Below are 72,089 nucleotides of genomic sequence, written 5' to 3' on the forward strand. Positions count from 1 at the left end.
CAGAAAAATAAAACTATTATTGTTGTCATTTACACATATTGACAATTTTATAGTCTATAAAGTCCTTTTATATTCATTGTATAACTTGAACCTCTCAGAACAATCCTGGGAGACAAATAGACCATAGGGCACTCACATTTCACAACTCCAGAAACCCCATTCATAGCATATCCCATGTGAATGGCACCTCCCCAATGTGAATAGTGGCCCCCGGAATTGTGCAACAAGGCTGCCTGGCAGGGCAGACATTTCTATTCCTTTTTACAATTATGAAAATTGAGCCAAAGAAACCTTCTGAGTGTTCCCTATTTCCCAATAAACCCTAGCGCTCTCTCTGGCAACCTGTTCAGCTGCTGACACTGGATCCTTGATTCAGTCATAGTTTCCACTTCTAGACAATTGTACCACCCTGCCCTGTTTTAATGTAGACTACATCAACTACTACAATAAGGAAAGCTTTAATTTCTTCCACAACTTTGTCTGCGCCTGCCCAAAACAGGACGCTAAAAAGGGTAGTGAACTTATAACTTCTTTCACACAGTCACTTGCGAAAGCAAAGTTGTGTGCGTGTGTCTGTGTGTATATTGCCTAAAACATTAATATACGTTAGCATATGTTGCTTGTAATCTGGGAGCGACAGATGAAGAAAATGATTTTGAGTTCTGAAGAAATTTTAAAAAGCAAAATATTCCTGCTAAATTCAGGAGCCAAAATTTTTAAATGCTGACTGAGCTACTAGTAACATATTCCACATTCTTGGAAACCTGCCAAGTAAAATGTCAAAGGAAAATGGAATCTCCCATGAAATATTAAATTTTTGTCCAGCATTATTTTTTTGCAGCTGGGAAATTCCCTCTTGCTACTAAATTTCTCTCCTGAGACATTACACAAAGTAAAAGTGAAAATGGAATACCCCACTGATACATGAAGCAGTTCCCGGAAAGAATATAGGCTTTCATTCAAACAGATTTGTTCAAGAATCCTGTCTCAGTAATTTACAAACTCTGTGACTTTGGGCAATTCAACTAACCTCTCTTTTAGTAAGTTACTATGCATGCTTCTCTCCTCTGTTATCTGAGAGTACCCTGCACTTTCCTACCAGAAATTTATCACACTCCATGTTCAGGTTTCTATCTCCCTTAGAGTACTAAGACCATTGTGAGGGTAGGGGAACATGTGTATTTTGTTATCCTTCTATTTCCAGCACCTAGCATTACGGCATAGAAAGTATTTGTTGCCTTAGGGGAGGTGGGCTGGCGATTCGGAGCATCAGGCAGACTTACTTTTCATTTACATACCTTTTTGTAAGTCTTGAATGTTTTACCATGCCAATTTGATAAATGTATTTCTTTATAATTAAAAATAATATTTACATGAAAAGAAGAAAAGGGAGAATGTGTTTCTTGCACATAAGTAAGTAAATAAATATTTGGTAATGGAATAGTAGGCACTCAATACTGTTCAGCTTCCTTTCTTCTTCAAGCTTGGGGTCAAAGTAGGTGATTTTAAGGCAAATTATTTTCTCCATCTTCTTCTACATAATAAACCACTTGTATAATTTGAGGACTAATTTTTCTTTTATTGTGAAAAAGTGATAGTTCAGCCAGCTCTATCTTAAATCCACAACATTCCAGTTTGAGGTCAGATGGAGGAGGGCAGTGAAGGGCAGGATTCCTTGGGCCTTTTGCCTAGTGATCTAGTCAGCTAATCAGAGCTTTAAAAACATGCTACTACTTTCCCTTCTTTTGCCAAATTCTTGATGTGTATAGCTCTATCAGGGCACCTCATGAAACAAAATGGCTGGAGACTGAGGAATGATGTAGTTACTCCTCAGTCCCTCGTCCAAATGCCATCAAACAGCACCAAAACCCCTAACCCCATCCACTAGCAATTTGCACTTTTTAGCAAACAAGCTTCCCTGCAGGGAACACCTCCAAAGACTTTAGTTGCTGATCATCTTACTCTGAATGGCCACAATAAATCCTTCAGTCTTTCCAAAGGACTTCCGTTTTTTTTAGCTACATAATTCAGATCATGCCGATGTGGAAAGATGTGAGTCAGAATTTATATACAAACTGAATGTTTTCTCCCAGATTATGCTCTATATTTCCAATTTTAAAGGTTTGACAAAAAATAAAATAAAATAAAGCCTTAACGATACAATCTGTTTCAATGAGAAAATAAAGCAAGCATTTTGCCCAGGCTATAATCTAAAAGGTAAAGGAATAATTTCCTAAAGTTTCACAATCTAAGTGAAAAATATTTTCTAGATACTAATTTATCTGGTTAATTGATGAAGAGAGGTCTCTAGTAGTTGTCTCTAGAATATGAACTAGTTTTTTTCTTGTCCACATTTTTGTTCAGTTGAAAATACAGCAGGGAAAGAACACAGCATCTACTGAGTGTATGCCACATACTAAACACTTTCCATACATTATCTTATTTCATATTTAGTAATTAAAGGAAGAGAATACACTTTCCATACATTATCTTATTTCATATTTAGTAATTAAAGGAAGAGAATAAGGCTCAAAGAAGTTAAGCAGGCTGCCCAAAGTTACACAATTCACAAACGATGAAGCAGAACACTGAAGTCAGGTATGTATAATTCCAAACATTGTGCTCCCTGGAAAAGACAGTCCACATAGAAAAACACAGATTTAAGAGAATCATGAAAGGCTAGAAGAATGGACCTACACGGACCTACAAAGATATAATAAAACTTAATGTGATTAAGTTAAAAAATGAACATGGGTCTACAAATGAGCTATTACTACATAGTTTTAGATAGGTAAAATAAAAAATAGTGACAATACCAAACGTTGGTAAGGATGCAAAGAAATGGAATATCTCATATATTGCTGGTGTGAATGTAAAATGGCACAGTCAGCCTGAAAAATAGTGTGGTACTTTCTTAGAAACACTAAACATGCCCTTACCTTATGATCCAGCAATTACACCCCTGGACATTTATCTTAGAAAAATGAAAATATCCACACAAAAACCTGTACACAAGTGTTCACAGCAGCTTTATTTGTAACAGCTAAAACCTGGAAAGAACAAAAATGTCCTTCACTAGGTAAATGGTTAAACAACTTTGGTATCCCCATACCATGGAATACTATTCAGCAATAAAAAAAGAACCAACTATTGATACAAGAAACAACTTGGATAGATCTCCAAGGGATTATGCTGAGCAAACAAAGCCAATCTCAAAACACCACATATTTTCACTAACATAAAATTCTTGAAATGACAAAATTTTAGAAATGGAAAACAGATTAGTAGTTGCCAGGGATTAAGGTTGTGGGGGTGGTGGCAGTGGTGAGTGTGGCTGTAAAGAAGTAGTATGAGGGATATGTTTGTGGTGATGGAATAGTTCTGTATCTTGATTAAGGTGGTGGTACAGGAATCTACACATATGATAAAATGACACAGAGCAATGTACATACATTGGATGAATGCTAAATTATTGGGTTTGATGTTGTATTAAAATTATTTAAGATGTAACCATGGGGAGAAACTGAGTGAAAGGACCTCTCTATATTATCTTTGCAACTCCATCTGAGTCTATTATTATCTCCAAATAAGAAGTTTTAAAAAATTATACCTGAGTGTATTAGTTTCCCAGAGCTGCCATAACAAAGAACCATAAATTTGGTGGCTCAACCACAGAAATGTATTGTCTCACAGTTTCAGAGGCTAGAAGTCCAAAATCAAGATGTTTACAGAGTTGGTGCCTTCTGCGGGCCATGAGAGAGACTGTTCTATTCCTCTCTCCTGGTTTCTGGTAGCCTCAGGCATTCCTTTGCTTGTAGATAGCTTTCTCTCTGTGTCCCTAAAATACCTTCCCTTTATGTGTGCCTGTCTGTGTGTCCAAATTTCCCCTTCTTATAAGGACACAAGTCATATTGGAGTAGGGCCCATCCTAATGACCTCACCTTAACTTGAGAGGCTACAAAGACTCTGTTTCCAAATATGGTGACATTCACAGGTATTCACAGGTAGGACTTCAACACCATTTGGGGTTACAGCATTCAACCCATTAACACTGGGTCAAAAGAATCAACTGCACAAGTATAGGAGAGAAAACCTGATTTAAAGGTAGTTTATATTAAAAACAAAAAAAAGAAACAAGTTAACAAACAAAAATCTCCAGTTTTAGTTGACCACAGGCTCAACCTAAATTAATAGTTTAACAAGACTGCTTAAAAAAATAAATACTGTCTTTCATTGCACTAATAGATTCAGATCAGAGACAGACATAGCCACTCTCCCTCTCACCTATCAAATTTCATACGGAATTGTCTAATCGCTTAGACATAGGGGAATACTGATGAAGTAAAGCAGATTAACAAGAGAACCACCGTGAGTCTAAAACCCAAGTTGAAGTAAATGAGATAAATTAAGATGCCAAAAACTAAAGATAACATAACTTTTCAAAGTATTCATCTTTTAAATCTCTCATACTACCTTAAGTGGTATCCCCTTTCTGTTTGTTGAAGGAATCACAAAGCTTAAATTGTCTAGATAGAAGAATTAGGTTTATTCAATATAGGACAAGCAGGTAATATTAACACCAGAATAACTTCCTAAAATTTAGAATGTTAGAGAATTTTAACAATAGATATCTCTAACCAATGGAAATGGCTTAAAAGCTCAAAATGTTGCAAATTGCCTATTGCCAGGAAATGCTCAAAAGAAGCTCGGCACCCCTTTGCTAGATACACATTTTTATCCTGTTTGTTTGTTTGTTTGTTTCGGTGGTATGAAAGTCACTTTTATTTGGCAGAATGACAAATTAATTTTCAATTTAGTTTTTTGTTTATATTAACATGTCCAAAATATAGAAAGAACTCATACAACTCAGTAACAAAAAAATGAACAACCTGATCAAAAACTGGGCTAGGCATTCCTTAGATGGGAGATTGTACTAGCTTGGTGTCTTCCAGTCTTTCTTTTTTACTTTTCAGCAATTTCATAGGAAGATAAGTTAATTTAACCTTCTTAGGAATTATTTTTAAATAATTTCACCTTTTTCTGAATGCTACATAGTAAAGATGGAACTTTAGATTGAAAAATGTTTGAGAAAAGTGTTATAAAATACTGTATTAAAAGTTGATTTTAATGTTCTTTACTAATAATTCTACTATGAGAAATGTTTACTTTTTAATGTTTAACCTAGCTGAATTATCAGAAAAAGCATCATTTTATCAATTTTAAAATGACTTCATGTTCTTTTAGGGTTGAACACAATTAGAATGGTTAAACGAGAAACATTATTATTCTCATTAACTGTAAAAATGTGTACTTCTCTGCCTCCTCATAGTAGACTGTACGTCATCAGATATATCAGGTATTTTTTGAGATTTTGGGGGGAGAAACAGCACCAAATGTACCCCAAATGTTTTCCCATGCAGATCATTCATTGTTATGTAATTATAGACTTTTGCAACATCTGTGTTTTTAAAACACATTATGTGCTTTTACACTGAAAAATTAAAATATGAGATGTTTGAAATTCTTAGATTTGTAACTTTTAAGTGGTTTCTTTTTCAATTTTTCTGTTTTGTTTCTAATTGAAGAGATATGAGAGATTTCAAGCTGCTGTTTCCTAAAATAGCACATGCAGGTATAAATAACCTTTATTTTCAGTAAATGGAAAGACCAAATCTTAACGTGATTTTAGAAAATTTTCAACAGATGAATTCGACATACAGATATGATGCTTGTGTCTTGGCCTAATTGGTGTAATTACTCTCATTTTTTGTTTATCATTTAGCTGATGTAGTTCAACACCAGTATTCTTTAAGCTTTCTGTCTTTAGCCAATTCGTTACGGGAATTAATTAAACTATACATATATATGTATAGTTTACACATGGTTACATGGGGTTGTGATAAATAAATTGAAGCCAAATATTTAAAAGGTTTGCAATAAAAAGAATCTTATCATTTAATTGAGTTTAGAAGCACTGAACTCCAGGAATCAGTAGACCAACATTGCACTACCTATCTCAAAAGGAAAAGAAAGTAAGCATGAGGAGGCACAGGTATTCTTATTGTCTGCAGAAAAAAATTGGTACAATCTCAGTGAAGAGCAATTTGACAATATAAACCAAAATTACAAATCAACATAACTCTTTGCTTCAGCAATTCACTTTCTAGGAATTACTTATGTATATATACTTGCATATGTATGAAATGACAAATGTAAAGATTATTTATTGCAGCATTATTTATAATAGCAAATATGTGGAAACAATCTAAGTGTCCATCAATGAGGGATAAATTATGGTATACCCCTCAGCCATTATAAAAAAAGCATGAGGAAGTTTCATATGGAAAGATATTCAACATACATTGTTAAACGAAAAACAAGCAAGGTGAACAGGTATATAGTGTGATACTAACTACATGAGAAACATAATATATATACACATATATTTATTTAATATATAAACCTAATATATTTTTATTGAAGTATAATATATACAGAAAGTGCACATTAACTTCAAAGAATTTTCAGAAACTAAACATACTTGTGTACCTGGCACCTAGGGTCTAGGTCCTAGATCAAGAAACCTAACATTACTATCACCCCAGAAGTCTCATCATGTCCCTTTTAGTCACTACTTCCACCTTACAAGAGTAGCCACTATGGGCCCAGCCTGGTGGCGCAGTGGTTAAGTGCGCACCTTCCGCTTTGGCAGCCAGGGGCTCGCCGGTTTGGAACCCAGGTGTGGACATGGCACCGCTTGACAAGCCATGCTGCGGCAGGTGTCCCACATATAAAGTAGAGGAAGATGGGCATGGCTGTTAGCTCAGGGCCAGGCTTCCTCAGCAAAAAGAGGATTGGCAGCAGTTAGCTCAGGGCTAATCTTCCTCAAAAAAAAAAAGTGGAAAAAGAGTAGCCACTATCATGGTTTCTAAAAGCATAGGTCAGTTTTCTTTACTTTTATACTTAATAGAAACAGACTCATACAATATATACTCTTCAGTGTCTGCCTTTTGTCATCCAACATTGTATTTGTGTGAGTCATCAATATTGTCATACACTCTTCAATCTCATTGATGTTCAGTATTCCATTGTGTAAATGTGCCACAATTTATTTACCCTTTCTACTCTTTATGCGTATTTGGGTAATTTCCAGTTTGAAGCTACTATAAACAGCACAGCTATGAACATTCTAGCATATGCATACACATGTCCACATACCTAGGTGAGAAACTGCTGAGTCATAAGATCTGCACAATGGGCAATTTTAATAGCTTACTGCCATACAGTTTACAAAAAGATTGTACCACTTGACACTCCCATCAGCACTGTACAACAGCTCCAACTGCTACAAATCCTCACCCATACTTGGGATCTGTCTTTTCAATTTTAATTATTCTTGCATTTGTGTAGTGATCTTACATTGTGGTTTTAACTTGATAGCTTTAACCCTGATGACTAATGATGCTGAACACATTTTCACCTTCATTTGCTACTTAGATATCTTTTGTGAGGTGTCCAGGTCTTCTCCCCAATTTTCTATTGTATTGTCTGTCTTCCACACTTTTAAATTTTGAAATGTGAATATATTACTTATTTTTTAAAAAGTAAATTTAAAAGTAATGTAATTAAAAATATAAATACATTTTTTTTTTTTAAGATTTTATTTTTTCCTTTTTCTCCCCAAAGCCCCCCGGTACATAGTTGTATATTCTTCGCTGTGTGTCCATCCAGTTGTGGCATGTGGGACGCCGCCCCAGCGTGGCTTGATGAGCAGTGTCATGTCCGCGCCCAGGATTCGAACCAACGAAACACTGGGCCGCCCGCAGTGGAGCGCGCGAACTTAACCGCTCGGCCACGGGGCCAGCCCCAAAATATAAATACATTTTATAGAGTTCTATGCTGCCTGCTCTCTCCTTCTTAGAGATTTACAATATACCAGTATTTTAAAAGCTCTGAAAAGTCTTAAATTTTCACCACCACAGAATCATTTGGAGAAATGCTGTTCCCATTCTTGCATAATTTTTATTTTTCAAGGAATTAATAATAATTGCTTCTTTTCACTTGCTTAGATTTTTTAAGTTCTCTCTCCACATATTTCCTTATATATATCAAACACCTATCAATATAATTTCCCAAATACTCAAAATTAGACAATTTACAAATTCAATTATTTTAATTAGAGTCTCTCTTCTTGGAGTCTGCCATCTTCCTGCTCCAACGAAAATAAGTTGTTCTCTAATTCTGCCACGTATCTTTCATCCTGGGGTTTCCCTTCCCATTTTCCTGGTCCTGTTTGCTGGATCTCATGTCTCTCTCTTTCTCGACTTACTCCTATATTTTGTTGGAGCACATCCTCTAGTAGCTTTCTTAAATTAAAAAAAAAAAAGTGGATGGATGGAAAGTAAATGTTTACATCCTTATATACAGGAAAATGTTTTTATTCTGCTCTTATACTTGATGGGTAGTTTGATCAACTATAGAATTCTAGTTTGGAAGTTCTTGTCCTTCAAGACTTTAAAGAAATTTCACTTAAGTGTTTTAGCATAAAAGTGTTATTATTGAGAAATCCTATGTCATTCTAATTCTCACCCCTTTATTCTCCTTTCTTCCCTCTGAAAACTTTTAGAATCTTCTCTCTATTCTTAGTGTTCTGACTTTTTTAATAATGTGCTTTAATATAGGTCTTTTTTCATCCACTGTGTGTACCTGTTGGGCCTTTTCAATATGGAGACCCCTGTACTTCTGTCCTGGCAAAATTTCTTGAATTACTATTTGCGTCATTCCCTCCCTGCTTACTTTTTGTTCTCTTTTTCTGGAACTCTTAGTTTGTTAACTGAGTGCCTAAAGGAATTAAGGGGAAATGGGATACAAAGTATCCAACCATATCTTAAAAACTATAGCCATTTTATTTAAAACGATCAAAATTTTTAAAAACACTATTTCATTACAAGTTCCCGTTACATATTACAAAATGTAACATTGCTACTCTCATTTCAGGCAATATAAAAATACAGGAAGCATTCATTCTCTGTAAGCAGAAAATCTCCACTCAAGTCAGGCATTCCTTATTACTGTTGCCTTAGAATTCATTAAATGCCTAGTATGGACTTGGTATTGTATATAATATTTTCAGTCACACTCTACAAAATAGTCATCTAAGTAGAAAGATGTTTACAGTAAAAAGCTGGAAATATGTTTGCAGTCTTTTTTTGGTTGGCATTAAACACTGATTGTATTCCTCCCAGACCTATGAGAAATTTTTGCAGTCTTACCTGGAGTCAGAGGGACGGAGTCTCTCAAGGTTATATAATCATGCACATAAGATGGAAGAGGAGAGAGAAAAGTCAATCCCTAGTAGAGGAGCATGTAACAGGAGCTAAACACCTGAACTTGTTGACAGGGTCGAACTCCGACAGCGTTTATCATTTACCCTTCACTCCTTGAAGTAGCTGAAAATGAGGGACAACTGGGGTTGAGGTAGACAGGTGATTTACACCCTACCTGACTCGCCGGCCTCATTAAGCGTGCAGACGACAGAAGTCACCACACTCTCTCCGAGAGCCTCCTGCGCAGGCGCGTAGCCGGGACCTGGCGCTCACCCCCTCGGGGCCCCGCCTTCCCCTCTGGGGTTTGACGATTTCCCGAAGATGCGCGGTCCAGATCCCCGAGTGTTAAGGCCCGCTGACCAATCGCACAGCAGCCAGTAGGCTGCTGAGAGGAACCTTCCCAAAAAGGAAAGTTTACCAAACCTGGGGAGCGGGGTGGGGAGAGAAGACGAGAAGAGCGCTCCCGGCTCCCTTCCCCACCCCTAGAACTCAGTCCGGGCTCCGCTGGGGTCGCACAGATAGTCAGGGCCGCGGCTCGCGACAACGATCTCGGGCCTCCGGCTAGGCGGGCTGGGAGCCCGTCTCCCCGCTTCACTGTCCGCCGCTGACGTCGCTGGAGAAGTTTGGGGAGGGAGGAGCTCCGACGGCCGCGCTCGGGTGGCGGGGCCCGCCGGGGAGGGCCTGGGCCGGGAGAGGAAGCTCCTCCCCGCCGCGCCGCCGCAGTTGACCTCAGTCTCCGGGAAAGCAGACTCCGCTCTGGCTCCGGAAAAACAGCTGCTGGCGTGGGCCGTGCGGGGAATGGGCGGCCTCGTGACCTAGTGTCGGGCAGCAGGGAGAGCCTGGTCAGCCTGCTCGCGCAGGGGCGGATATAGGCGGCCGAGGAGCCGCAGGAACAACTGGACCCGGCCAGCGGCCTGAGCGTCCGCGCCGCCCGCCGCCATGAACGGGGAAGCCATCTGCAGCGCCCTGCCCACCATTCCCTACCACAAGCTCGCAGACCTGCGCTACCTGAGCCGCGGCGCGTCGGGCACCGTGTCGTCAGCCCGCCACGCAGATTGGCGCGTTCAGGTGGCGGTGAAGCACCTGCACATCCACACCCCGCTGTTGGACAGGTAGGGCGCTCCCGCGGTTCCCCGGCCGAGCCCGAACTCTGCTGCCTTCCACTCCCGCCGACACCAGCCCCGGGCAGGCTGGCTCTAAAACCCAAAAGTTGGTGGCCACTTGGGGTCGGCTCCACCCCTCGTCACCTCTAGGCAGTCCTTCAAGGCTTGAGGCTGGCATGGTGGGGAGAGCCGGGTTTTCTGGAGATGCAACAATCGCATTCTTCCCCTCATCTCTTTCCGCTGCCGTCTCCCTCTTACTCTCCTGAGCCTTCTCTCTCCGTACACCAAAAATCAGCAATCACAGCCCAACTCTAAACGTCCTCTTTATTGAAATTGATGTGTGTTTATATAGTGAGTGTGGGTTCTGTTTGCTTTGTGTTTTTTCCTTTCTTTTTTTTTGAAAACGGGCTTTAGGGCTGCACTGTCTGGTAGGTAGCTGTTAGCCACAGGTGGCTATTGAGCGCTTGAAATGAGGCCCTCTGAACCGAAGTGTGCCGTTAGTGTAAAATACAAACCAGATTTCGAGCGCTTAGTACTAAAAAGAAAAAGAATTTATAATATTTCATTAAAACTTTTCTGTCAATAGCATGCTGAGATTTTTTATATATTGGGTTAAATATATTGTTAAAATTCGTTTCACGTGGTTTTTCTTTAATGTTGCCACTGGAAAATTTAAAATTATATGTGTGGATCACATATTTTTATTGAACAGTGCTGCTCTAGAGTCTGGGATGTTTTGGTTTAGGCTTTTGTTGTTGTTTTTGTCTGGTTTGTGGTTTATCATGGGTAGTCATCTAAGTTTAGATATCAAATTCAACTTAGCCGTTTAGTTTCTCCTTTCACTCTCACAGGAAAGTCTGTCCCCAGAGGAAATGTGTATTATTTTTGTTAACAATAGACTGAATCAGAAAACTGTTAAATGACCAAAAATTTTGCTTCTCTCTCACATCCTGGAACAATTTTAGTGCGCTGTACAGGTTTAAAGGGAAGGCTAGTATTAGTTTCTATTTCCAGAAAAACATTTCGATCATATGCCATGGACCTGTGAGTGTATGTATTAGTCGGTGGGACTAGTCACTAGTCTTGTGTATTTTCTTTCCAGTAGGGATTTAACTAGACCCTACATTCACTTCTTAGTGAGTTAACATCCATGATTGCAACATTATCCTCTCCTTGCCCATGTCTAATGTGAAAATACATCATGCTAGGTGCCTAATTGACCAGAGACTGTTAGTATCCGATATCAGACAAATTCCTCAGCTTCAGCCCTGCCAAGGTTAATTGGACTTTCATCTGCCTGTGGCTTTTCTTTGCTGTCTCCTGCTATCAAGCTTGGATGAACTAGATCTCACAGTAGATTTGGAACACCTTTAGGGATTGGTCCCACTTTTTGTATACCACAGTCCAGATCTCGTGACCGGTATACAGGGTGTGGTGTCTGTTTACCCTGGGCCTTGAATTCTGTGGAGCAAGTGCTGGGCAAGTGTGTGTATATATGTATGTAATCGATTTTAAAGAGTGGTGGTTGGTTAGAGAGGGTGGATATATTTTATACTTAAATACAAATATATAGAAAGCCAGCACTGTAGGACCTTTTAGATATTCTAAAGCAAATTGATCCTCCCATTTTGGCCACTGCTTCTCAAAATTTTAATTTGTCTAAGTTTTGTGCCATTTGGGAGCCAAGGAATGAAGGAGTTCCCTTACCATACTCATTGGCAATTTTCATAATCAAAAATTCTTCACTAAATTGGGTGAAGGAAATTAATTCTGTTGTCAAGGAAGCCATAAAAAGCAGTGAAACACTCTAGCATTACTGCGTCACATTCTTTTCTCCCACTTGTTACCTAAGATGTCAACATTAGCAGTGTTTATGTAGACTGAGCATACTGAGCATAGGACTGAGCTATGCAGCTGACTCACATAGTGTCTATTTCCTCACTTATAAAGTGGAAATGGTAAATACATGTACTTCTTGGGCTCTGGTGCAGATAATGTTTGCATTGTTCTTTGAGATCACCTGAAAGAAACATAAGTTTATGTGTTGTTACATCTTAAAAATAATTTGTGATTGATGACTTCTGCCCAGTGAGTGGACCTTCCCCAACAATCTCCCAACTCCTTGGGTAGATGAGTCTGATTGGGTGTTCAAACACCCTGTAGATGAAACTCTTTCTTGATTGAAATTTTGAGTTGCGTAATTTTGGTGATATGTCTGCAGAAGCTATAGTTTACATTTTTATTTTTAAAAATTCTTATTTTAAAAAATATAAAAAGTATTTTAAAAATATTTCACATTTTTGCTTTTAAAAATAAAGTCCTATGCTTTAAAATATGCTATATTTTAAAAATATAAAGTGTTTTGGCTTTTTCTGTCTTTCCAGAATCTTTCAGTCTTCCCAAAATCTGACTTCAAGAACTAACTTTCTTCTCTGGTTAAGCAGTGGAATGGAAACAACACAGGTTTCAGAGTCCCACAATTGCAATTCAAATGACTCCAGTTACAACTTATTATTGGCGTGACCATTAGAAAATTAATTTGAGCCCTCTTGTATAAAGTGGGGATAATGAAACCAACTTTAGAGGGCTGATCTTAGAATGATAGTGTATGTAAAGCGGCTGACACATAATAGGACCACAGTAAAAGGAAGAATGCCTCATACTGTTAATGTAAGGAGGAAAGAGTGTGGTATTAAGTATCTCTGAGACTTCCTCAGCATCCCTTCTCTATGGTTCTTTCTCAGAGGATCCAGGAATCTTCAGGTCCATCCTGTCTCCCTGTGAGGGGGCTACACAATAACTGTCTTGTTGACCTACATCTCTTCATGCAAATACAGAATTATTTCAACTTAAGGAATATAAATTTAATTAAAACAAGTCTCATAAACTGATATAATTGGTTGCCCCACAGTTGAGTATTAAGTGGCTGAATAACAGGGAGAAGGAGAGCAGCTTTCACTTGATGCCCTCTTTTAACTCTTGAATTTTGAAACATATAAGTTTATTACCTATTCAAAACAAAAATGACTAAGATTTTTTGCTTTATTTTGCTTTTTGTTTGTTTTTAAAGCAGGCCTCATAGTCTGGTCTGGAGTGTCTGTTGCTTTCCTTATTTCAACAGCCATTCATCCAGAGCTTGGTGGTTTAAGAGCCAACTAATCATCATCATTCACTAATAGGCTTCACCTGGAGGCGTTTCTATTTCTGTTATTGCTGCTACCAACACCCATTCATCCAGAGTAAAAACTGATGACGTCTTCAATTCTCTTCCATTGCTTTTTTAGTCCCCCTTAGTCGGTCAGTGACCACAGCCTGGGGAGTCTATTCAGCTAGTGTATGTCTTTCCATTTCTACTGCAACCTTTATAGCTTCAGGCTCTCGGTCTTCACATCGTAACTAGTGTTGTACCTCACTTTGAAACTCTTAACTCTTTCTGCTGATCCTACATCCTACTGCCAAGTTAATCCTCCTAAAAGTTTGTTCTGCTCATGTCATTCCTCTGCTTAAAAACCTGCAATCACAACTCAGAGACTACCAAATAAAGTTTAAACACCCTCACCTGGCTTTAAGGCTCTCCTACCCTGATCACCTTCGGTCCTTTTACATACTCAGTTACATAACCTGATTCATATTAAACAATTTGCCATTTTCTAAACATAGCTTTCATTTTAATTTCCTTGAATACATTTAATACATCCCTTTTAGACGTCAGCTATGTGCCAGGCACTGTTCCAGGTCCTGAGGGTACAAAGATGAAAAAGAAAGGCAAGATCCCTCTCCTCTTGGAGGCCACATCCATCTTGTATGCCCTTTTTCCAGTGGTTGAGATTCTATCCATCCTTCAACGATAGTTGAAATCCCAGCTCTGTAAAGACTGGTGACTCCCCTAGCCCAAAGTTTACTCTTTTCTCTGAGCTCTCCATTTATTCTCTATTTATTTACTTACTTATTCTTTTTTTGGTGGTATTTATCACTATTTGCCTTATATTTTAAGTATTATTTTCTTTCCTTTTTTGTTTGCTTTCTTTATTTTTTTACTTTATTGAGAAAAAATTGGCAGATATAATTGTATATATTTAAAGTGCACAATATGATGATTTGATATACATATTTATCGTGAAATGATTACCAAACTCAAGATAACTAACATATCCAAAGAACACATACAAACGGCCAACAGATATGTGAAAAAGTGTTGGCATCACTAATCATCAGGGAAATGCAAATCAAAACCACAATGAGTATTTTTCTTAAAAGATTTCTGGGAGGGGCTGGCCGGGTGGTGCAGTGATTAAGTTCACACATTCCACTTCAGTAGCCTGGGGTTCGCCAGTTCAGATCCCAGGTGCGAACATGGCACCACTTGGCAAGCCATGCTGTGGTAGGCGTCCCACATATAAAGTAGAGGAAGATGGGCATGAATGTTAGCTCAGGGCCAGTCTTCCTCAGCAAAAAGAGGTGGATTGGTAGCAGATGTTAGCTCAAGACTAATCTTCTGAAAAAAAAAAAAGAAAAGAAAGATTTCTGGGGAACTTGAGGACATAGACTATGTTTTTTCATCTTTATATTCTCCATAATGCTGAGCACAGTTTATTCATAATAAAAGTTCAATATTTATTTGTTTTATGTACGAATAAGCAAATGAACCTGGAATCCAAAGTCACCCCAGCAATCTGTTATAAGCATTTACTTATTCTCAGTGTTCTTTTTCTGAATGCCAGTGTGTAATTTCTAAGCGTTTTTGACTCTTATGCAACTGTTATCATCTAGTCATTTAAACGTACAATATTTAGATATTTTAATATTCAGAATATTTGGAAAAATTTTATAAAGTATTAAACCATAAAATTTAATATAATATTCTAATCAAATCTAGTCACTTTAAAACTACATAAACTTAATAATTTAACTAGTTCATGCACCAATCATTCTAATATAGATGGACTTTATAAACTTAAACATTGTGTTCTCTTTCCTAGAAAAGTACAATAATAATAACTTGTGTGTAGCACTTTTTTCTATCAGTGGCTTATAGAAGTTATTTTGGTCTCTAAATAGACTTGTGGAATATATAGGGTAGACATTATCCCTACTTTAAATATGATGAAACTAAAGGACAGAGAAGTTGCATAATTTACATGAAGTCAAAAGCTAATGAGTGAAAAAGTCCAGGCGTAATTAGTACTATGGACATGATAATTGTGTATTTTTCATTTCTTTGAAATAATTATGATTTTCTTTCTTTAGTGAAAGAAATGATGTCTTAAGAGAAGCTGAAATTTTACACAAAGCTAGATTTAGTTACATTCTTCCAATTTTGGGAATTTGCAATGAGCCTGAATTTTTGGGAATAGTTACTGAATACATGCCAAATGGATCATTAAATGAACTCTTACATAGGGTAAGTATTGTATATTTTCAGGGGCTATAATTCTGTTATTCAAGCTATATAATGCTTTGGTTTTACATATGATCGGATTATTTGGGGATATATAGATGAATCAAAATAAGAATAATGAAAAACAATATCAGTGGTAAAGTTTCACCATATGTGGCTTCTTTTGTGTTGTTGAAAATACTGTCGAGTCAGGCCCGGTATTCTCAGGGACCTAGATTATTTTGCTTAGGTTACTGTTCCTGAGTTTTACACTGAATTCCAATATCCACATGTATATATACTCAGGCATAGGAGAGAGAAAAGATAAACTCTGCATACCTACAATTCACTCTTAGGCCAAATTTTATTTTATGTTAAAGACAATTTAGGATTCATATTAAATGTTAATAATACCAGTGCATAAAGTTCTGAGTTAATGGGCCAAATAAATCTATCTCTGAGTACTAAATACATTAGCCTTTCCAATAATAGACAGTGGCATGAGCCATTTGATTTTTTTGTCAAGGTACCTGTTACTCTGGCTTTGACTATGAATCCCATTAGTAAACAAAGTTGGGGATCATCATTCTCAGAATATGTGTATTCATCTATTGTTATTTGCTTGAGCTTATATTATTAATGTTATCTCCAACCTACAGTTTCTCTTGAGAAATCTTTTTAAACCACTCAGTTTATTTAGTGAGGGTTGGGTTAGTTAAAACTGGGTAATATCTGTACAAACCAATTGCTGGATGCATCTAAATTCTGATACATCACAGTGTTCTGTAAGTGATCAAGGGAGAGTGGATACATCACATTCTATTTATTATGTGACCATCTGAAGCAAAGATGGAGTAAAGTAACTAGTGTCAATGTATAAGATTTGTGTAATCACCACAGCAATCAAGATACAAATATTAATTAAGCATAGTTTGGTTTTTTTTTTGAAAAATGAATATAATAGAAATTATAACATTTTCTTCCCATACTCCAGCACTCCGGTAGGTACGCTGGCACCCAAATTTGCAGCCCAGCAGAAGTTTTAGAGCCTGCTTCAGGGGAATTGCTAACTCCTAGAAGTAATTATAAAATATAGAGTGGGCACTTCTTTACCTTCGTCAAAAACTTCCAAGTAATACTCTACTGCAGAGAGGCCTCATTACCCCTTTAAATTACATAATTTTCAGAAAAAGTTACCTTTTTACAGATGGACGGGGGTCTGTATATACCAGAGGAAGTAATGGTCAAAATTAGTGTTATGTGTTTCCTTTGGTTTCCTGTATTGCATTATTAGGGTGGGATTTATCTTGTAGCACCCTCTTTCAACCTCACAAAAGATTGTTGGAAAAAATCAAAATACAATGTAAACACAAAGTATTTTGAGCCACTCCCTTGCTGGATTGATCACTGAACTATAAGCTGATCCATTTGCAGAAAAAATTCTCAAGAACAGTTGTGAGCTTTCATTAGAAGCATACTTTTTCATATCATATGGAAAAAGGTATCCAGTGACATGGTGCCTTGATGATTGGCTGTCAGATCTTCCCAGATTATCTTATTGTTCTGAGAATATTCATTCTCCTGGGAAGCTGCATTAACTTTTATGTTCAGAAAACCTTTATTTTACAAAAGTTCAGATGACTATCACTTGTAAGTACTAAGAAATATAAAACATGGGGCCGGCCTGGTGGTGTAGTGGTTAAGTTCACGTGCTCCACCTCAGCGGCCTGGGGTTCATGAGTTCACATCCCAGGCACTGACTACACACCACTCGTCAAGCCATGCTGTGGCAGCGTCCCCTATGCAAAATAGAGGAAGATTGGCACAGATGTTAGCTCAGGGATAATCTTCCTCACCAAAAATATATACATATAAAACATCATGTTTTATATATGTCTATATTATATACACTTTCGAAATGAAGTTGATCTTTGTCTCCTTCACAAAAACAAAACCCCCAAAGGCTAATTTTTCCAGCTGGAATGTAAGTAAATTAAGTATATGGTTAAAAGTACAAGATATTAATGCTTACTCAATAAATATAATGGTCATAATTTTTAATTGATGCAATGATTATTATAAGAAAGTGGGGTATTAACAGGAAAATTAAAATATAAATTTTGAATGAATGGTTTGGTATGTACTAGAAGCAAATTGTGTGTGTGTATGTGTACGCACAAGTTTCTGGATATGAGCCGTAGAACGGGGAGATGGATATGAGTATAGGTATATGTGTCTGGGTATTATACAGATGAAAAATAATGGAAAACTCGGTCAACTGAAGAAAAAAAACTCAACACCATGTAGTTGCATTGCCAGTATAAACTAAAAGGAAATATCAGTACTATAAAGTTATTATTTCTTCTAAAAAGTGAAGAAAATAAGATAGAAGGATGTTAATATCAAATTGATAACTGTAATAAAAATGAGCTTGTGTTTTGACCTTAGTTTCTACTGTATTTCCTCTTGGAATATTTAATTTCCTAAGTGGAAATTTAATGAAATTTGGCCACTGATTTCGGGTTTGTTTATTTCCATATGTATAAAGAAAACTGAATATCCTGATGTTGCTTGGCCGTTGAGATTTCGCATCCTACATGAAATTGCACTGGGTGTAAATTACCTGCACAATATGAATCCTCCTTTACTTCATCATGATTTGAAGACTCAAAATATCTTATTGGATAATGAATTTCATGTTAAGGTAATTACTTTAAAAACAAAGTTTATTTGCTTCCTTGTGATTAATAGCTTTAAAAAGACTGTTTAGTTATTTCTTCCACCTAGCCAACTTAATATCTCCCCCTTTTCCGTAGCCCGTAATTCTTGTTTTCAGTGTCCCTTCTTCGTGCTGCAGTGGCTTAGCTATTCCCGGACCTCAAGACCAAGAATTTGACATTGATACAATGCATGTATGTAGTTCTGTGTCACTTTATCACATGTATAAATTTATGTAACCACCACAGCAATCAAGATACAGCACTACTCTATCATCACAAAGATATCACTCATGCTACTCCTTTATGGTCACAACTGCTTCTTCCCTTCCACCATCCCTGATCTCTGAAAATCACTAATCTGTTTTCCATCTCTGTAATGTCATTTTAAGAATTCTGCGTTGTAAATGGAATCATACAGTATGTGATATTTGAGATTGGCTTTGTTCACTTGGCATACTGCCTTTGAGATCCCTCCAAGTTGTTGCTTGCATCAATAATTGGTTCCTTTTTCTATTGCTGAATAATATTCCATGCTATGGGTGTGCCCCAGTTGTTTAACCATTCACCCATGTTGAGGAACATTTTGATTATTTCTAGTCTTTGGCCATTACAATAAAGCTTTTATGAACAAACCCATGCAACTTTTTGAATAAACTTAAGTTTTCGTTACTCTGGGATAAATACCGAAGAGTGCAATGCTAGGTTAAATGATAAGGGTATGTTTAGTTTTTTAAGAAACTACCCACCTATTTTCCAGAGTGGCTATGCTGTTTTTATATTCCACCAGCAGTGTATGATAGACCCAGCTTTTGCACATCCTCACCATGTTTTGTATTATCACAGTTTTTTATTTTAACTGTTCTAATAAATGTATAATATCATCTCATCATGGTCTTACTTTACGTTTTCCTAATGGCTAATGTTTTTGAACACCTCATGTGCTCCCATTTGCCATCTATATATCCTTTTCGGTGAAATGGCTCTTCATGTCTTAAGCCCATGTTCTAATTGGATTCTTTGAGTTTTTTATTGTTGGAGTTAGAGAGTTGTATATATTTTATAGATATGAGTCCTTCCTCAGACATGTAGTTTTCAAATATTTTCTCCCAGTCCTTAGTTTGCTCTTTTCATATTTTTAACAGGGTTTTTCACAGAACAGAAGTTTTTTTTTGTTTTTTTTTTTTTAAAGATAGGCACCTAAGCTAAGAACTGTTGCCAGTCTTCTTTTTTTTTTTCTTTCTGCTTTTCTCCCCAAGTCCTCCCAGTATATAGTTGTATATTTTAATTGTGGGTCCTTCTAGTTGTAGTACGTGGGACACCACCTCAGCGTGGCCTGATGAGTGGTGCCATGTCTGCGCCCAGGATCCAAACCAGAGAAACCCTGGGCCATCGTAGCGGAGCACGCGAAGTTAACCATTCGGCCACAAGGCCCACCCCAAAACAAAAGTTTTAATTTTGATGAAATGCAACTTTTTTTCTTTTATGATCATACTTTAGCTGTCATGTCTAAGAACTGTTTACCAAGCCATCAATATTGAAAATTTTCTTCTAAAGGTTTTATAGTTTTATGTTTTTAATTTTATTATTTTATTGTTTTTAATTGTATTATTTTGAATTAATTTTTATATAAAATATAAGATGTAGGTACCTAAAGGCACCAGATGTAGTAGTGATTTCACAATTCCCCTATATCTAACTGATGACAGGAAATAAAAAGTAAAAATAAAAAGTAATTAATACTAAATGCAACTCACTCAATTTTTATATATTATTTTGCTACACTTACTATAATAATATACATAATTATTATAAATATCAAAAAATGTTCAAATAAGTAATAGGGAAGTGGAACAATAGATAAATTAATACCAAAAAATATGAGAGAAGTTCAATGAAAAAATGAATCTTTATTGAAGACTCTTCCTCTCCCTAGAGTAAAATGGGAGAGGAAGAGAGATGGAAGCAAGCTGCTGCTTCAGTATTAATAAAAAGAGACACTCATCTATAACATCAATTAGAGAACCATACAAGTAGCAGTACCTTAATGGAGAGCTAGTCCCCTCAATCCTCACTGCAACTATCCCCCGTCTCCCAGGGCAGTTATCCTATGACAGGGGAGTCTTAACATCCATACTTAAATGACTGTGACACTTTCTTAATGTGATCAGTTAAAAATCCTTCCGTGTTGCTTCCACCCGTTTGTCCTCGGTCTTTTCTTCGTGATAAACTAAGTCCAATTTTACTTCCACGTGACAGCCCTTTCAATATTAGAAGATAGCCAAAATCCCCCTGCCCCTCACGTACACTTGTGTTTTGTTCTTTTCCCTGCTAAACATCCTTAGTTCCTTCAGCTAATTTCCTTATTACATGGGTTTTATTCCCAGGTGCTATCTAGATGCATCTGTGTTTAAGTCTCTTTTAAATTTTTTTTTTTTTTTTTTTTAAGATTGGCACCTGAGCTAACCTCTGTTGCCAATCTTTTTTTTATTTATTTTTATTTTTTCTTCTCCCCAAAGCCCCCCAGTACATCGTTGTATATTCTAGTTGTGAGTGCCTCTGGTTGCAGCATGCGGGATGCCGCCTCAGCATGGCCTGGTGAGCGGTGTCATGTCCACCTCCAGGATCTGAACCAGCGAAACCCTGGGCCACCAAAGCAGAGCATGGACATTTAACCACTCTTCCACGGGGCCAACCCTCTTTTAAATTTTGATCCTCAAAACTGAATAAAATATTCTTGATATGGTCTGATAAATGTAGAATTCAATGGTCCTAAATACCTTTCTTAATATTTCCTTGATAATTCATCAACTTTTGGGGGGCAGCCATATCACAACATTCAAATGGGGCTAGTGTCAACAAAAAGCCCTGAGAGGGGTTTTTTTCATGTATTGTTGCTTAAGCCACATCTCCTTATCATGTACTTTACAGAATACTTTCTGGACATCAGCAAATGTTATCTTGTTAGATTTGGTTGATCACTTCAGCCTCTTAACACCGTTTTGAACGTTATTTCTGTAGTCCAAGGTTGTAACTTTCTCTTCTAGCCTTGTGTCATCCTAAAATTTAAACAGCTAGTTTTTTGTATTTTCAAGTCATGATTAAATGTTAACCAGTAGAGAGCTCAGATCACAGCTGCCACGTGGTGCTGAGAACCTCTCTCCAGGTCACTATCAGTCCTTTTGTTCATCAGCAGTATTGGAGAATAATCATACAGTTTGCTTTGAATACTTCTAAAAGAATATTACTTCCATTTTGTCCATAAGAATATATGAGAGTCCTTGCTTGGCTGCTTTCCCAGATATCCTCACAGCTTACTTTCCTCACCTTCTTCAGTCTCATTATCAGAGTGGCTTTCCGTGACCACCCACCCAGTTCTTCTTTATCCTCATACTTTGATGTATGCTTCTTCATAGTATTTTTCACCATAACACATGACATTGTTTTATTAATATGTTTGTTGACCATCTCCCCCAGTTAGCATATAAGCTCCATGAAGACAGAAATTTAGTCTAGTTTATTAACTGCCACATGCTCAGCACATGCCATGTGGAAGCATTCAATAAATATTTGTTGAATGAACAAATAAATGAATTCCAGATCTTCTATATATACCAGATAGACCTGTTGTCTTTATAGTCAAGTATGTTATTATTAAAGTACTGCAAAATGTTTTATAATATGCAAACTGTTTTTACATTTACTCTTTTGCAATAGTAATTAACTGTCAAAAAAGAAATGAAGTCAGTCATTCCTTTATTCAGTAAGTATTTGTGGAACAATTATGGTGTGCTAGGCATTGTGCTTGGGATATAGCGCATGAGGTCTGAAATTGACCACTGATCTAATATAATTTGTTTTTCATCAATTCTTGCTGGTTCTTTCATTATTTACTCATAAAGTATCCCTTCTATAAAATTTTCTAAATTTTTTTAACCAGGAATTAAGGATAATCTCCTACCAGTATATAGATTTTCAAAATCAACATTTCTTTTTCTTTTTAAAAATAAGATTGACATTTACTTTTCTGATATCCTATAGTACCTCTCCATTCTATCCCACAAAGAACACTCATAGCACCAAGAAGGTATTTGCAAGTATTCTCAATAACCTGAAATACATATAAAATAACCTGAGACTGACACTTTATAAACCTTTTAACCTCATTTTCTTTATCTCAGTCCAGAAATTATTATTGATAAAGAAAACAGAAGCAAAGTAATAGGTGATGATCCCTACTTTCTCTTTTTCATTTGTCAACAGGGTACCCTTGGTCTTTCTTTTATATCAATAGAATTTAAAATAGCCTGGTTTTGTGTATTTTTTGTAATTCTTATTAATTTTAGCACATACAGGTACTATTCTTATAAATTAGCAGTACTCTTTTATATGCATCCCATGTATCTCCCCTTTTTACTTTATAAATGTCCCTTAAAAGTCAAAGTTCAGCATGCCCAGGCAGCAGCCCTAAATCTCTGCTATCATATATTTTGGATACTCCTATGCCTTTGTGGTTGATATGCCTTTCAAGCCAGCAGCAGAATGACTGTTCCAGCAGTACATGCACAAACCACAAATTAAAGCTTCGTTATTATTTTTAAATCAATTTGCTTTATCACAATTTATTTCAGGAATGCTTTTGTCAGGAAAATAAAAGGAAGAACTATTAGTTTCTTTAACTATAATTTTAACTGTTGTAAAATTTGGGGTGGCTGTTTTTAAAACTTTAAATTTGTTGTTATCTGTGTAAACAAAGGTTATTTTCAATTGTAATGATAAATTATTTGAAGAAATTATCCTTAAAAGTCATGCCTAGGAATTGTGTGTACATTTAACCAGAGAATAAAAACTAATGTTCATGGGGGGGACAAAAAAGTCAAAGTTCAGGCTGGCCCTGTGGCTGAGTGGTTAAAGTTCTGCATGCTCCACTTCAGCAGCCTGGGTTCACAGGTTCAGATCCCAGGTGCAGACCTACTCCACTCATCAGCCATGCTGTGGAGGCATCCCACATACAAAGTAGAGGAAGGTTGGCATAAATATTAGCTCAAGGCTAATCTTCCTCAACCAAACAAAAGAGGAGGATTGACAAGGGATGTTACCTCAGGGCAGATCTTCCTCACCAAAAAAGAAAAGTCAGAGTTTATCAGTGATGCATGAAAAAGTAAGGATTATTTGATCTACCTGTCTTCTTGGAAGGTTCTTTAAATAAAGCACAAAACATCCTTAAAAATACTTAATGAAATTAAATGGAAATTCACACCTTGCTACAGGTTTTTGAAGTAATTTTTCTTGCTGGAATGCTAACCAGAAACATAGTATCTAAACGAAAAATATTTACTACCAATTAAAGATCATTTGAGACTTTTCTCCTTTAGAAAGAATACATTCAATTTGGTTATTTGTCAATCAAGTGTCCATTAGTGCATCTTAGATACAAATGAACCTGTGATAAACTTCTTGGAAAATATTTTTATGTACCATATTTACTTTCTCTGCTATTGTCAGTTTTGTGAGAAAACCAGAATATTTAGAGGTTACTCTTCTTAGCTTTTTCCTGATGATAACTGGATAGTTTTACAGTATGGATAATACATGTAAATGAAAGTAGCTATTCTAGTAGGGTGATAGGATTATGGATGTCTTTGATGAGTAGTGCATTTTAATTTCCTCTGATTTTTTTTACCATCTTTTTTATTAAAAAGAAAGCTTTTACCTTTAAAATGCATGTTAAGATCTTGTCTAGAATGGAAAAGTTCCTATCCTCTTGTCTTTATTGTTGAATGATAAATTTATCAAGATCCTCAAGAAATCATGGAATTCTTATTCCTCCCCTCATGTTCTTCACTTTTTTCCTTCTATTGAAGATACAGATTTAATGAATCATGTCTTTTGTATATGATATTGTTTTTAATAGAAGAAGGGGAGAAGTATGGTTCCACATAAAAGCCAAATTATATCATCAAATAGAGGAAATTGTGGTTAAGGTGTTTAGGCTAGGTTTGAAAATGCAAAGATGAAGATCTTAGGTGAAGTAAGAGGAGCACATAAGGAAGCAAGCTCAGGAATACGTTTTCTCCAACAGTAAATTGTGGTTCAGGCATAAGATGAGATCACACCCCAAGTTTTTTTTAGGATTTTTCACTGTGGGACAAGAATAAACTTTATTTATTATACTAATGCTTATTATCCTGGCACATGTGCAACCAGAATACTGATTTTGCTTTTAGAGGGTGGGTGGGAGGAATAGAGCTTTCAATGCCAAGTAGGAGTAAGTGGGATATGCAGTCTCTAGAGTCTTACTACCACCCAAAAGTGATCAAGGCCCTGAAACTTCACACTGTCCTTGTTGGTATTGTATGAATAAGAGCAACCTTTAGAGATTTATTCCTGTATACAAAACATTAATAATAGTGACACATCTAGATCACTTATTATGTACCAGATGCTCTGAGTGCTTTGCTTAGAATAACTCATTTAATTTTCTCAATACAGCCCTATGATATAAATACTGTTATTATCCCCACTTTACAGATGGTCAGTCTGAGGCACAGAGAAATTTAAAAACTTGCTCAAGGTCACACAGCTAATTAAGTGGTAGAATTGGAAGATGAATCTAAATAATCTAGGCTCCAGAACCCATGTTCTGAACCACATGCTGTATTGCCTTTTAAAGTCAATCCAGCTTAGCTCTTCATGTCCTGGCACCATGTTTTCTGTTGGTCTTTTCTAATTTTTTTTACTTAGATGTACCTTTTTATTATAATAATGTATGAAAGATTCATATAGTCCACTCCCTCCCTTTTTGGAGTGGGGCCATAATTTTTTTTATCTCAAATTCATCTATACACTAAACAAATTTCTTCTGTTAAAACTAGTAAAGATATGAGAGTTAAATAATTGAAATACACGTAGTGTACTATATGGAACTCATTCCACTCTGTTGACTTAGAAATTATACAGTGTAAAGGTCCAAGTAATTTAAATTAAATGTCTTTAAAGTTTTCCAATACTCTTTTGTCCACTAAATATTATTCTATTCTTACATTTTATCTTCTGTTTTTTTTTAAATAAGGAACCTTTTGAATATTTAGAGAGTTAAAATATTGTATAACATCTGCACAAGATTTACAAGTGAAGTAAAACTATAAAGGACATATCAAAAGTACAGGATGTTTGTCACTGATAATTCTTTAGGCCCTCATTGTTATGGATGTAAATAGACTTTATATACTAACTATACTGTTGCCAACAGATATGATGCTTTTAGTGGTAGACATAAACGATATAATAATGAGCTTACTATATTGGGATTTTGCTTATTTCAGAATTTAAGGATTCTATTTTTAGGGCATTATAAATAAGAACATTTAACCTGAGTTGTTTGGCCAGCCCTGATGATGGCCTGGTGGTTAAAGTTCAGCACTCTTTGCTTTGGCAGCCCAGGTAGAGCCACACCTCTCATCTCTCCTGGGTGCAGAACCACACCACTCATCTGTCAGTAGCCATGCTGTGGCGGTGGCTCACATAGAAGAACTAGAAGGACCTACAGCTAGAATATACAGCTATGTACTGTGGCTTTGGGGAGAGGGGAAAAAAGAGAGAAAGGAAGATTGGCAACAGATGTTACCTCAGGGTGAATCTTTCCAAGCAACAAAAACACCTGAGTTTTAAACAATACTCAGTGACAATCATAAGAGATATGAGTAGTTTAGCAGTTCTGTGAGGTGTAGGTGAATTTGAAGAGCACATGCTATACAGCTGCTGGTCATATAAAGTAGTGTTCAGTGTATACACTCATTCAAATTATAAGGCAAAAAATACCCCTCTTTAATTTTTCGAAATTTAGTCTCCCTTTTAAAATTTGTAATAACATGCTAAACTTTAAATCAGTATGTATTGCTTCTAGAGTTATTCGCTCAACACTATGGAATCCAATTTGTTAAGAAACTGGTGGAATATAGAGAGATAAAGTATTAATATATATGATATATCCTCTGGTCTCAAATACAACGCGTATAAAAAAGACAGTCAATTCTTGGATTTTTTTAAAGAGAATATTTTTAAATTCAATTATTTATTCTTTTCCTTTATAGATTGCAGATTTTGGTTTATCAAAATGGCGCATGATGTCCCTCTCACAGTCACGAAGTAGTAAATCTGCGCCAGAAGGAGGGACAATTATCTATATGCCACCTGAAAACTATGAACCTGGACAAAAATCAAGGGCCAGTGTCAAGCATGATATATATAGGTATAGTATGTTACCTTTGCTCAGAGTTAACTTGTCTGAAAAAACAAGATTAATCAATCAGAATTTTGAAGCTACATTTTAAAATGTGATTTTTATTCTTCTCTCATAAGTATGGTGAAAATAAAGACCAGAGTGACTAATATTTTTCAAATTAAAGATGCCTTACTCTAAGCCACTGTTATATCCTTGAAGAAATTTATAGTGTAATACTTAGAGTTTTTATCATATGTGACTTTGATGGAGGGAGGGAAACAGTGTGCCTAACACATAATACTACCAAAGGCGGTAGTACTCACACCAGAAAAAATTCAGTAGAATAGGGCTACGTAAGACAATTTTTTTTATTGCTCTTTATTTATTTATTGTGAAGAATAAAATTATGTCATTAGAGGGCACAGCTTATCTAAGTCTCCAAGAGTGATTAAATTATCCTCAACAAGTTGGCCTTGCATATAACTTCTTCTTCTTCTTCTTTTTTTTTTTTTTTTTGAGGAAGATTAGCCCTGAGCTAACTACTGCCAGTCCTCCTCTTTTTGCTGAGGAAGCCTGGCCCTGAGCTAACATTTATGCCCATCTTCCTCTACTTGATGTGTGGGACGCCTACCACAGCATGGTGTGCCAAGCAGTGCCATGTTGGCACCCAGGATCCAAACCAGCAAACCCCAGGCCGCCGAGAAGCAGAACGTGCAAACTTAACCACTGCGCCACCAGGCTGGCCCCTAACTTCATTTTTATTGCAGTAATTTCTATTTTTTCAATTTAGGGTTAATTCCCTTTCAAAACAAAACTGTATATGAACATTCATCATCTTGGCTGTATATGGTGATTCTTTATACAGCATTCCACTACCTTAACACTTTCAAAAATGGTGTCTCCAGGGGCCAGCCCCATGGCCAAGTGGTTAAAGTTCCGCAGACTCCACTTCGGCAGCCCAAGTTCGTGAGTTCGGATCTCGGGTGTGTATCTACTCCACTCATCAGCCATGTTGTGGAGGCATCTCACATACAAAATAGAGGAAGATTGACACAGATGCTAGCTCAGGACTAATCTTACTCCAGCAAAAAAAAAGAAAAAACAAGGAAGATTGGCAATGGATGTTAGCTTAGGGCGAATATTCCTTACCAGAAACAAAAAATGGTGTCTCCACAGTCAGCTCTTAAATTTAGTGCTATTTTAGATTATTATTCAAGTTAGTTTATAATGTACTATATATATATTTTTTTATCTTAAACAGCTATGCAGTTATCACATGGGAAGTCTTATCCAGAAAACAGCCTTTTGAAGGTAAGTGTACTTTGATTTCCTTATTCTAGATAACATCATGTTGGTAGGCCACACTCAGAACTATCTAAAGCTCATCTTATTTTAAATCTGCCTACCATTCATTTTGTGGCAAACACACTGTAAAACCAACAGTTTATCAATTGTGAATCCACTGTATCTTGGAAAGTGTACTTGATTAAGGATCATAAAGATGTAGATTCTAATTCTTACTCTGACAGTAATTAGTTCTATGATCAAGCCTCTAAATCTTGAGTCCTCATCTTTTGCATCTGTAAAATGAGAATTTTGAATGCTATTTCTGAGATTCATTCCAGCTATGAAACTCTTTATATGAAATTTTAATTAGTTCTCCTTCCAAAATGACTGACAAACAAGAATAATTTTTAAATTTTCTGATAACATTATTTTAAGGTTTGCGTTACTCAGTTTGCTGTGTAACAAAAAACCTCAATAGCTTACAAAAGAAACATTTGTTTCTTATTAACATTAGATATTAGTTGCTATGGCCCTTCTGGCTCTGCTAAGTTCTGCTCAGCTCTGCTCTACTCACATTCCATTAACAAAATCAAATCACTTGGCTAAGCCAAAATTAATAAGATGAGGATATAAACTCCTCCCACAGGAAGCAGACAGATCTGGCAGTGGCTGGGATATATATATTCCTTTAACAAAAGGGGGGTAATGAATTATTTCTAAGATTCCTTCATTTTCATTTGGGTGGGTTTAGACTGTATTTAATATATTGAATCATAAAATATTTCTAATGAAGGAAATATATTTGTTTTGACAGAAGTCACCAATCCTTTGCAGATTATGTATAGTGTGTCACAAGGACATCGACCTGACACTAATGAAGAAAGTTTGCCATTTGATATACCTCATCGAGCACTTATGATCTCTCTGATAGAAAGTGGATGGGCACAAAATCCAGATGAAAGACCATCATTCTTAAGTGAGTGTACAATTTTAATCTGGACTTTTTGAATTACAAAAATAGTGTGTATACTGTGAATAAAATATTCCTTGAAAGATTACACAAGTTAGATGAGAGACTCGAAGTTGTTTTTTTAATTCTCTTCACTCTTGTCATTCATAGCATTTATAAGAGGGTAACTGCTTCTAGAGCAGATTTGAGAATTCCTAACAGAAAAGAGAAATCATCTGATATGAGTAATAATTCCATTCATGTATTCAACAAGTATTTATTGAACACCTACCATGTGCTACATACTGTGGGGAGCACGGGGAACAGAGTAGTGAACAAGACAGTCTAAGTTGCTAAATTCCTGGAGCTCACGTTCAAGTTGAGAAGACAGGGAAAAAACAAATAAATGAACAAGTTATAAATTGTGGAAGTCCTTTAAGGAAATAAGCAAGATAATAGAGTAGTTAAAGGAGGGGAGGAAAGCCCTTTACTTAGAAACAAATGTTTGAGCTGAAATTTTAAGCTTGAAAAGGAGCCAGCCATTCAAAAAGTAAAGGAGTATTTCAGGCAGAGAAAACAGCAAGGGAAAGACCCTGAAGCTAGAAGAGGAAAGTTTGGTATTTGCAACACACAAAAAGAAGTCCTGTGAGCTGGGATATAGTGAGCAAGGAAGAGAATAATATGAGGTGAGACTGGAGAGGTAGAAGAGGCTGTTGGCTATTATAAAAGGTTTGATTTTTATTCCAAGTACAATGGAAAGCCATTAAATTGTGTTTTGCAGGGAAATGCCATGATCTAATTTAAGTTTAGGAGAAATCACTCTTGCTGCTATGTGGAAAATTGTTTGGAGCAAGAGTGGAAGCAAAGAGACCAGCTAGGAGACTCTTGGCAGGAGTTTTCTAGTTAAGGTGGTAATCCTAGAGTAGAAGAATTAGACAGAATTAAGATTTATTTCAGAGGTAGAACGGATCATCATCTCAATGCAAAATAGGAGAAAATCTTCATGACCTTGGGGTAGGCAGAGAGTTCATAGATATGACATCAGAAACAAGATCCTTAAAAAAATTGATAATTGGGTGCAGCATGGCCTGGCGTGGAGGAGCACAGTGACCCCGAGCCCACCCCAAGCTGCAGCAGTCTGGGCTTAGGCAGCGGTGGCAGCAGTGCCCACTCATGGGCCCCCGAAGATGCCTGGATGGGCACCCACCCTAAGTATTTAGAAATAATGGAATTAGATATAGGAGATGCCACCCAAGTTTATATAGCATTCTTGATTTACCTGGGCCTCATGGAGAGTAAAAGTTGGCATGAAGTAAACTGTGTGGGATTACCAGATCTCCAGCTCATCTGCCTTGTCAGTACTGAGATAGAAGGAGAAGGGTTACAGACTGTGGTGCCCACAGCCATCAGTGCTTCCCTCAGCCATAACAGGATAAGGGAGATCTTGAAGGCATCTCGAAAATTGTAAGAATATTTCTCTTAGAAGATGACACCTATACTTCCTGATGCTTGCTTTATTCATTCAAGATTGGATTTGAGACCTATGAGCCTGCTTCATCTTTTATCTCAGAGATAGTCAGGGTTGACTCAGCTGGTCATAATCCGTAAGTTTTCTTTTTGAAGAATAAAGTTTTCCAAGATAGAAAAATGTTTTTCTGTTAAAAAATTTAGGGTAGTTGCTCTAGAAATTTCTTATCTAGAGACAGTTTAATTACAGTTGTATACAAGGTTCTGCCTAGGATGTGTTCAGAGGGATGGAGCACGTGTGTTTCTTCTGTCATCCTGCACCCACAGCTGCCTCATTGTTCACTGCTGCCACTACTAGACTGTTGAGACTGCCACCTCCTTCCCTTACTCAGCCCTCCCATTGCATTATGGCCACTACAGCTAGCCTGGAATGGCATTGCATACACCTTGACACCTGGAGAGTTTACTTCAGTCTGCTTTTTCAGCCCCAGTAGAAAGTAAAAGATTTCTTTCAATTGGTTTTCATGTTGCAATTACTGTTACTTCCCTTTTTGGTTAACTTTAAATCAAAACTAAAAATATGCTCATCCAGAGTGTAAAAATACATATCTAGATTAATAGGGACCAGAGAAGTGCTACCTACAGGAGTACTGGGCCATCCTTTCCATTCTTATTACCACCACTCTTATTATATCATAGCTAGAATGTTAGAAGAGAGACAGTGGGGGACAGTGTCAGCCTTGAAAACATCTTTATTAAGTAGACTCAGTTATTCTACTTTTGTTAATACCTCCCAATTAAGTTGCCTAAAGTACAAAAAATTATATGCACAAAGATGTTCCAAGTGGCATTACTTGTAATAGCCCGAATTATAAATCACTTAAAAGTTTAAGTCAGGGATCTGCAAACTTTTTCTGTAAAGGGCCAGAAAGGAAATATTTTAGGCTTTGCAGGCCCTAGTCTCTCTCACACCTTTTCGACTCTGCAGTTTGTAGTATAAAAATAACCATGTAAATAAATGGGCATGGCTGTGTTCCAATAAAACTTTACTTACAAATGCAGAGCCATAGTTTGCCTGGTCTGGAAATAGTAAACAGATATATATAGCCAATGAATGGTACATTATGTATTCATTAAAAATTAGTAATGGATATAATGAAAAACATGAGAAAATATTTAGTAAAAAAGCAAGGTACAAAAATGTCTAAATGGGTATGATCATAGCTGTAAATAATATACCAAGCATATAAATAAAAAGATGGCAAACTACTGTAGTTATAATAGGATGGCAGGGCAGTAAATGGATGACTTTGTCTTTCTTCAATATTTCAGTTTTTGTTTATTTGTATTACTTATATAATAAAAGTGTTTTAAAATTTAAAAAACTTGATAGTTGGACTTCAAAAAAATTGAAAACTTTTGCATGTCGAAAGCTACTATTAAGAAAAAATAAGACAAGCCACAGACCGGGAATCTTCATTTCAACTAAAAAAATGAGGAAATATATTTTCCATTCAAAATTTATGTCCTATACTCATCAGCATTATATTTAAAAAATCAAAAGTTGCTAAAATAGTGGATTCACATTTTATCTATTTCCCATAACCATGTGGGAGGGTATATATTTTCTTTGTCTCCAATGCCCCTTCCAAATAGTTTCTTCTTCTCCATTCTCTAAAATTTCTAGCTCTTTTAAAGATCATGCCATTAGGCAATACTTGCTTCCCTACAAGCTTAATGGTTTTTCCCTATTGTTCATTGAAGACTTTGGCCTTTGGCTTACTGACTTCTCCACCCTCCATTGATGAGTGCTGCTGAATACTTGAGAGGAACCCTCTGCGGATCTCTAGAGTTCTCCCTCTGTACACCTCTCTCCTCTCTGGTACTCTGTCCGATGAAGTCTCCCTGCCTTTGTCTACTCACACTCTCAGCCCCGTCTCCTCAACTCTGAGTGTCCACCAGGCTCTACCTCACTTCCTTCTCTCTGTGGGAAACTGTAGAATGCTAGAAACTCTCAAGGCAGTGAGCCTGGGCAGTCGTAAGGCTCACCTCGTTTGTTTCCCGTCTCAATGATTGCTGTCCTTTGTTCCCTGATATCCAGTGTCTTGAAAACCACTGTTGCATATATTTTGTCTGGCTTTTTTGGTTGTTTCAGGCAGGAGGATAAATCGGTCATTGTTAACTGCATCTTGGCCAGAAGTGGAAGTCACTGGTTTCTCTTTAAATTAATGGCCAAAACTGGCACTAAATACTACTTAGCAATTCTATTATGCTTCTCAGATACATCTATTGTTCCATTCTGATAGATCAACTGTTCTTAAGGTGTGGGGTGGGGTTGGGGGATTGGTCCCTGAGACTCTTATAAGAGGTTCACAAAATCAAAATTGTTTTCAAAATAATAAATATTATTTTCCCTTTTTACCATCATCCTCTCAAGAGTATATAGTGGATTTTTCCAGAGGCTAAATAAGGTGTGATGATATCATTGTTCCAACAAATAATGGAATTCGTTCTCATATACTCTTATGTTTTAAATTTTTCTCAGTTTTAATTTCTAATGTAGTAAATATCAATAGCTATGATCCACATATACAAAAGCTCTTTGGGGTACTCAATAATTTTGAAGAGTGCTGAGACCTAAAAGTTTGAGAATTGCTGTCTTAGATGATCATCTTGTACTGCTGGAGGAGGCACGCAAGTCCCATTTTTCATGTTTCCAAAGCAAAGATGAAATTCCATTTCAATCCCCAAGAAGGAATGTATCAGAGGAATGTTTCCAGCTTCTATCTGTTCCTCAGTCATTTCTCCTCAGACTTACCTCGTTTGTTAATTTTGGAGAAAAACTGAGCATGCTTATCTGGTCCCCTCTCAGTTTTCTTCTTCCTTTAGAAGTCAGCCTGTCTAAAGGATGCAGACATTTTATACTCCCCCATGTGGAAGCTGGGTGCGGCCTGTGACTCAGTGAATATAGCTGTCAACTTGCAGGAGTAAAGCATTATCAAGCCCAGTGGCTCCAGATCTGAAGGTACATTCTCAGTTAGCTTTATCAGTAACAGAGGTGACATTTTGATCACCATCTATCTTTATTCTATGGCTTTTCTTAAAAGATTCTGAACTTAGCAAGAGAAGACTGAGGTAATGCACATTATACTTTATCCTCTCTTCCTAAATCTCCTACACCCCATGCTCTATCTTTCCTTTGAGCTGATCACCGTTCTCACACTACATGAAGAAAATAGAAACCATGAGAGGGAACTCCCTCCTGGTTCTACTACCAGATCTACGGATCCAGTTGTGCTTGTATCCATGTTTCCTGCCTTATCTCTTTTACAGTAGAAAAAATGTCCACATACATATACAAATGTAAACAGTGTCAGTCGTGTTCTGGATACCATTCTCCTCTCCAGCATTCTGTTCCTTATATTCTCTCTCAGCCCTTGCATTGCCAATCTCTGCCTGTCTACTGGATCATTCTACTATCATACAGATATGTTCTATTATTATCTCCTACCTTTATCTAGGAAAAAAATCTTGACTCCATAACATCCTTCAGCGACTGCCTCATTTTTCTGCTCCCATTCAGAGCTAAATACCTTGTAGGAATTGTCCATACTTGTGGTCTCTATTTCTTTCCCTGTAATTCATTTTTTAGCATACTTACGTCAGTCTTCTGTTTTCATATCTCCACTGAAACTACATTTGTTCTGGTTACCAGTAATGATGATGGTGGAAGGTCCTGCTTATCTTACTTGACCTCCTGGCAGATTAGACATGACTGGCAATTCCTTCCTTAGAACTTTCCCTTTGATGGCTTCCAAGACACAAGAGACTACTATCCTCTCTCCCTCAATCTCTTTCTCTCTTCCTCTAATCAATTTCTGACTGTTTCAATGCCTCAGAGCTCTAATATGGGTCCTTAACTTTGCTGTGTATACACTCTTCCCAGATGATCCAGTCCAAACTGTGGTTTTACATACCATCTGTATGTTAGTGACACTCACTTTTATCTCTGGAGCCCTGGCATCTTCCTTGAACAACAAGTTCATTTATTGTTGTAGTAGTGGTAGTATTTATGATTGTTTCTACTTGTTGGCTATTATGAATAATGCTGCTATGACTGTTCATATGCAAGTCTTTGTGTGAACACATGTTTTCATTTTTCTTAGGTAACTACCTATGAGTGGAATTGCTGGGTTATATGGTAAATTTATCTTTCATTTCTAAGAAACTGCCAACCTGTTTTCCGAAGTGGTTGCATCATGTTACATTCCTACCAACAATGCATGAGGTTTTCAATTTCTCAATGTCACTGTCAATACTTGTTATTGTCTGTTTTTTTAATTATAGCCATTTTAGTGAGTATGGAGTGATATCTCATTGTAGTATTAATGTGCATTTACTAATGACTAATGATGTTAAACATGTTTTCATGTGCTTTTTAGCCATTTGTATATCTCCTTTGGTAAAATTCAGTCTTTTGCCCTTTTTTTAATTGGGTTATTTGTCTTCTTATTATGTTGTCAGAGTTCTTTATATATTCTACATATAAGTCCTTTAGAAGTTACATGATAGGCAAAAATGTTCTCCCAGTCTGTGGCTTGTCTTCATTTTTCTTAATAGCCTCTTTTGAAGTGCAGAAGTTTTCAGTTTTTTTGAAGTCCAATTATCAAGTTTTTTTTTTTTTAATGGATCCTGTTTGTGATGTCATATCTAAGAATTCTTTGCCTAACCCAAGGCATGAAGACTTTTTCCTATATTTACATTTAGGTGTATGATCTATTTCGAGTTAATTCTGTTTGTGATGTGAGGGTAAGAGTCTAAATTTATCTGTTGCCATGTGAATATCCACTTCTTTCCCCATTGAATTGCCTTAGCAAATTTGTCAAAAAGCAGTTGACCATAATTGTAAGGGTTTATTTTTAGACTCTCAATTCTATTCCATTGTCTATATGTCTATCTTTGTGCCTGTAATAAAGGCTCTTAAGACAGCTGAATGTCATCATTTTGGGGGAAAATTGACTTAGGGCCTTATCAGTTAAATATTAGCACTTAGATTTTTCAATTTAATGATTAGAAACAATATGAGCTCAAATTGTATTTTTTTCTTATGTAGAATGTTTAATAGAACTTGAACCAGTTCTGAGAACATTTGAAGAGATAACCTTTCTTGAAGCTGTTATTCAACTAAAGAAAACAAAGGTAAATTGCTAAATGAAATGCTAGAAATTAGAACTTCAAACAATTATATATTAGTCATGGAGATTTTTAGTTTAATTTAGTTTTTATCTATATACTTTTCACAGATGTAGGCTATAGTATTGGAGCAGGGGCGTTTACCAGAGACTATGAATACTGTCTGTCCTTTGTCACCAAAGAACTTTTCCATTTCATTCAAATGGCCACCTCCAGATTTCAAAGAACTCCCGTGTAGCAAATGTAAATTTAAAATGTGTAACAAATGCCAATTGTGTACAATTGAATGCCCTAAATCACTAGGGGTTTTTTTAATCTACATTTATTTCCCTAAAGTTTTAATTTATACTGAGTAATAGATGTCAGGGCTCTTGCACTTCTCTTTATTCAGTGTACTTGGGCTTTTCTGAGATTTATTGCCAAGTTAAGTTGTAGAATTTTTATTAATAATTGAGACCAAAACGTGTATTTTTTTATTTTTTCATTTTCCCACTCAATCTCTCAATGTTGCATAAAGCAAAGTAGGAGTTGATATGAATTACTTAAAACAGTTGTCTTGTTTACTCATTCTGGCTCTTGTAGATCAGAACAATTGAAGGGACTTATTACTGCAAGGTTTTCTTAATATCATCAAAAGTTGTTTATGAAGCACCTACAGTCCTTTAGGGGCAAAGTAAGCATAGTTTAGCACTTGCTGGGTTTCATTAAATTGCATTTGAGATGTGATAATAAAAATCATTAGTTATTATGCAAACTCTTGGATAGTAAACAGGCATAAGCTACAGTTACTTATCACTAAATAGCATTGCTACTGGCCTGTTGTGGTTTATTGGATCTATTGACATACCTTTGCTTTAAAAGGGAAGCACATAAAGGAAACAACTACCCTTTACCAAAGTAAAAATTGATGGTGGCAATATTAGTGCCTGAGTTTTTTAAGGAACTAAAAACTGTGTTTCACTTCTTTTGATAACTTATCACTAACTTCCTTACTTCTGAGTAGGTACAGTGTTTTCCAGAACTTTCCAATTTCTCTACTTCTTAGTAGATACAACCTTCTGATAACATTTCTTTTTGCTTTATCTTTTCAGTTCCCTTTCTCTCCTCACAGTGTTCTCTTCTTCTGAGCAAAAGTGGGTAGAAAAATTTGCTTTGTTGGTTATAAAATGGAAGAGAACCATACCATTTAATAATAGCATTACTTTCTTTGGTGTTTTTAAGTTGCTATTGTTTTCACTTAGAGTTGTTGTAGTTCCTTTTTTCTCTTTTTAAATCCTTATATAAATTCTTTGAAACTAGTAGGTAAAGAATATCATCCCCATTTTATACATGACGTAGAGTATAGATGATATAGATTACATACACAGATGATAAGTAGTTTTTTCCTCCTAAATTTCTTACCCTTGTAATGGAGCAGACAGTCATAAGTATGGGTTCTGGAGGGCTGGGTGTGGAACCCACCAATTTCTAAAGTTCCACGGAGCAGTTAGCATTATGTTGGTTTGGGAAAGAACAGCAGACTGATAGGTTTGTTTTTAAATCACTCAATAGTGATGGTAACTAATCCAAACATGCTTTATAGACAGGAGTAAATCACTTAATGGTTTTAATACAAAAGTGTAGCATTTAAGTAAATCATCTGCTTAACAGCTAAAATTTATTGAATGCTTACTAAATAATCTTAGGGCCTTTGAGTATATAGTACTTCTAATCATCCTTACAATAATCCTGCAAAATAGATATTCTTTTTTTTTTTTTTTAAAGATTGGCACCTGAGCTAACAACTGTTGCCAATCTTTTTTTTTTAATTGCTTTTTCTCCCCAAATCCCCCCAGTACCTAGTTGTATATTTTAGTTGGGGTCCTTCTCGTTGTGGCATGTGGGCCACCACCTCAACATGGCCTGATGAGCAGTGACATGTCCGCGCCCAGGATCCTAACTGGCAAAACCCTGGGCCACCGAAGCAGAGCATGCAAACTTAACCACTCGATCACGGGGCTAGCCCCCAAAATAGGTATTCGTATCCCCAGTTTATAGACAAGTAAGTTGAGATTGTCTCACACCCAAGGTCAACAGTTAGGTATCCTATGATTCTAACCCAGATCTGATTGGCTCCATGACCCTCATCATTCCGTTAGGGCACCTTGCCTCCTTTACTTAGTCCAGCCCTGGTTTCCTATCTATAAAATGAAGATAATACTAGTACTTATTATTAAGCACAGTGCCTAAAATATAACAAATGCTTAATAATTATGGATAGACACACACACACCCCCAAAATTTATTAAGTACCTAGTTTGTACCAAATACTTTATATTTATTATCTCACTTAATTACTAGAACAATCCTGCATGTAGGTATTGATCTGTTTTTAAAGATGAAGACTTGGTAGATCAATAATTTGCTCGAGGTAGCAAATTGATATGAGGTGGGTTTCAAAGTCTGTGTCTCTAAAGTTATTGTCCCTGTTCTACACCGTCTCTATCTGTAAATTATATACTATATCATCAAACTGATTACATTCTCTTTCCATTGACTTTGCATAAATAAAAAAAATGTTAAGTAGACTGTATTTTACTCATAATTTCCTGATCACCTCCAATTAAAGTTCATATATGTATTCATTCCAGTTACAGAGTGCTTCGAGTACTGTTCACTTATGTGACAAGAAGAAAATGGAGTTATCTCTGAACCTGTCTGTAAATCATGGTCCACAGGAGGTAAAACAAATTATATTGATAAACTGAAAATGTGAGAAAATATGAAAAATCATTTAGTCTAACTCCTTTTATAGATGGGAAACTAAAGTTCAGGGGGTTCTAGGATTTGTTAGGTAGCCCATGGCAATCTCCAACTTGAAATCCAGCTCTCCTGATTCTCAGTTCATTGTTCATCTCATCAAATCACAGTCCTTGCTTCTTTGTTTGGCATTGACTTCTATACCTGTCATTGTTTTATATGATGAATGGTGTTACAGGGTAGTACTAAATAAATCATTGATTACAGTTCTGCCACAATATTTGTGTCTTCTTATCCAAATATAAAACAGCTATAATATCTGCCTTGTTCTTATTTCTTACAGTGATTAATAAAAGGAAAATGCTATTTTTGTGGCTCTCCAGAAAGAATGATTTCTTTAGTAGCATTCTTTCAGACTTATGTCATATTAGTCATTTCTTTTAAGAATATATATGTTCATGTATATATATTCATTATTTATATGTTCATCTGAACATATTCATATGTTCAGTAATAATATGTTCAAAATGAACCTTAAAGCACAGAACATAGTTTTTGAATCACCTTTATATACACTGTTTCATTGGATCTTTGAGCCCATACATGCACATTGTTAGACACTACAGAAAAGGAACTTGAGAGCCAGAGAGTTTAAATGCCTTGTCGAAAGTTAGTCAATAATTCCATGACAGAGCTAGAAGTGGAGCCAAGGTCTATATTACTTTTTTCATGGATTCCTGCCCCTTCATGTTGAAGGAACCTGAGGCATTGAGAATAGGCATTTGCTCTAAATCAATAGGTAACCAGAGTTTCAGATTTCAAATTTCCCATCCACTAGGCAGAGCCTCTGAGATAATGTAGAAAATATTGAAAAAATAATGATTTCCAAAGTATTTAATTATTGCCCTCTCTCTCCAATTAGAGTTGATAAATAAAGTTCATTTTTGTTAGTTACTTTATATATGTGTTTCTTTAATTTAGATATAATTTGTAGTAGTTTTGATTCTTCATTTATCATAAGCCAAAAGCAAGAACTATTTAGAAATTAAAGCTGTATGACTTTTTTTTAAATTATGCTTTTTGGTGAGGAAGCCTGGCCCTGAGCTAACATCTGTTGCCAATCTTCCTCTTTTTTTTTTTCCCTCCCCAAAGCCCCAGTAAATAGTTGTATATCCTAGTTGTTATTCGTCTTCTGTGTGGGATTCTGCCACAGGATGTCTTGTTGAGCAATGTGTAGGTCTGCACCCAGAACCAGCAAACCCCGGGCCAATGAAGCAGAGTCCATGACCATAACCACTACACCACCAGGCTGGCCCCAAAGTTGTATAACCTATTAAATGATTTTCCATTAACCTAAATCATTTATCCTCTCTTTATTTTAGGAATCGTGTGGATCCTCTCAACTCCATAAAAGTAGTAGTTCTCTCAGAACCTCAAAGTCCCTCTCAGCTCAAGACAATGATTTTTTATCTAGTACGTAAATTTTTCAATCAGCATTACTCGCAAGTTTTCCATTTTGTTTCAAGACCATATTCTTGGCAAGCAATCATGGTTTGTATGGAACATGTCTGTCATTTGCATTCATAACTCATTTTTAAAAATTGACAGTCTAAAGATGTACAAGTAGTAGTGGGATGTTCAACAAATACATTTAAGTATTAAAGGCATTATGTTAGACACTGTGGAAAGATACAAAAAAACCTCTTCTAAGAAAGGGGAGAACTGTTTCTAAGTAATCATAGTTTTAGATAGAAAATGATGCATTGTAAGAGATATGGATATAAAGCTAAAGCATTACAGTGGAAGTGTAACATTTTTTACAAAGTACTTTCCCAGCAACCTTGTGAGGGAGATTTCATCATTTTAAAGACTTAAGATCCAGACTTCTGGCTCATATAGCTAGTAGCTGGCAAATCCAAGACTTGAAGCCAGGTCTTTTGATAAATATTTTCATGTCACTCCACTATACCATGTTGTCATCCTGAAGAAATTATTTCTGGCTGGCTGGAGGTCGGATATAGTTATAAAGGATGGTCATTCCAGGCCAAGGAACAACATAGAGGCACAGAAGCAACATGAGAACAGCAAGTAATTGGATTGAGCTGGTAAAGAGATTAAATGAAAAGAGAGAGAAGATCAGGAGGGTGGAGTCATACCATCGTGAATTCTAACAAACACCAGGCTAAGCTATTTGGGTTTTTTTACTTGGGTAGGGAGCAAACTATTGCAAGTTTTTGAGCAATGGTATGACATGATAAAATTTTTTGCTTTAGGAAGATTCATCCTGGCTGGAATATGCAGCATATTTTAGAAGGAAAAGGAGACTCAAGGTGGGGAGAACTATTGGTCTATTACTGTAGTATAGGTCAGAGATTATGAGACCTGATCCAGAGTACCAGAGGAAAGAGTGGTATGAGTGATGTTGTGGAGGACACACTGAAAGGACGTTATAACTTTTCACTTGTAGGACTAAAGAGAAAAGATAAAACCAAACAAGTTGTTAAGCCTGGTGACTGGGGGAACATTGGTGCTATTAACAGAAATAGGAGTTGAAACAAATTTTAGAGTTAAGATGAATAATTAAGTTTTTAATGTTTTTTTAATCTGAGGTGCTTAGCCGCACATATTAGGGTGATGTCCAGTGGGCTGTTGAACATGTAAGATTAAGATTCAATGAAGAGAATTTAATTACATGGATTTGGGAAGAGGTAGTAATTGAGGCCCGGAGGTTAAAAAGGATTGCCAAAAGAGAGTGTAGAAAGAAAGACATACATAGATTTAGAGGACACATTTGAAGTGCAGGAGGAAGATGACACAGAAGAAGAAATAATGGGATTATGTGAAGAAGTAAAATTCTATGATTTATAATTTACATAGGACAAGACAGAAGTATGGTAAAAACATTCAGTATAAACCCTTTTTTGTTCTAAAAAATATTTACTTACAGAATTCGGTTTATGAACCAGCTTTTTAATAACAGTGAAAAATTAAAGACATTGAGTAGTATCCTCTGTGTGACCCAGATGTTGATGTCTTAGCTAATAGGAATATCTAAGGAATATTCTACTTCTAATGAATATGTTGTGTTTTATAGGAAAAACTGAAGACTATTCTGTGCTGCATCACTGTCCAGTAAATCACAGTTGTGATAGTAACATTCCTGCAGCTCAGAGAGCAACATTCTGTGATCACAAGACCACCCCATGCGCTTTAGCAATAATAAATTCACTCTCAGCTGAGGGAAATTCAGGTAAATATTTACTATGAGACACTTTATAAATGCGGTCATTTACCTCACATCTATGTGTTCAGAAGATTTGCCATACAGTAAGTTTTATTTGTCTTTATTTCCTCAATATAATAAATAGATACCTTCTTAGGTAGGAAAGCACTTCCAATCCCAGAAGGTATGACTGCTGACGTGTGATAATAGGCCCAAATGGTATTCTATGAACATTTGACTAGAAAGGAGTGCTGAGAGGAGATGTGACTTAATATGTTACTAAAGGTAAAATTATTTTTGTTTATTTAACAAATGTGCAGATATCCTTTATATTAAAAAAGAAACGAAAAATAAAAATAAAATAGTTTTTGCTCCATGATTTATAGCATATAAAAAGGCAGTGCTTTTTCTGAGAGGGGAGGGGAAGAGGTAACCCAAATGTCTGAATGTTTCCTGAAAATTAAGAGCATGGCCCAAAATACTGGTATTACATATTGACACAATCATAGGAAAATTAGGTTTTATGCAGTATTTTTTTAATGTAATTTTACTCATAGCTGTATATCTGTCCTCACCTTTTTAATTGTCATCCCTTACTCTTCTGTAGAGCGATTACAACCTGGTATAGCCCAACAGTGGATCCAGAGTAAGAGAGAAGACATTGTGAACCAGATGACTGAAGCCTGCCTTAACCAATCGCTAGATGCCCTTCTGTCCAGGGATTTGATCATGAAGGAGGACTATGAACTCGTTAGTACCAAACCTACAAGGACCTCAAAAGTCAGACAATTACTGGACACCACTGACATCCAAGGAGAAGAATTTGCCAAAGTTATAGTACAGAAGTTGAAAGATAACAAGCAAATGGGTCTTCAGCCATACCCAGAAATATTTATGGCTTCTCGATCACCATCTTTAAATTTATTTCAAAATAAAAGCTTATAGGTGACTCTTTTTCAAGAGGAAAAGTGAGTCTATGAAAGGGTACTGTTCAAGGTATTTCAAGAGGAAAAGTGAGTTTATGAAAGGGTACTGATCAAGGTATTTCTGTTGCCTTGATCATATTGTTTTTATAAAATCCTTATGAGAACTGGAAGCTTAAAGAAGTTTCTTCTTCAGGTAAATACTAGTTTCCTTCCATGACGTTACAGGTTTTTTTTAATTAATATAAGTAGAAACTGGCATTTTGCTACATAGTTCAATTTTTTGTCTCTTTGGTTAATTGAAACTATTTTTTAAAGTGTAATAATTATATTCTTCTTATACATAACAATGCCTTAAGGTATCATGTGTTTCTGATGGAAGCCGTTATCACATTCACTTTCTTTGTGGATTATTACTCGTCTGAGACATAGTTTGGCTTTTCCCCCTTTCTCTCTATATATTATAAAAAAATAATTCTTTTGAATCTTGGTGGCTTCAGAATGACTTTTATATCAATTTGATGGTGTGGTAGATCTGGATGGGTAAAGTGAACACTACCCTGTCTTTTCCACTTTCTGCTTAGATCTAAACTCACAGCTCTCCAACCAGTCTGTATGCTTATGGCTGTGTGCATTCCAGTCACTTTCTCCCGTGATTTAATATGAGGGAGGCACACGTAGGCATCATCATTACAACTCTGCAAACTTTTTCTGTACAAATGATAACAATGTGATGAGAATAAAATATTGGTGTCAGGGATCAAGATGAATCTGCAGTAAGCCTCATCCCCAAGAGAACTGTTACAATCTCAGCAGCCAATTTTCATTATAACCCGTATTTAATAACACAGGGATGTTTAGGGGAAGGTGCAACAGAGTATGACCAATCAGTATAGAACAGGGCCTGGCACTGAGCAGATACTTTCTAAATCTCTCTCTAATCGGTAGTCCAGTGGAATGGAAGCTGGAGAAGGAAGGAAGAAGTTTCCTTTAAATCAAGTTTCCCAGGAGGTAGTGCAAGTATAGCTAGTAATAGATGGGATTGTTTTAAGTATATTTTAGTTCAGCGCTAAATAACATTTGAGTCATATAATAAGGAAGTCCTTTTCAGTTCTTCAGCCTTCTAATTAAGTAAAGGAGAACATCACAATTGTGCTTTCATCTTTTAATCCCCCTGGTTAACAAAAAGAATAGGCTTCAGGCTCAAAACTTCAGGAACCATATTTAGCAAGAATTTTAGAATTTTTTAAATTCATTTGAAATGACATTCTAGATATGACAAGTGGTACTAGTTTTCTGTTTATAATATATAAAGTTTCACTTTATAATAATAAAAAGAATTAGAAGTACTAAATTATAGATAGTACATGAATGACAACAATTATACAAGTAGTAGGAGAATGACAGATTAAGATTCAGTCACTCTAGGAAGGGACCTAATAATCTGTAATAATATGTTTTTTCACTGGATAGTACTAGATAATGCTAAAGAAGGCCTTCTTTGCAGTGTTTTTTAAGACAGTGCTACCCAGAAGTGAGTGTAGTCCACAGAGCAGCTGCCTCAGCATCAACTGGCAGTTGTTAGAAATGCAAATCCATGGCCCCAGTCTCACACCTTCTGAATAGATCTCTGGTGAGGTCCAGGAATCTGTTTTAACAAACCCTCCAGGCCATTATGTATGCTGAAGTCTGAGGCCCTTTGTTTTAAGAAACATGATAGAATTGTACATAAAATAATGTCTCTTGAGGTTCACAGATCTGTTTTCCTTATGTCTGATTGCCACACTCGTCTTCAGAATGTACAGTCTCAGAACTGAGATTTGATTAGAAAATTTTACTTCTTTTTGCATCTAACTTGAATTCCTAGAACAGTTTTAGTCATGTTTTGCATTGTGGAAAGATCACTTCACTTAAACATGATAATAAGATCAGTAGATTAGAATCTAGAACTCAGCTCTTTAAGGAAGAGCTTCAGATGGGACAAACAGTTGAATTATAACAGCAGAGCTGTTATATATAAAAGCAGAGCTGATACGGGACAAGAAGCAAGACTAAATTGTCCGTAAAGTTACACTGTACTAAAGAAAGGGGCACAACTTGGAAAGACTGGGGTGTTGCAGCAGCAGTATCAAGCTGTGGGGGCTGGGTTTTGTTTCCCTCCTTTGTCATTAATCCTCTGCCCACCCTCACCCCCTTCAGTCAAATACTCAGTTCCCTAATTTATGAAGAAAAATTATGACCAGGTAGGAGAAAAGCAAAGTCAGTAAGCTTTCATGTTTAGCCATTCTCACAAACATCTCATTAGTTTCAGAAATATGTTTCTCCGCTAAAATTGTACCTCCCATCTCCCGAAGAGACTAGTTCCCAAACTGCCTCCTGCTTTATCTCTTCTTCTCCAATGAGTCATTTTTGCCATATTTTCTTTGAAAACAATCTTCCTTTGATGTGTCTATCCATTCTAGTCCTTGTCCTGGAAAATTTTTCTACACTGCCTCTACTCTTGTTACTAATTTCGTTCTTAATCATGTAATTTAATGTCATAGAATTAACAAATCTTTAGGTTGAAAGGGGCAGTTATGCACTGGATGCCTCAAATTCCTTACAATAAAGACGTTAAATAAGGCAATATCTCATGATCAAAAACTTCCATTGATGAGGAGGAAACTTATTACCTATTCAGGCAATGTACTTCACCTCTAAACAGTTCTATCAGATAGTTCTTTCTGTCTATGAAAATAATCCATAACCAATCTATAAATGAAAATTTGGGGTGAATTTATTCTTAGCTAAAATGTGAGGACCATGGCCCGGGGCTTTCTTCCTAAAGGAAGAAGGGGCACCAAAGAAGTGGGGTGTACAGAGTAGTTATATACCCCCAAACAGGATGTTTCACATCTGATTGAAATGTCCTTTTACAATAGTCACGAGACTGCTCTGTTGGCACAGCCACTGATGGACACAGCAGGTAGATCTGCTGTCTTGGTGAACACAGCAGGGTGGCAGGTCTGTTGTCTCGTCTCAAGCTGCATGGTCACAGGTGAGCTGGGTGATCAAGGGCGAGCACAGCAATCAGTTCCTAGCCTAAGGAAAGATGCTTATCCTTAAGGAAATGCCAGTGTGGGGGAAGTTGCACCTTTATCTTAAGGCCATTTGTTCTTGCCATAGTAAATGTTTAAAGCAGATATACAGTACATGCTCAATGGCTATGTCAGGCCCTTTTGGAAAAACAAAGTCAGGCCAAATTAGGTTTACACCAAATGGCTTCCTCATATACTCCAATATATTCTATTGCTTGCCATTTCTATTTGTCATTTCGTAAATTGATTTAAAATCTATTTCCCTATAGTATGTATCTATTGGTCTTTGTTCCAAACCTTAGAATAATATGTAGAGTAAATCTAGTCCCTCTTCCATATGACAGCCCTTTATAATATTTCCAGACAGCTCTTCTGTTCTTGATGACTTTTTTTTTTTCTGCTTTGGAGTAATCCCTTCTTCCTTCAATGGCTATTTAAGAGGCATGATCTTTATTCCTCTTAAATTATGGTACCCATAACTGTACATGATGTTCCTAGTTAGGTCTTACCAGCATAGTTGGGCTATTTCCTCCTTTATAATTAATATACTAAAAGCCCATTTTTGCCAGTCACATGTCACTGTTGAATTGATACTTAACTATCAGCTAAAGATCCTGTCTTTTACATCTATGCTGTTTTGTCTTATTTCTCTATTTTTATACTCACAGTGTTTGAGGCCTATACAGAACACTTTGCTGTTGTCTCTTAAATAAATTTTTCTAAAATCAACCCTAGTTCCAGTCATTCAATATAGTTTTGATGCCTAAAAATGGAATCTCCCAGCTTATCACCCACAAATTTGACAAAGTTGCCTTTTGTAATTTCATCCAAATTACTAAATAAAATGTTGACTGGTACTAGGCCAAGGATAATGTCTGTAAAATGCCACAGGCTTCCTCCTTCAACTTGACAAAGGTCAATTAATCATCACTATTTAGGTACAATTATTTACCTAGTCACTAGTGAATATAATTGAAATACTTTTAAAGTATTTACTTACTATTTATCATAAAAGAATATGGAATCTACAAGTTTAATCAAAATGATCTCTATTTCCAGGTCAGTTTTAAATGTCTTGTTTTTTCATCTAAAATGTGTAAGTGTAAGCATACTTTTTTTTTTGCGAGTATATTAAAATAGTTAAAGGGGCTGTCTCCTGTCCTTAACATAGAAACAATATGCTATTGTTCAGGCTCTACTTATGAAATCTAGGTGCAAGGCACGGTGCCCACCAAAATCTCATGATTTAAGGATACCAACTTTAAAAAGAATCCCCAAATTCAACATCTGAAGGAAAAAACCTAAGAAAATTATAGACTAAACAGAAGACAACTGTAAAATAAGTATAAATAATATCCTTGGAGAGATTTGAGTGAATCTATCTTTAAAACTAAATATTACTGTGAAATAGAAACAACTATAGATGTAGAAAAATTTTAAACTGTTGGCGGTGTTCAGGGCAGACCATCCCAAGATGAGCCAGTCTGCTATGCAGATTATTTCGAGCTAAAAACAACCAAGGCTCAGAAGATGCAGGAAGAACCTTTGACCTTCCCCCAAACTGCCTAAAAGAATTTAAGATAGAAGGCCTGTCCCAGGAAGAAACTATCACCATAATAACTCTAGTATAATGTGAAGTAGGTGTGGTAGACAGGCAGAAACCAGCAAGACTTATTTGATCAAAGTTCTCTCTTGGATCCCATTGTCTTCACAAGGCATGGCAAACATTTGTTTACCAAATATTAACTCTTTTCACCTCCTGTAAGTTGCTTTCACCCCCTTTGAAGTCTCAGACCTCTATCTCCTTCTTCTTGGTTCAGAAAGACTTATATACTTCATTTTGCCTGACTGTCTTTTAAATGCTTCGTGCTTATGTGAATTCCCCATGGGCAGTGTCAACAAAACTCTCTGGAATACAAGAATTTAGTAGGAAAGCTTTACTGCTCATACAGTTTCAAACCCAGAAGACGTGGCCTTAGGCAGCAAACCAAAAGTATGCGCCAGGAGAACAAAGGAAGAGGGCTGTCTCAAAAAAAATTTGCCATCGAGTTTCCCACTCAGGTCTGCTTATGCAAATGAGGGATGCAAGCCTCTTAGTGATGATTGGTTGTCGCAGGTCACCGTTTTATTGGTTAGGCCCAGGGGGCTGTTTGGGGCTTTTGTAAAATAGGAACTTTGGCAGCGTCAAAGCTTAAGAACGCATTCTGTGGTTTTCCTGAGAACAGAGTATGTGACTGCATCCCAGTCCCATCATGGCCACTTGACTCAATTTTGATTTTAGGTTCTGGTTAGCCACATAGAATCCATCTAGTTCTCAGGAGTTGTTTTAATTTCATTTTATTCCACAGCACATATTAAACTTTGTTTTATTTTCTCCTATTAACCTGCCTTATGTCATTTTAATTTTTCAACCTGCCATAAGAACCAGAAGGGGAAAGGGGGGGAATTCTACCCTCCTCACACTATGGTCCTCAAAATAACAACCTAGAAACTGTTCATTCTTGAAAAAAATGTGCCACTTCTCATTCAACTACTGGGAGTTCACTATAGTAGATAACCAGTCCAAAGCTCCAACTTCCATAATCTTTGGTTGATTCCTTTTTGAGGATATTTTGAAACCTTGAGCAAACAGGGACACTACCAAGAAAATCGCTGCAAGTACTTTTCATTTCGTTTGAAGCCTCTTCCTCTTACTAAAGTCATACAGTGCTGAGCTCTCACCTTCTCCCTCCCTCCCTCACCTTTATTTCTGACACATTCTCCAAGTAGTTTTCAACACTGAATGAAAAATGTTGAAGAGAAAAAGACGTGCTCATTAAGACTCTGGGCTGGCAGGATAGCCACCACCCCTGCTTCCACATCTGCCCCTTAGCAGAATGGTACAAAGTTTAAAGCATCAGGAAAATTTTTAAAAGATTGAAAAATTAACTCTTTCTAGTTTTAGGGGCATAACCTTATCACAAGCAAATGAGAGATATTTCACCCAGGCCTCCCACAAAGATTACAAGGACTCAAAATTCTAAATTTCTTTTACTCACAGAGATGAGTTAATAGTTTTAGAATTTTAGGCTCCTTGTGGGCCATGGAGCTGAATCTCCCCTAAGGGAGGAAGCTGAAAAGTAGTACTGGGAGGCTGGCCCACTTGTCTGTTAAACACTGTAGGCACAGAGCCTGGGGCCCATGAAAATGTTTTAAGTTTAATTTCTCTTAAAATTAGAAGGAAAAAAATGAATATAACAACAACAAATACAGCTAGGATTATAGCAGTCTTTATAAGAATGCAGTTGTAAGATATGATTTTTAAATGTGTTTTATGGAGGAAGGAGACCACCAAAGTCCTAATGCAGCCCTGACTGAGAAGCAGCTTTCCTGATGCTCTAAGGGTGGACGGTGGTTTTGGAGGTCTTCATTGGTAGTGAACACTGGACTCAAGAAGGCATAGCACTCCACAGGTGCCAGGATGGGGGTCAGAGGCAGGAGGAGTGGATAGCAGCAAGTTGGGCTTGTCCACTTCAGGCAGGACCAGCATCCAACAGCACCTGCATGTAGCAGAAGGAGCAAGCAGAATGACAGTACCGCAAGTTAAAGGTGTGGTCCTTGGAGTATGAGACTTCTCCACATTCCACCTGCCAGGTTGGGTATAACCCTCAGGACCCTGAAGAAAGAGCGAGATTCAGACTTCCCACCAACTCTATCAGGTAAGAGCCTGAGCCAATTTAATTAACTTAGAAACATAAATAGATGCATCTTGTTCCTGAGCATTATAGGAAAAATCATTCCTGAAATACAGGCTTATTGGAGAAAAGTTTTCTTTTAAAGAATAACGTTTCATCTTTTATGTCAGTAAGAGACAGTTTTAAAAGTAAATAGAATTCCTGGGGAAGAAACATCTCTCTTGCAAGTTCTTTGTAGTCTTTGACAGCATAATCTCAGGAAGTGGTTTTCCCTCTAACGATATTGTATTTAGAGGGGAAAAAATAGTTTTGCAATTCTAAGCCTGCAGGAAATGCGGACTTCAGAGGCTTCTAGTTTTAGTCTGATAGGGTTCAGGACACACTACTACAAAATATAACATCTTGGCATATTGAATATCTTAAGCTGAAGGAGTTTGAGAAAACAGCAGAAGCAGGAAGATCACTGACCTCTGCCTATCCCTGAAACAGGTCATAAAAACTCCCAGAAGAAAGGTACCCTCCCTGTACCAGGAGGAAGGAAGACATTCTTCTCACCAGAGACCAGGAATTTGCAGCCAAGATATCTGTATAAACAAACCTTATTAAACTAACCTTTATCGTCTTAGTTACTAATTCATCATTTACTACCCCTAGGCCAAACCCCTCTGTCTTGTCAATTCTTCACAAATGTATTATTTTTTTGTCTAAAAGGTGTAAAAGCTCCCCATTCTGGTCACTTTTTCAGGTCTTCATTCTCTTGTGAAGGCTCCCATGTACGTGTAAAAATTCAATAAAATGTGTATGCTTTTCTTCTGTTAATCTGTCTTAGTTTAATGTTCAGACCCAGCCAGGGACCCTAAGAGGGTCAAGGAAGACTTTTTCCTTCCCTATAAGACATTGATTGCAAAGTTCAATGAGATCTCCCAGTTACTTTTTTTTATAAATTAATGGCTATCTGAAGGACACTATTTCTTAAGCATTGATCAACATAAAACTTTTTTTTAATTACTTCTCTTTTTCTCCATTATAGGTCATATTGATGCAGGGTTGGCGAGCTGAAGAGTCAAAAGAAAGTTTTCTTAGACTCAAGGTCTGGCAGCAGTGCTCTTTTATTCAGAGAATAGTGTGGAATAGCATGGGGACGGGACCCATGAGCAGTCAGAGCTGCTGCTGCATGGGGACAGGACCCATTGGCAGTGAAGAGCTACTGCAAACCTGGGTTGAAGGTAGGGCTAAATTTAAGGCATAGGTATGTGAGTTATCTCTTTACAAGACAAACGAAAGAATATGGAAAAAAAGTTGTTAAAATGGTATCAGTGCAGGTGGGTTCTGGTTATTGGGTGGTCCTATAGCTTTAGATAAGAATCAGACCAGATTAAGTCTGGATGTCCTATGCTTCCCAGAGGATGTTGGTGGTGGGAGGAGTCAGCTACGTGAGGTTACCAGACAAGCACAATAAACAAGACTTAAGTCCTTGCGGTCCCCATTAAGAGTTTCTAGAGATAAGGTCATCCCCTCTTCCTCCTGGTGCAGAGAGGGAGACACCCTCACAGATGGAGACTTCCTTCACAAATGCAAATGTCTCTTAACAAAGGGTAAGTAAATTCTACTCCTCAGAGCTTCCTTCCTGTCTGCAGTTTTTAAATTTTCTTTTAAAGCTGTAGTATACAGTACATATTGACACAAATGATTTTATTTTTTCTTTTTCTCCCAAAGCCCCCCAGTACATAGTTGTGTATTTTGAGTTGTGGGTCCTTCTAGTTGTGGTATGTGGGATGCCACCTCAGCATGGCCCGATAAGTGGTGCCATGTTCGTGCCCAGGATTCAAACTGGCGAAACCCTGGGCCGCCAAAGCAGAGTGCGCGAACCTAACCACTCAGCCACGGGGCCAGCCCCCCGTCTGCAGTTTTTAAAAGTAACCAGCCTAAAATAACCCTCATCAATATTATCATTCTTGCCACAGTCATTGTGTAAAGAAAATTACACTGAATTAAAAGAAGAAACTTGGGGCCGGCCTGGTGGCGCAGTGGTTAAGTTCACACATTCCACTTCTCTGCGTCCTGGGGTTCGCCGGTTCCGATCCCGGGAGCAGACATGGTACCGCTTGTCAAGCCACGCTGAAGCAAGGGTCCCACATAAAATAGAGGAAGATGGGCACGGATGTTAGCTCAGGGCCAGTCTTCCTCAGCAAAAAGAGGAGGATTGGCAGCAGTTAGCTCAGGGCTAATCTTCCTCAAAACAAAAAGACTAAAAAGACAAACAATAACTTAGTCCTCAAGTAAGAGGACTTGACAGCTTTGTTTGTCATACATATTTCATCCTAGATTCACCTGGTAATTGGGGTAACCATCTGTGTTAGCTGATTGCCTTTATCCAAAGGACAAATAAACTTTTCATATCTTTATGACACAAGGTAGTTTTGCAACTTGGAGCTAGATCCCCCACCTCGCTGCCCCCCTAAGTTAGCCTTCTACCAGGATCCCATAGAAACCAGGAGATGGCTATATTCCTTGATGATTACATTTCAAAGAGATGGCTCCCAGGTCTTGAGAAAGACATTTCTGTGCTATAAAGTTGACCAAAGTCCTGTCTAGTCTCCAAAAGGATTTATGTACATTCCAAAGAGATGAGAAAGTACTTACAATTAAAGATTTTCTAAAGGAAATGTTCTGAGGAGAATATCTTCAACAGGGAGAAGTAACCCCCTCATTTTTTATTTGTATTTGTCTTTACACTGATTACACAAAATTAGGCTTTTTGAAAGCCTAGAAACTGGGCTAGTTGTTTCACGATGTGCACATAACTTTTTCTTTGTATATTATCATTTTGAGGAGGACTCTATCCTCAAGGAAATTACTTTTTCATGGCTAAGTAAAACAATGATCCAGTAAACAAACAAAAAAAGAAGGTAACTAAATGAACAAGGTCTCGTGACAGAGAATTTGTATGTGAAGTGGAAAGAATTAATTTGCTTGGGGTGGTAGGAAACACCTCTCTTAGCAAGTGACTTGACAATGCAAGATTATGGAGGATAAGGAGGCAGCCATGCTGAGGGGTGGGAGGAGAACTTTCCAGGCAAGAATAAGAGGTGGGGGGCCAGCCTGGTGGTTCAGCAGTTAAGTGCACACGGCAGCCCAGGGTTCACCGGTTCAGATCCCGGGTGTGGACATGGCACTGCTTGGCAAGCCATGCTGTGGCAGGCGTCCCACATATAAAGTAGAGGAAGATGGGCACGATGTTAGCTCAGGGCCAGTCTTCCTCAGCAAAAAGAAGAGGAGGATTGTAAGCAGGTGTTAGCTCAGAGCTAATCTTCCTCAAAAGAAAAGAAGAAGAAGAAGAAGAAGAGCCAGGGGCAATACAGCTAGAAGATGATGGAGGAGGATGGTGTGAGATGGTCGGAGAGATAAATACAGTCCAGAACTTCAAGTGTATTTAGCGGTTTAATTTTATTCTAAACATGATGGAAAATAGCTGAAAAGTTTTAAGGAGAAATTTATACCCACTGATGGCGCTGTGAAAAATAGATATTGCTGAGGGGAGAGGCAAGAGTAAGACTCCACTTAGAAGGCCTGCGCTAGAGTGGAGCAGTTTAGACAGAGAGAGGAACAGATTCAATATGCGTTTTAGAGTTAGAGCCAACACAATTTGGTAATAGATTAGATAAGAGGGAAGGGAAGGATTAAGGATAACTTCGAGGTTTTGGACCTGAGTAATTTAGTGGATAGGAAAGAGAGTAGAAACAAGTTTTGTTTTGATTCGGTTTGGTTTTGGTTAATGTTTGTTTTGGGGGAGTGGAAAAAGGAGATCCGTTTTGGATGTAATAAATTTGAGAAAACTTTTAGACATCCAATTGGAGATATCCCATAGGCAGCTGCCTGGAGATCATGAAAGGGCACCAGACCAGAGATTTAAATGTGTGAGTCATTAGCAGAGAGATGATTTTTAAAACTGGAATTGGTTAATAATAATACAGTAGCTAACATTTTTTGAATGCTTACTCTCTACGAGGCTTACCCTGTCAAGTTGTTTTGCAAATTTCACTAATTCTGAAAACATTATTATCCCTACCATATAGACGAGGAAACTGAGCTTAGGAGAGTTTATTGAGGTGTGATTTTCTCTAGGTCACCCAGCTGGTAATTTGCAGAGTCTAGGAAGAACACTGCTGATTCTAACGGCATTGCTTTAACCACCCTGACCTTCTTAATCAGCTCTTGAACTCTTTCTATTACTCAATTGGTTCTTCCTCTTTCATTTGCCAAATTCCTGATGACACATTTGAACAGCTGCTATAATGAAACCCGACATTGTATTCTTTTACACCAAAAGAAACGTCATCCCAACCAAAAGGGGGAAAACCAGCTATGAGCAAGGCTCACAGATAAATCAGTCATGGATAATATCAGAATTAATCTGTCTTTATTAGGCCCCTTGTGTAGAAGTTTCTGTGTTGGGTCTATGTAGCCTAGAAAGAATTATGATGTGGTCCTATGTTCTCAAGTTGCCTAAATTCTTGTTGTAGAGGAAAGTGTATACATACAGGACAGTTTAAAAGGATAGATATGGGGCTGGCCCAGTAGTGTATGGTTATGTTTGTACATTCCACTTTGTAGGCCTGGGGTTCACAGGTTTGGATGATCCCAGACACAGACGTACACACCACTCATCAAGCCATGCTGTCGTGATGTCCCACATACAATATAGAGGAAGATTGGCACAGATGTTAGCTCAGGGACAATCTTCCTCACCAAAAAATAAAAATAAATGATAGATAGATGTAGGTAGATATATATATGTATATGCCAAAGAGTGTATATATATATATGTGTCTATGTATGTGTGTATATATATATACACACACGTATATATGCCAAATATATATATATATATATATATATATATATATATATATCTTTCCCAAAGATATATATATATATATATATATGCCAAAGAGTGGCAGAGACGAATCATGGATTTACTAAACAAAATTTCCTGAAATCCTCTGTATGCCAGGCACTGTTCAAGGACTCGGTATACACTACATCAGGAAGCAAAACAGACACATGCACACATCTCTTTAGTCTTTTTAACCTCTGGCAGCCCACTCACCCCTCCAAGGTCTTTTACATGCAAATCACACAGCTGTGTGATCTCAATTTCAGAATAGTCTTCACAGGCAAAGAAATTGGCTGGCAAAGTACAGTCAGAAAAGAGGGCCCTTGGGCTGGCCCAGTGGCGCAGCAGTTAAACTCGCATGTTCTTCAGCATGCAATTCCGGGCTGAAGCGGCCCAAGGTTTGCTGGTTCGGATCCTGGGTGCAGACCTACACACTGCTTGTCAAACCATTCTGTGGCAGGTGTCCCACATATAAAGTAGAGGAAGATGGGCACAGATGTTAGCTCAGGGCCAGTCTTCCTCAGCAAAAAGGGGAGGATTGGTGGCAGATGTTAGCTCAGGGCTAATCGTCCTCAAAAAGAAAAAAAAAAAGAAAGGAGGACCCAGATTATATCTTCTAAAACCAAAATTACTTTTGCATTATTCTCCAGTTTTTGACTGGCATGATCTTGTTTTATTATTAATGCTCCACAAAATGTGTCAAACAGTGGCCTTAAAAAAAGATATGTTGAAGTCCTAACTCCTGGAACCTATGAATATGACCTTATTTGGGGGGGGGGGGGGGCAATCTTTGCAGATGTCATTAAATTAAAGAAGTCAAGATGAGGTCATCATGGATTACGTGGGTGGTCCCTAAATCCAATGACAAGTGTCTTTATAAGAGACAGAAGAGGAGACGACACAGATGGAAGAGGAGAAGTTCCATGTGAAGACAGAGGCAAAAATTGGAGTGATGCAGCCATAAGCCAAGGATTGCCAGGAGCCACCAGAAACTGAGAGATGCAAACACGGATTCTCTACCATAGCCTTCAGGGGGACCATGGCCCTGTGGACTTCTGGCCTCCAGACCAATGGAGAATAAATTTCTGTTCTCTTCCTAAATTACCAAGGTCATGGTAATTTGTTAATGGCAACCCTAGGACACTAATGCACTCCATTTTTAAAAATAGACTTTATCTTTTAGAACAGCTCATGATTGCTAGAAAAATTGAGAAGCTAGTACATAGAATTCCCATATACTCTGTACTCAGTTTTCCCTATTATTAACATTTTACATTAGTATGGTACATTTACTACAATTAATGAACCAATATTGATATGTTATTATTAATTAAAGCCCATAGTTGATTCAAATTCCCTTAGTTTTTACCTAATGTCCTTTTTCTGATCTGAGATCTCATCCAGAATACCACATTACACTTTGTCCTGTCTCCTTAGCCTTTTGCATATTTTTTGATTCAGCAATTCAACATCCAAGAATTTACTCTAAGGTAATAATCATAGGTGTATGTAAAGATTAATCCACAATGATTTTTACTTAGGCATTACTTAAAAATTATTGAGGAAAACAGTATGGAGATTCCTCAAAAAATTAAAAATAGAAATACCTTATGACCCAGCCATCCCACTACTGGGTATCTATCCAAAGAACTTGAAATCAGCAATTCCAAAAGTCCCACGCACCCCTATGTTCATTGCAGCATTATTTATAATAGCCAAGATGTGGAAGCAACCTAAATGCCCATCAACTGATTGGATAAAGAAGATATGGTATATATATACAATGGAATACTACTCAGCCATAAAAAAGACAAAATCGTCCCATTCACACCAACATGGATGGACCTTGAAGGTATTATGTTAAGTGAAATAAACCAGACAGAGAAAGACGAACTCTGTATGACTCCACTCATAGGTGGAAGTTAAACATAGAGACAAAGCGAATTGATTGGTGGTTACCAGGGGAAATGGGGGGTGGGGGGAGGGCACAAAGGGTGAAGTGGTGCACCTACAACATGACTAACAATAATGTACAAATGAAATTTCACAAGGTTGTAAACTATCATAATCTTAATAAAAAGTTAAAAAAAAAATACACCCAATTAAAATGTATGATTCAATCACCACAAAAAAAAAAAATTATTGAGGAGCCAAAGAGCTTTTGCTTATGTGGGTTATATCTATCTGTATTTGCCACTAGAAATTAATTTAATTAATTTAATTAAATAATAGATACACCATTTTTTATTATAGAGATGTACTAATATCTATTTCCTATTGAAGAACTTTTTTTTAATCTTTTTCCCAAAGCCCCCCATTACAGTTGTTGTCTCCAGTAGTTGTTGGTCCTTTTAGTTCTGCTATGTGGGATCCCACCTCAGCATGGCTTGATGAGCGTGCCAGGTCCATGCCCAGGATCTGAACTAGTGAAACCCTGGGCCGCCTAAGCAGAGTGAGTAAACTTAACCACTCTGCCACAGGGCTGGCACCTGAAGAACATTTTAATTTTCCAGATTTCTGCTGTTAGAAACAATGTGAAAAGGCACATATATTTCTGCATACTTTTTAAGTATTATAGCACATGTCTAGAAATTGAACTACTTGGATCAAAGAGTACAAATGTTTTAAATGTTAGTGCGTAATGGTCAAGTTCCTCCTAAGAGTTTGTACCCATTGATACTCCCACCAATAGCTTAACAACGTTATGGCCAGACTTCTTGAAAGAGCTGTCTATAGCAGTTCTCACTTTTGCACCTCCCTAGTTAACTTCTAGTCACTCCTCAGCCCATTTACTCTGGCTTCTGTCTGAACCACTCCTCTGAAATTGCTCTGGCCAAAAATGACTAACACAACCTCTAGTTTCTAAATCCAGGGGAAGTTTTCCTTCTTCTGTTTCATGTGGCTGACCATGCTCTCACTTTCTCTCCTTTTCCAATGGTTGTCTTCCGTTTTGTCACACCACACATCCCCGTTTTTTCTTCTACATTTGGTCCTCTCCTGGTCAAGCATCTTAGTCCAGGTTCAGTTCAGTCTGCATCTTCTTATCTTCTTATTCTATACCCTTTCTCTGATCTACCTCATCCCCCTCCATGGTCTTGATGTCGTCTAGACATCAATGACTCCCAAAATTAGCTGTCTCTCCTGAACTCCACGTTCACTTCATACTAAACCTGCCCACTTGAATATTCCACAGGAAACTCCACATTCCAAACTCACCTTTTCATTCCTCACCACCATGCTCACTCTAAACTTGCTTTCCTCGTTGTGTTTCATATCTCAGCAAATAATACCACCACCTATCCAGATAAGCTTGACCCTCTCTCCCTTGTGTCCTCCTCCCTCTACTCTCAAACTTCCCACCATTCATTTCTAATTAATCACAAGTCCTGTCAATTGTATCTCCAAAGATATATTTTCAATCTGAAAACCTTTTCCACTCCATTGCTCTATCACACTTCAGATCAATAGCATCCCTTTACACATTCACCTGGTATTTAAAAAATAAACTCAGCCCAGTCACCCTCTGGCTTAAAACACTTCAGTGATGTCTCATGCGTAGAAAAAAATCTACAAGGTCTGACTCTGCTGATCTCTCTGATCTCATGTCACACCACTCTTCCTCCTGGCTCCCCTGCAGTCACTGGCATTCTTTTTTTTTTTGGTGAGGAAGCTTTGCCATGAGCTAACATCCTTGCCAATCTTCCTGTTTTTTGTTTTTGCTTGTGGAAGATTAGCCGTGAGCTAACAGCTGTGCCAGTCTTCCTGTATTTTTTATGTGGGATGCCTCCACGGTATGGCTGATGAGTGGAGCAGGTCCATGCCTGGGTTCTGAACCTGTGAACCCAGGCCACCAAAGCAGAGTCATGGAACTTTAACCTCTCGACCAAGGGACCGGCCCCCTGGCATTCTATCTCTTCCTTTCACAAGTAGTATCTTCCTTGATAGGAATCTTCTCCTGGCTTCTTCTCATTCTTCAAATCTCAGCTGAGATCTCATTTCCTCCGAAAGTTCTTCCCTGAACATCATATCTAAAGTAGGGTCCTCAGTTATTCTTCCTCACATCACCCCATGTATTCCTTTTATACCATTTCTCAAACTGTAAATAATTGGTTTGATTATTTAATGTCTATTTGCTTTATTCCAAGTAAAATAAATTCCAAATGGGTCGGTGGAAACCATACTTATTTTAAGTACTTTTATTTATTTATTTTTTTATGTACTTGAATTTTTTGAAGAAGAAGAAGAAGATTAGCCCTGAGCTAACTACTACCAGTCCTCCTCTTTTTTGCTGAGGAAGCCTGGCTTTGAGCTAACATCCATGCCCATCTTCCTCTACTTTATATGTGGGACGCCTGCCACAGCATGGCGTGCCAAGTGGTGCCACGTCTGCACCCAGGATCCAAACCAGAGAACCCCAGGCTGCAGAGAAGCGAAACGTGTGAACTTAACCGCTGCACCACCCGGCCGACCCCTTTAAGTACTTTTAAGGCCTAGCATTTCCTAATAGTTTGAAAAAATATTTGTTGAATATTGAATGAACAAATGATTGCTACTTTCCTCAGTATATTTTCCACACTGAACCAGCATTACCTTTCTAGAGCACAAAATGAATCTGTCCCTCCCTCTTTTAAAACCCTCTAATGGTTTTCCATTACCCTAGGACATAAGCCCTTCAAATTCTAGCTTCTGCTTGCCTTTCTTTCTTCTAACCGCCCCAAATTCTTCTTGTTCAACTTGATCTACCTAAGCTATCAGCAGGCCCATGAACCCCAGCTGTCCTCAGCTTTCTCTGGTTCCTTCTACTTTAATAAGACCATTCTTCTCTTTTTCTTTACTGGCTAATCTACATTTTTCTGAAAGGTCTCACCTTTGACATTTACAGCTGCACTCAGCCTACCTTGACTCCTAGGTATGGGTCTCTTCCCATGGGCTCCCCAAGCTATCTTTACCCACTGCTAAATTAGTAGCTGCCAAAGATTTCCAGATTCTAATCCATGTGTGAATATTACATTATATGACAGAAAGGACTTTGCAGATATGATTAAGTTGAAGATCTTGAGATGGAGAGATTATCCTGGATTTTTGGAGTGGACCTTAAATGTAATCACAAGTGTCTTTAAAGAAAGAGGGAGAGGGAGAAGAAAGAAAGCATGCAACCAAGGAAGCAGCGAGAGATTTGAAGATGCTATGCTGCTAAATTTAAAATGGAGGAAGGAGCCACCAGCCAAGGAATGCAAAGAATGCAGCTCTAGAAGCTGGAAAAGGCAAGAAAATAGATTCTCCCTTCAGAACCTTCAGAAGGAACCAACTCTGCTGATACCTTGACTTTTAGCCCAGTGAAACTGATTTCAGACTTGTAGCTTCCAGACCTGGAAGAGAATACATTTGCATTGTTATAGCAGCAAAAGGGAACTAATAAACCCACCCCTGTCACAGTTTTAGCTCCCTTCCTTGCAAGTGCCTGGCTCTTGGTCTGTATTCACCACGAGACTGTAAACTCTTTGAGGACAAGCATTATGTCTTATTCACAATGACTTTCAATGAGTCTAGCAGAATGCCTGCCACGAATGTGCTCAATTGATATTTCTTGAATATTGTTAAATAAATTATGGCATATTTTCATAATAGAACATGTATATACCATTAACATGGACCTGTAGAAAAATATTTAATGTCATTACAAAGTGAGAATATATCTCGTGAAAATTGTGTTTCTTAAAAATATATATGCTATGATTCAAAATTTATAAACTATATATGTACTTATGTGTAGAATAGTCATAAAGATTAAGGACACAGATCTCTAGGTGTTGGGATTATGATTATTTTATTTTAACCATCTAAACTATCTGTATTTAAATATTTTTCCACAATAAACATATTTATTTGTAATAAAAAAATATGATGCTTTAAGAAGAAAGATCTCTAATGATATTTAAGCTGGCCATGAGTCAGTAACATAGTGTTGCTACTAAAAGGTAAACTCTTGCACAGGATATGAAATTAGGAGCATACTGTATGTTCAAACTCAAAATAGTATTACTCATTAGACAATAGTGCTAATTAAACGTCCTTTATTCAGGTACCAGGAAATCTTTTCTGGACAATATCACATGTTCCTTGGTTCCATAATCAAAAGAGATGACTATGCATTGCTTATATAAGCACAGCATGGTGAAAATGTGCAGATGTTGGAAAATTCAGACCAAAATTACTATGCTGAAAAATCAGACCAAATAATACAAGATTTTGATGTGAAGTGGGGTTGCTAGTATTATTTCTTAAGAGAGGTTTATTGAGTGCCTGTTACTTATTAGTAGGTCCTATAGTTGTGATGGTAGTAAGAAGAGGTGGCATCTCTGTCCTTAGAGAGCTTATATTATAGTGGGGCAAATAGACAATAAACAAAATAAATATATTAAATAATTACAGATTGTTATTAGAGCTTTGATGACTAAAAGGAAGCAATAGTAGTGAATAACAGGGGAGACTTACACTAGGGTAATTAATAAAAAGGTGTCATTGAAGTTGAATCCTAAATGAAAAGCAGGCTGGGGGCTGGCCTGGTGGCACAGCAGTTAAGTTCACACATTCCACTTCTCGGTGGCCCCGGGTTCTCAGGTTCGGATCCCGGGTACAGACATGGCACTGCTTGCCTCACCATGCTGTGGTAGGTGTCCCACATATAAAAAGTAGAGGAAGATGGGCATGGATGTTAGCTCAGGGCCAGGCTTCCTCAGCAAAAAGGGGAGGACCGGCAGTAGTTAGCTCGGGGCTAATTTTCCTCAAAAAAAACAGAGGGGGCCAGCCCCGTGGCTGAGTGGTTAAGTTCACGTGCTCCGCTGCAGGCGGCCCAGGGTTTCGTCAGTTTGAATCCTGGGTGCAGACATGGCACCGCTCATCGAGCCACGCTGAGGTGGCGTCCCACATACCACAACTAGAAGGACCCACAACTAAAAATACACAAGTATGTACCTGGGGGCTTTGGGGAGAAAAGAAAAGGAAAAAAAGAAAAAAGAAAGAAAAGCAGGAACCAGCCTTACAAGGACATGACCATTTAGTCTGAGAGAACAAGAAATGCAAAATCTCTGGGATGGAAAAAGCATAGCTTTCTCTGAGCGATGGAGAGGAGGCCAGTGCGACTGAAACAGTGAACAGGAGGGGGTAGGGAAGAGCGAGATCATACAGGCCACAGGAAAGAGTGTGTGTGTATAATCCCAAGTGCAAAGAGAACATTATGGAGGGTTTCTGGAAGAGTAGTCCTGTGATGACTTGCAGTTTTAAAAATCACACAGGCTACTACATGCAAATATGAATTTTAGGAACTCAAGAGTAGAGAAGGGAAGACCAGTCAGGTGGGAGATTGTGTGACTTGGACGAGGGTCTTGGCAGTGGAGATGGAGATAAGTGGCAGAATCAAGATATATTTTGCAAAAAGAACTTGCCCACGTATTGGCTATGGAAATATGGGGATGGGGGAAAAGAAGAGTCAAGACAACACCCAAGGTTTAAGCTTTAAAATGTGGTTGAATAATATTATCAGTTTCTGAAATAGAAAAAACTGAGAACAACCAGATTTGGGATGAAAAATACCGAAGTTCAGTTTGGGGTATGTTAAGTTTGAGATTGCAATGAGAAGTCTAAAATATCAAGCACCAGTCTGTGATCAGAGAAATATGAACTGGATAAATAAATTTTGGAGTCATCAATAAATAGAGAGCATATAGACGTTATTTAAAATCATGAAAATTGATGAGATCATCAGAAACAAGAAAAGAGAAGACTGGATAAGTAAAACTTTGCTGAAATACAGTAAATAGATGGTGACTATCAAAAGGATAATAAATGGAAGAACCTTAAAAATTTTTAAGTTAGTAATGATTCTGGAACTATATCAAGAAATTTAAAAAGTAGAATGATGTTATTTCTAACAATTACTCTTCATAAGAAAAAAAATCTATGTAAATGAGGAGACATTAATTTCCAGTGGGAAAAAAGGAGATGAATTTTGAAAAGCTCAATTTTTTTTCAGTTCTCTTTCAAATACTTTGCATGGTCATGGGTGATGGGCAATGAATGAACACATCCTTACTAAGATAATTTAACAATTCTACCAAATGAAGATCAAGTAGACACGGTAGTTTCTTCATGGTGAAAAATGACCAATGCCTATTATTTCTAACCCTTTCAGATTAACTCTTTAAGAATTAGTATCCCTTTAGCAGGAGGGAAAAAGAAATCTCTTCAACTGAAGTTATTTAAAGAGTCTTCCTCTTTGCTCATATCTCTTTTATCTTGTGCATATATAACATAAATAGTCATTAGGGAACAGAACTAGTCCACTTCAGAGTAAAATGCCCTTGAGCAATAATAGTCATGTTTAACAGCCACTAAAGGAGCTTGGCTTCTAGAAGTCAAGGTAGTGGGACTAAGACTGAGCTAAAGCTCCAGAAAGACAACAAGGAAGTCAGTGCACTGTCTGTCAGGTAAGGAAAGAAGATTTAGATTTCCAAGGAAATGATCTGACAAGTGCTCTTCTCCTCACGGGTAAGATCCTTCCCTAACCAAACAGTTTCCGTAGGGAAAAATCATATGTTCTTTCTTGCTTTCTTACTTCCTGTCCCAAATCACAACCACCTTCTCTCACCTTGTCTCCTAAGTATAAATGCAAGAATCCAAAGCTCTGTTTTATTAAGACACTATGGAGCAACAGGATACAAAGCTCTGGACTTTTCCTACAACATCATGGGCAGAACCTGTATTTTTCTCAGGTCAAGTGTGAGAAGACATCTCCACTTTAGTTAATTGGAGAACTTTCCTGTTGACACATGACTGCTATCTGACTCTGCTAATGGAATTCTCAAACTACAAGGGGCACGAGGGGCAAGGCTGGATTTTCCCAGGAGAAGGAAGTTTGACTGTTTCTATCAGTTACCAGTCACAGCAACATAACTCTTTGATGGCTTGAACAGAAAGGAAAGTACAAGGGGTTATACCTTGTCTTTCTGGAATTTCTAATAGCTTTTCTTAAAAACCAAGTGGCACGTCCAATGTATTTGCTCTGTGAAACCTTCATTTTTCTTTTAAATACATGGTTCTTTATCGATTTATGATGTGGTTAGAGTGAGAGTGTGACTTACATGACCAGATGTTGTGATTGTTCAGAAAGGAAACAAATGGATTGGATGGACTATGGATTTATTTTCCTGCACCTTACCAATCAGAAATTAAGTTCCATCCTGTGGACCCTGTGTTCTTATTAAGATAAAATCAAGTAACCTCATGCTCTGAATTTTCCTATCATACCACCAGAGAACCTGTGCTTTGCATAGGCTATCAAACTTTAATTTTTCTCTTTTCCCCACATATTTATTGGGTTTTTTTTCTTTTTCTTTTTTTTTCTGATGAGAACACTTAAATTTTACTCTTCACAAATTTCAATTATACAATACAGTTTTATCAACTATAATCATCATGTTATATATTAGATCCTCGGGCCTTATTCATCCTATAGCTGAAAATTTGCACCCTTTTACTAACATTTTCCTATTCCCCCACCCCCTAGCTCCTGGCAACCACTTTTCTCTTCTCTCTGTTTCAATGAGTTTGATGGTTTTTTGTAGATTCCACATATAAGTATTCGTACCACAAATACCACGCAGTATTCGCCTTTCTGCATCTGGCTTACTTCACTTAGCATAATGCTCTCCAGGTTCATCCATGTTGTTGCAAATTGACAGGATTTCCTTTTTTATCATGGCTCAATAATATTCCATTGTTTATACATACCACATCTTCTTTTTTTTTTTTTTTTTTTTTTTTTTTAAGATTTTTATTTTTTCCTTTTTCTCCCCAAAGCCCCCCGGTACATAGTTGTATATTCTTCGTTGTGGGTCCTTCTAGTTGTGGCATGTGGGACGCTGCCTCAGCGTGGCCCGATGAGCAGTGCCATGTCCGCGCCCAGGATTCGAACCAATGAAACACTGGGCCGCCTGCAGCGGAGCGCGCAAACTTAACCACTCGGCCACGGGGCCAGCCCCATACCACATCTTCTTTATCCATTCATCCACTGAGAGATACTTGGGTCATTTCCATATCTTGGCTATTGTGAATAAAATTTTTCTGTAAATAAAATACAATAAGAACTATGCCATTTTCTGTATCATTTCTATGCCATTTCTATACAGTTTTGAAAATCTTTTTACTGCTGTGATTTGCTTCCCGCTATCTTTCAGTTCAGTGAGTTTCCAATGACTCATGGCATGTCTGGTCTGGATGAAAGCATTTTAGAGCCTAATTCACACAGATCTTTTTCAAGGACTCAGAGAAAACCTTTCATATTTTTGCTTCCAGAAAAACTCAGATTTTGGCATAGTTATACTTCAGTTAAATGACAGACAATTAAAAACATTTCCTTAAATATTCTTTGAATTTCAGAAATAATAAAATGTTTAGTGTGTTAATATGGAAGAAATACAATATCAGTGAATGAATTGTAGTGAATATAGTCCCATTGAAGGGAAAATGTCCTTTCCAATGTAGCTACTAAATACTCTACAATTCCTATCAAAAGCCAACTTATCCTTTGAGATTATAAAAGTTTTTCACTGGAAAACAGTGCAGAAACCCCCAGTGGGTTAGTAGAAGGAGAAAAGATTTACAAGTAGTGGCTTAGCTGACATCCTGGGCACATTCTGCTAAGAAAAAAAAACACAATTGTCTAAGATAGCATCATCCACATTGTTAGATTTCTTGACATCTTGCTGATGTACCCTCTCCCTGACAAGGAGTTTAACGGTGAAATTACTATTCATTCATTCTAGAAATCACTAGCGAACACTGACCACATGTTGGAGAGTAGAGATGCAATGAGAAAGATAAAATCTCTGTCCTCAAGGGATTTATATTCTAGTAGAAGAGGAAGGCAATACACAAACAAGGAAGAATTACACAAATTTATTTAAGTGAATAAGATCATATCATGTTATTGTGAAGAAAATAAATGATAGTGGGTTTCAGAGGGATCGAGGAGAAGGACCTACTTTAGATAAAAAATGGTTAGGGTACTTTTTTAAAAAAGCAAGCTTTGAGAGATTTCTGCCAGTGAAGAGGAGGGGCATGTCGGATGAAGATCTGGAGGAAGAGTGCGGCCAGTGTTATTGGAGGGTGGTGAATAAGGAGAAGAGAGCTGTGAGCTGAAGCCACAGTGGTAGGCAGAGGCCAGAATAACATAGGGTTTTTGGTAAAGAGTTTGGAAATCATGTTATGTGTAATGGAAGCCATTGGATAAATTTAAACTGAGAAATGATATGATAACCTGTGATTTGTATGTTTGAAGATTACTTACCGAGGCTGTGTAGAGGATGACCGGAGAGGAGCAAGAACACGGAGAGCCATTTCAGAGACTGTCCTATGGTTGATGCCTTCAACTGTGATAGGATGTGATAAATTTCTTAAATTACTTTAGGGAAATGCCGTCATTCCATGCTAGATTTCTTTCATCTTTCTGAAGCAGACCCTATCTTGCTGCATCTGTTTAATCTTTGAAGGTCCCCAAATATCCACAGGATAGAGGGCAATCTCCTTATGGCAAGAAAACTTTTGAAGTTTGCAGTTATGTACTTTAGGCTCTGCTGCTAGCACCACCCTTTCTATACCTTAAACTTCAGCTGTGCCAAACTACCCAGTCTCTCTCTTTTCTTTTTTTTTTAGGAAGATTAGCCCTGAGCTAACATCTACTGCCAATCCTCCTCTTTTTTGCTGAGGAAAACTGGCCCTGAGCTAACATCCATGCCCATCTTCCTCTATTTTATGTGGGACACCTGCCACAGCATGGCTTGACAAGCAGTGCATAGGTCCACACCGGGGATTCAAACCAGCAAACCCTGGGCCACCCAAGCGAACGTGCGCACTTAACTGCTACGCCACTGGGCCTGCCCCATTGGTCTCTCTTTTGTCATTGTCTTGCACATGCTGTGAACCTTACTTATTCCTCCTGTCATGCACCTAGGAACTCTGAGTCATCATTCCGATCCCAAAGGACACTTCCACAATCCCAGAGACAAGTTAATTGCTGCTTCTTCCAGAGCTCATTGCAGCATGAGTGATCTTTTACATTATGTTCTAATTTTTCTCATCAGACTGAGATCATGGGCAGAGATTATGCTTTATCATTTGTATTCCTAGAACCTCTGTCTCCTGAGTTCTTTACCTTCGCATGGAAATGAATAAATGAATGGGTGGATCATGTTAAAAATAAAGTCATTCGGTATATTCATTCAGTGACAGCATTTCAGAAACTTCTCCTGAGTATTCTTTAAACATTCTTCACATTTACTGTTGGCTTGAGAGTTGCCAAGAATTGTTTTTTCCATCTTCTTGTATCATCTTATGAATAGCATCTTTTTTCCCTCTCATCCACCCACAGGTGTGATTCCAGCACAAGATGGCTGATTCTTTTTCTATATGCTGTAGTAAACATGTCACACACAGTAATGGAGAACTAGCAGAAGATAAGCAAGACAAGCAAGACAACCTTCTTGGACCAAGAAGGAAAAATCTGAATGAAGCAGAACATAACCTTACTGAATGGCATCTCTCTCACAGTAGAGCGTATAATTAGCTCAGGCATATTTGTATCCCCCAAGGGAGTTCTGATGCATAGTTCCTCTTCTAGGCTTTCTCTGATTATCTGGGCCATTGTTGGACATTTTTTTACTGTTTGGGGCTTTATGTCATGCAGAACTTGGAACCTTCATTCCAGAAGTGAGGGGCAAGCTGTGCATACATCTTGGAAGCATTTGGTGGATTTACTGCTTTCATCTGACTTTGGTCATCTTTATTCCTCATTGAACCACAGAACAGGCCACAGAGGCAATCACATTTACAAAACATGTTATTGCATCTCTTTGGCCAAACTGTGAGCCCGCATATGAGGCAGGGAAATAGATCTTGGCTCCCTGCATATGTAAGTATTCTACTTTGCCCTTCAGACTCTTAGAATCTAACTTTAATCAAGGAGACGTCATAGGCTATTTTTAAAGCCCTATCAACCTAATATTTCAAATTTAGCTGAGGGCTGGTCTATTTTGGGGAGGTAGCCATTTGAATTTCTAATACTCAATTTTTAAACTTAGGACCTTTTATCTATCTGAAAGTTGCATTCATTTATTTCATATTGATTTTACTTACAAATTTTATTAAAAAAATAATTGGTAATTTCGTGTTTATCACTCAAGAACAGTTTATTGTTTGTGGATGATGAACCTAGAATAGGGATCTAAGTCTTTATAGTTTAATTCTGTTCCATTCCACTCAGTTATGAATCTTCTATATGTTAGAAACCTGTGGGGACATAGAATAAAGTCTTGCTCAATTAGCTTATACTCTATAGAGAGTATAAAACACATATAAATAATGGCATAGGCAAAAATGATATTCCAGGGCCAGTCCAGTGGTGTGATGGTTAAGTTTTTGCACTCTGCTTTGGTGGTCCAGGGTTCACAGGTTTGGATCCCAGGCATGGACCTAGCACTGCTCATCAAGCCACACTGTGGCAGCAACCCACATAAAATAGAGGAAGATTGGCACACGTGTTAGCTCAGAGACAATTTTCCTCAAGCAAAGAGAAGAAGATTGGCAACAGATGTTAGCTCAGGGCCAACCTTCCTCATACACAAAGATATTCCATCAGAAATGTATAAACAAATATTATAATAGTTCAAAGGTGAGAGAAATTATATTTGAATTGGGGATCAGAAAAAGTTTCTTAGAGAAGGTGACTATCAAGATAGACTCTGAAAGACTGGATTTTGACAAACAGAAATATAAGGGAATATACAGTAGAACATTCCATGTGTAGAGAATAGCATGAGCCAAGATATGACCACAGGAAAATAAGAGATGTACTCTATGTGAATGGTGTCCCTGGATTTGTGCCACAGGGTGGACTTAGTTTTCTCTACATAAGTCCGAGAGATGTCTGGTGAGATCCAGCTCAGGCATTTGGAACTAACTGTACTTTAGGATCGCTTTCAGAACTCATCAAGCCACTCTAATCATAGCGTGAGGAAGGGTAGAAAAAATAAAAGCAGATGAAGCTTAAGAACTACTACACAAAATTTGTTTCTTTTTCAAATATAAAGTGGTTTCATTTTCTTAAATGTAAGATTTCTATTTTTTAAACAATGGACTTTCATCCTATTGCAAGTTCTTCCTGAACACTGGCTCTTGCAAGAACCTATTCTTGTGATATAATTAGCATAATGCTGTATTTTGCTTACCGTATTCATTTTCTCTACAGGCGCCTTAACATTAGTTAAATGCATGAGTGTAAAGTGGGGAACCACATACTCTCATCTTAATTATATCCATGGGTGACCGTTTCATTTTTAAAGGTAAGACCAAAAGCTGGGCATATGTAGGTAAATAAACAAAAAATACCCATGGAGTAGTTAAATTAACATTAACTACTACATTACATGAATATTAATCTGTAATATAATTCCTAAAGACTAAGCTAGACAGTTTAGTAGGCTCTAAGTTAGTTAATATCACAGTTTAAAGAAAATTTTATGGAGTCTCAGATATAGCCATTATTAAATGTTCTAACCATGAAAAATTAAATCTATCTGGCTTTTCAGTTTTTAGTAGCTTTCTCCGCACAATTATTTCACTTAATCCTAAAAACCAACCTGTGTTACCTAATGGCTATTTTAGGAAATCCAAAGATAGTTTATTCATAAAAGACATTTTAACAGTTTTTAAAAAAAATTTTGACTATGGGGTCAGAATTTGGGATAGGCAAAATGAAGAATAGTTATTTAGGAAGACAAGATATAAATATTGAAAGATAAGAAATATTTACAGCAAACATTGTTAAAATACACAGCAATAAACAACAATGGTTATTAGAAACTTTCTTTTCAAGAGTAAGGAATCTTTTTTTAATTGAGAAGTAATTGACTTATAAAATTATATTAGTTTTAGGTGTACAACATAATGATTTGATATTTGTATTTATTGCAAAATGATCATCACAGTAAGTCTAGTTAACATCCATCACCAGACATAGTTACAAATTTCTTTTCTTGCAATGAGAACTTTTAAGATGTACTCTCTTAGCAACTTTCAAATATACAATACAGTATTATTAATGATAGTCACTATGTTGTACATTACATTCTTAGGACTTATGTAATTTACAACTAGAAGTTGGTACCCTTTGACCCACTTCATCCGTTTTGCCCACTCTTCATCTCTCACCCCCTACCACTGGCAACCACCAATCTGTTCTCTGTATCTATGAGTTAAGTTTGTTTGTTTGTTTGTTTTAGATTCCACATATAAGTGACATCAGATGGCATTTGTCTTTCTCTGTCTGACTTACTTCACTCAGCATAATGCCCTCAAGGTCCATCCATGTTATTGCAAATGGCAAGATTTTGTTCTTTTTTGTGGATTAATAAATATACTATTGCCTATATATATATATACACTACATTGTCTTTATCCATTCATCCACATCAATGGATACTTAGGTTCCTTCCATGTCTTGGCTATTGTAAATAATTCTGCAATGAACAGGGTTGCAGATTCTTTTTGAGTTAGTGTTTTTGTTTTCTTCAGCTAAATACCCCAAAGTGGAACTGCTGGATCATACGGTAGTCCTATTTTTAATTTTTTGAGGACCCTCTGCTTTTCATAGTAGCTGCACAAATTTACATTCCCACCAACAGAACACAAGGGTTTTCTTTTCTCTGCATCCTCACCAACACTTGTTATTTCTTGTCTTTTTGATAATATCCATTCTAACAGATGTGAGGTGATATCTCACTGTGGTTTTGATTTGCATTTCCCTGATGATTAGTGATGCTGAGCACCTTTTCATGTACCTGTTGGCCATCTATCTGTCTTCTTTGTAAAAGTAGGGAAGGTTTTAAAATATGATTTGAGAGTATGTCAAAAAGCACCAACAGTTGTGTGTTACCAAAAGGAATTTCTACTATTGGGGGCGTAAAATAAGTTAGTCATTTTACAGAAAAAAAAAAGGCTCAAGTCAATTTTCAATTTTTATCAACCGTTAAATGAGAGTGGCGCTGCGTTGGAATTCCTAAGGACCTGTCAGTATCAAAAATTCAATGAAATGTAGAGCATTAAGAGTTGGTACTTAAAGGTGCTCTGTCAAAATTTATACTATCACGTGATGAACATACCTTTTCTTATGAGCTTGCTACTTTTGTAAGATAATCACTTTTTAAAAACATTCTGATAATAGTAGTTGTTTTATTTATTATTAATGTACTTTTATGCCCTACAAATTAGTGCCACCCAAAGTTCATATACCTCAAATTAAATCCAAACCTTCACAAAATTATTTTTTCAACAACCATGTATAGAATTCTTAGAGGAGAAAAAAATGAAAAAGCAGCATTGTTGCCCTTAAGGAGGTCAGATTAGGGACAAAAGGAGAAAACCAAAATATAAACAACTATCCATAACATCCATGTGTACTAAAAATAGTCAGGCCTTTGGTGGGCTGGAAAATCTTCACTATAACACAATATGGAAATGAGAAAGAAAACGACACAGTTGAAGTGAGAGTATAGCCAGGAGAAGGCTAGTTGGCCATTTTCTAAGATACCTGACAGGGTGTTTTTCTCTGACCCTTTGCCAACTATTATAATTGGTTCATTCCTTATATATGAACTAATATATGAGCAAACTTGCTCTTTTTCTTTTTCTTTTTTTTTTTTTTTGAGGAAGATTAGCCCTGAGCTAACTGCTACCAATCCTCCTCTTTTTGCTAAGGAAGACTGGCCCTGAGCTAACATCTGTGCCCATCTTCCTCTATTTTATACGTGGGACACCTGCCACAGCATGGCTTGACAAGTGGTGCCATGTCAGCACCCGGAATCCCAACTGGCAAACCCCAGCGCCACCAAAGCGGAATGTGAACCATCGGGCTGGCCCCTTCGCTCTTTTTCAAATTGTGAAATATCTCAAATGTACAGAATATAACAAAGATTCCATGTATCACACATACTAGGTACTATATTTGTTTCTGACTTTTTTTAAAGAAATAAAACACTATCAATAGAACTGAGGCTTCATCCTTTTATCTTCCTCCCATCATCACCACATTTTTCTTCCCAGAATATATTATTACCCTGCGGTAAAGAGAAATCATCCCCATGCACTTCTTAAAAATCTTGTACATATGAATATATCCACAGTAGTGTCATTTCATCAATGATACTACACTATACATATCCATTAGCAATTTAGGGTTTTCTCTAAAGATACTTTTTTTTTTTAAGATTTTATTTTTCCTTTTTTTCCCAAAGTCCCCTGGTACATAGTTGTGTATTTTTAGTTGTGGATCCTTCTAGTTGTGGCATGTGGGATGCCACCTCAGCGTGGCTTGAGCGGTGCCATGTCTGCACCCAGGATTCAAACTGGCAAAACCCTGGGCTGCTGAACCACTCGGCCATAGGACCAGCCCCTCTAAACATACTTTTTTGAGATATAACCAGATTGATATATGTAGCACTGCATTTGGCATAGCACACCATAGGAGAAAGTGGACTTATTTATTTTATTACATATTTTATTTCTCTACCTATTAATGTAAGTACTTATTTATTTGTTGTATGTTTGTAGGTCAGAAGTCTGACACAGATCTCACAGGGCTAGAATCTAGGTGTGACCAGATCTGCATTTCCTTCTAGAGGTTCTAGGGGAGAATCTATTTTCTTGCTCATTCAGATGATTGCCAGAATTCTGTGTCTTGCAGTTGTAGGACTAAGGTCCCTGTTTCATGCTGCTGTCAGCTGAGGGTTGTTCCAAGGTTCTAAGGGCTACCCACATTCCTTGGCTCACAATCCCCTTCTTCCATGTTCAAAGCCCCCAGGA

General features: G+C 37.3%; 1 protein-coding gene, 1 long non-coding RNA gene and 1 pseudogene across 2 annotated transcripts; all 3 read left to right on the forward strand.

Annotated features, from left to right (window-relative positions):
* The first annotated feature begins 7,648 nt into the window (after positions 1-7,648).
* Positions 7,649-43,013, forward strand: RIPK2 (receptor interacting serine/threonine kinase 2). Its single transcript, XM_001488724.6, has 11 exons — positions 7,649-10,438; positions 15,677-15,830; positions 18,355-18,510; positions 26,617-26,774; positions 28,009-28,058; positions 28,849-29,010; positions 35,564-35,649; positions 38,274-38,363; positions 39,765-39,855; positions 41,477-41,632; positions 42,213-43,013. Exons 1-11 carry the CDS (start codon positions 10,266-10,268, stop codon positions 42,548-42,550), a joined length of 1,614 nt encoding a protein of 537 aa, XP_001488774.1. The 5' UTR covers positions 7,649-10,265; the 3' UTR covers positions 42,551-43,013.
* LOC111774967 (tRNA-splicing endonuclease subunit Sen15 pseudogene) lies at positions 30,056-30,481 on the forward strand (annotated as a pseudogene).
* A 2,268-nt stretch (positions 43,014-45,281) lies between the features above and the next one.
* LOC138915545 (uncharacterized) lies at positions 45,282-50,098 on the forward strand. The gene is made up of 2 exons (XR_011421599.1): positions 45,282-49,303; positions 49,769-50,098. It is a non-coding gene; the product is annotated as an uncharacterized lncRNA (long non-coding RNA).
* Positions 50,099-72,089: the final 21,991 nt, after the last annotated feature.

Source organism: Equus caballus, chromosome 9 (assembly GCF_041296265.1).
Source record: "Equus caballus isolate H_3958 breed thoroughbred chromosome 9, TB-T2T, whole genome shotgun sequence".
In the NCBI taxonomy this organism is placed as follows: Eukaryota; Metazoa; Chordata; class Mammalia; order Perissodactyla; family Equidae; genus Equus; species Equus caballus.

Excerpts from the sequence above, each read along its gene's own strand:
- RIPK2 (XM_001488724.6), top strand. The coding sequence starts at position 10,266 with ATGAACGGGGAAGCCATCTGCAGCGCCCTGCCCACCATTCCCTACCAC. Across the intron at positions 10,439-15,676 it reads CACACCCCGCTGTTGGACAG|TGAAAGAAATGATGTCTTAA; the intron begins GTAGGGCGCTCC and ends TTCTTTCTTTAG. Across the intron at positions 35,650-38,273 it reads TTCAACTAAAGAAAACAAAG|TTACAGAGTGCTTCGAGTAC; the intron begins GTAAATTGCTAA and ends TATTCATTCCAG.